The following is a 51,596-nucleotide window of genomic DNA, read 5'->3' as shown; positions in this document are numbered from 1 at the left end:
CACATGAAAGAAGTGTAAGCCAGAGCTGGTGTGGTGTCCGGTGGCCATCGCGGGCCCCAGCTCTTGTACCCGGCTGTTTCCCATCCTGTTTCCTGGTGTGACTTCTCTCTCCAGGGCCACAGCTATCCCTGACTGTGGCCTGAATGCCTGGGAGTGGGTGTTGGCATCGGGGCCTCCTGCCCCCGGCACACGTTTACACACTGACCCTCTGCGAGGCGTGACTGGTGCCAGGACTCGGGAGGAGGCCAGAGGGAAGTCGGCGCCTGCAGAGCGGGCTGCGAGATCTGGCTTTGCACCTGGTGCCCAGCAGGCCCACCTCCTCCCTCTCCCCTCTGCTCCCACGCCTGTCTCGGCCTCATCACCCTGTACAGCGTCGCCCTTGGCTCAGCTTGCTTGTCCTTGTTCCCTTGACACGAGGGACTGAATTCACACACGGTTCCTGTGGACCCTAGGAGATGACGTCACCAACTTGCTTTTCTCCTTCAGTTTCTCTCCCCTACCCCTTTCATCTCTGTGTGTGGGAATACATCCGCCATGAAAATCCCATGGCCTCCTCCAGACCCCGACACAGACCTGGGGGAGGGTGACAGCGGTTCATGCTGGGAGCCAGTGGGAGACATTTCTAAAGCCCACCTCCCTTGGGTGCCTCTGGGTTTGGAGCCCGCCAGGGGGGTCGAGTGAGCAGGGAGCTCCTGCTGAGTGCCCATGTCTGGGGAGTGAGCAGCCCTCATTCCCTTGGCCTCCACCCTAAAGAGTTAGCTGTGAAAGTGAAAGTGACCGAGGAGCTCCTGGGGACGTCGGCCCTGCCTCCATCAGAGTGTGGTGACGATAATACTGCCACAGCCCTGCCGGCTCAGGCCATGCACCCAGGGTCCCCTGCTGCAGGCTGGCATCTCCTGATCGCCCCAGCCCACAGCTCTCTGGGACTGCAGTGGATGAACTTGGCCACAGCGGCCAAGGAGCAGAAGCCGAGAGAAAGCCCAGGTAGGTCCTGCAATCCAGAAAGGCTGCTCTCCGAGGAAGCGCTCTTGGATTCCTGCCCCTCTCGGCCTTTTCGTCTGCAAGACTCGTGTTTACCAGACTGGGCTCCTGGGCCCCAGGCGTCCTGGGAGATCGTTAATAGGCACGCTGAGGAAAGAGGGTTCCCCTGCTCCAGGTTCGGGAAACTCCTCGCTCGGCTTCTCGGAGAAGCTCGGGGACACCAGTCCTGCAGAAATACGTCTAAGTTCTGCTCAAGCCAGGGCCACTCAGACTTCCTGGCAGGGGAACGCCGCTGGTACCGTCTCAGAAACACTGGTGCGCCTTGGAACCCTCCCCGGGAAGCGCTGCCGGCGACTGCCAGCTCCTGTGCCCTTGGGATTCTCCAGCTCAGTGGCTCTCGAGTTTCAGAGCGTTGAGTCCTGTCCTGTGCAGTAGGCTCACGATAATGCATTCTGAAAGTTTTTTATTTTAAAGGCAGAGAGACACAGACACAGATCTCCCACCCACGGGTTTCCTTCCTAAATGTCCACAACAGCTGGGGCTGCGCCAGGCTGAAGACAGCAGCCAGGAGCTCAGTCCGGGTCTCCCAGGTGGGTGGCAGGGACCCAAGGACTTGAGTGTCACCTGCCACCTCCCTGGAGGCACATGAGCAGGAAGCTGGGACTCAGACCCAGGCACTGTCATGTGGGATGCAGGCGTCCCAAGTGGTGTCCTAACTACTGGGCCAGAGTGCTCCCGTGATAAAGTTTAATCTGTGAATACCTGGTAATGAAACAGGACAATTACAGCAGTAGACGGTCAGCAAGGCTGCGAGTGCACTGTGTCTCTGCCCTCCACACGGTCATCTTTGTCATCTGCCCTGCGGCTGGCTCCGCCCTTCTGTGAATGCAAAGTCCTGTCGGGTGTCGTCTCCCAAAGGAGCCGGAGGTGCAGGCTGCTGGGCACCGTGGGCAGTGCTGCTGGACGGCAGCTGCCCACTGTCCGGCAATGTTTGCGTTCTCAGTCTGGCTTCCTCCCTTTGGGGGTGCTGACCCACTCTGCCTCCAGCCCTGCCTGTTCCAAACGTGCCCTTTCCCCCCGGGAGGCCCGCGGCCCGGAGCTGGCTCCCCTGCTTTCCCTCTGCGGGAGGTGGGTGGAGGAGTGCGGGTGGAGGGAGGCAGGGCTGATTGATGGATGGCTGATCTGTGTCTCGGAAAGCCAAGGGTGGAGGTGAGGTCAAAAGTCCTTAAGTCGTTCCCACTTAGGCCTGGACTTGGTCTTAGGGCTCAGTTCCAGGAAGAGCAAGGCAGAGACCAGCAGTTATTAAGCACCAACTGTGTGTCTGGAAGGGGCCTTCACCCGGGGGCAGGGCCATCCTCTCCCTCCAGAGAAAGCCTTGGTTAGAGGGGCTGCTCTCTTTTGGGACCCTGGTGAGGAAGGCGTATGGAGGTGTGGTGGGGGGACTGGGATGGGGCAGGATGTGGCTGGTGGAGGAGGTGCCCTCACTCCAGGCTCGCTCTTGGAGCCTGCAGCCCAGATAGGTGGAGCCCCTGACCCCTGGATGGAGACCAGCGGGGGACCTGGCCCTGAGCCCCCAACCATGCATTCCTCCCATCAGCCCCAAGTCGGCCAGCCAAGAGCAGACCCACGCAGATTCGGGATTCAGGGTACACTGCACATCTGTTTGTCCATGTGGCTCTGCTGTCTTCGCTTCAGCACTGGCACAGGTGAAGGCTACTGGGGTGCTGAGAGAAGCCGCTGCCCAATGCAGGATGTGCCCAGGGTCACATGGGTGAGCTGGGATGTGGAGGGCACGGACAGTCCCTTGGAGGGGTGCCATGCATACCTCCTACTACCACCACCTCCAACTCCTCCTGGCCTCTTGGGAGTGGGGTCCAACCACTCACTTTACAGTGGGGTGAGTTGTCCAAACTCACACGATCATTAATATCCTAAGTGGACTTAGCAGATTGGTCCCTGGGCCTGATACACCCTGAGTTTGGCCGCTGTCTCCCCCCACTCACCCTGCGCCTCCTCCTTGACCCTGGTCCTGGAGTCACCACCTCTCCCACGGTCCCCACCCTGGGGAACATCAAGGTGATTGCAGTCTGCACTCAGGGTGTCTGCCCCCTACCCTCCAGGGTGATGTCCTCCACGGAACTGGCACCTTGGCCCCTCAAGAGGATGTGGCATGTGCCGGGGGCTCTTGTACATGCCAGGGAGCCTGGGGAGCCCCCCAGAGCTGAGCCACCCTGCTGGCTGGGCTGTCACCATCACCAACTGCCTCTGGCCCCATGGGACACTCTGGTTCACTTGCAACCCCTAGGGCCTGCAGAGCCTCCAGCATGGCCAGCTGGGATTGAAGGTCCATGGACTTGGGCAAGACGGTCACAGAGCTCATCCATCTTAGAGGAGAGGGCCTGAGGATCCACATCTGGGTCAGCACTGGCCAACCCCAGCCGCGCCTCTGGCTTGAGCCCAGTGACTAACAGTGGAGACTGGGGACCTGGTGTTGGGCAGAGCTGACCAAGGATGGTGACCCTCCATTCCCAGGAGCTAAACTGCAGACCAGGGGCTGCTCCCTGCTGCCCCCTGAGGGGACAGCCATCTCATCCAAGGCGGGGGGGGGGGCAGAACTATGAGCAGGGGTTGGCGTCCCTTTAGGCTGCTCAGGAATACGTCCTTGGGGAGCAAGTCTGGCCAGTGCAGGACAGGGTCTGAGTGTGAGCTGGCACGGCCCTGGAGGGCCAAGGGGCCCCGGGGGCCACTAGGGGTACCCTCAGAGGTTATGCCCTCAGCCGGGGTTCTCTCAGGCCCCACCCCTTCTGAGCGCCATGCTGTGGCCCCTGGGGGCAGTTGTGGGCCTTCCCCTCTGTGTGCTATGCCGGCAGCAGGGCCTGGCAGGTTCCTCTCCAGCCTTGGGAAGGTTTCACATGCGGCTCTGGCTAGGAAGAGCTGGAACACTGCCCACTCGGCCTGCTCGGTGACAGCCTGGACCAGGGAAAACACTTCCGGGGTGGCCTGGCAGCCCAGCCTGCCCAGGGTGTGTCTGGAAGGCGCGGGCCGCTCCCAGTACACAGAGCTCCCCGTGTATGTGTGCAGTGAACAAGGGGTCTGTAGAGGTGGGACGGGCCCCTAGAGTGGTCCAGGGGGCTGAGCTCTGGGATGTGCAGCCCCCAAGAGGCAAGGACGTTTGCCTGATGAGCCCATGATCCTTGGTCCCATTTCACAGAGGGGCACACTGAGACTCAGGCCTGTCTCGGGCTGCAAGAGACTGACCGAACTAGGGTCATTTTGGCTCTTAGACTAGCAGTCAGGGCTCAGGGCCAGAAGAGGTGAAAGCTCTGTCTGTCTCCAAGGCCAAATTCCTCCCCTTGTTCTGAGCTCCCTGGCTGCTGCTCCCTGCAGAGAGGCAGTGGAGTCTAATGGTTAGCGGCCATTGCGCCGCTGGGCAGCTGTTGACATGGACAAGTTGCAGTAAGTATTTTAGCCCTCAGTTTCTCCAGCTGTAAAATGGGACTGAAGTCAGTGGGGTGTGATGGGAATGCTGCCCCCACCCCAGGGCAGAGCCCCAGCCCTTATGCGAGACCTCTTGCCAGGGGCCCAGCAGTGCCTGCCTTCGGGGACCTGACCTTCCTCCAGGCACACGGAAGCAGGTGCACAGAGAGAAGCTCCAGAAACTCTAGTGCCCGCAGCAGCCTGGTACAGGCTTCCGCGGTAGGGCTGGTGTCCCGCTCACAGCAGCCGCCCAGAGCAAGGGCCACTTCCTTGGCAGGTAGGGCCAAAGCGGGCCACTGCCCAGGAGCCGCCTGGCCCTGTGGGTGAGGGCTGCTTGCCTGTAGACCCTCAGTGACCCCCCCCTGCTGTCTCCAGGTGGTGGCTGATGAGGTCCCCCCTGGGGGCAGCAGCCCGATCATGGCAGCTCTGAGGGGCTGGTTGTGGGGGAGGGATCCCGTGGGCCAGGCTGGGTACTCAGCAGCGTGGATGGGCCCTGACTCTGTCACGCCCCAGTCTCAGGGAGCTGAGGAGGAAGCTGTGGGCGGGCCAGCTGCCGCCTGTCACTCCCAGCCCCTCCCAGAGGTGCAGGGCCCAGCTCAGGCTGTGTCCTTGTCTGGCCCCCAGAACAAGCGTGTGAGCCGGGCCCCTGGGCACCTGCCGCCCCCCAGCTGCTAGTCCTCCTGTCACGTGCCAGTGTGTCCCCTGCTGCAGGGAGGTGACCTCCCAGGGTCACCTGCTAGATAGAAGCCCCCTTTTCCTGCCCCCCCACCCCCGTGTTGCCTTCAGAGGCTCCCAGCTGTGAGCTGCTCAGTCCTGTACCCTTGCTGGCTCTCCTGTCGTCATGTTTATATATATATATATATATATATATATATATATTTTTTTTTTTTTTAAAGGATTTTAAAAATTTATTTTGAAAGTTACAGACGGAGGGAGAGAGAGGTGCTGCTTTTTATACCCAAGGTCCCCGAGTGGGAGTGGCAGATTCAGACAAGGGGAAATCAGGGCTCCCGGCGCCAGAGTTGTTCTGAAGGTCACGGCCTCCAGGGCCAGGAAGGAAGTACGGGGTGGGGGAGGGGAGCGCTGGTCTGCAAGGCTCTCTGTCTTCCATGGCCGGTTTCTACTGACTGAACCGCCTCATCCCTGCTCGCCAGCTTTGTCTGCAGCTCCCCGGCAGCCCGCCATGCCTGCAGGCCCCTGCCGCTCTGCCACTCGTGTCCGTCTCAGTGTGGCTGAGACACTGACAATGAACCTGCTGGGTGTGGTGCCTGCAGTCACCCCCTCCCTGGCCTCCCCGGTGCGGTGCCAGCCTGGTCTGTCCCCCATTGGCCCACTGCGCCCTCTGTGGGTTGTAGGATTCGTGTATCTGTACTGCCTGGGCCTTTAGGGCAGGGACTGGCTGCTTGCTCTGCCTGCCAGTGTGACTGGCTTTGGGGTGGGTGGGTACACAGGGGGCGGGGCTGATGGTGGGGGAGTGTCCCGTGGTCCAAGGGAGGAAAGTAGCTGAGCTGATGACAGAAGCAGCCAAGCCGGACCTCGGGGTCCCAGCCCTCACTCAGAGCAGCCCCTAGCTTCCCTGAAGAACCAAGGCACGCAGGCCGCAGGGGGCCGGTGGGGTGGGGTTGCTGCCTGGAACCCAGCACTCGCTGTGGTCCAGTCCATGGGTGACACACGGGGAGGAGCCTGTTTCCCTGAGAACGGAGCTGCACCCTCTTCCCAGTTGCCTGCTCCATAACCATAACCCCCGACTCTGGGAGCCTGACCCTGCGCCCCCAGTCTGGGAGGGATGACTTGGCCACTTGGGGACAATCCAGGAAGGAAAGGCCGGGAGGAGGAGGGAGGCAGGAGCTACGGGGAGATGGCCCTCCGGGAGAAGTCAGCACCAGACCAGAGCCTGGGCTTTCACAGCTCCTGGCCTTGGCCGTGTGCTCACAGAGCTTGTGACAGGCAAACTGTGGGCAGAGTGTTCCTTGTGGGGGTCTTGTGTGCCCACAGTCACGGGGCCTCCCGTGTGGAGGTCAGCCGGCTGCCTGCAGCCCAGCAGAGGCCCAGCGACCCCTCTTCTCCGACTGGGCAGTCTCCGGAAAGAGCCGGCACAGGGGGCAGTTGGTGCCCTGTGGCTCTGCTGCCCTGGGCCCCAGCTGGAGGCTGTGTCTGTCTGCTCTTTCCTCTTCTGCGGGCCCTGGTCAGTGAGCTCGCCTTTCCCCGTGCCCAGTCACCACGTGGCCGTGGTCTAGCTCTAGCTTGAGACTAAGGGGACATGCTCCGTGCATGCCCAGTCCTCCCAGCCTCCTTTGCTCTTTCTTTTGGAAAACCCACTCCAGGAGACTGATCGGGAGTGGGCATGTGAGCCAGGCCCAGCCACGGCCATTGGGATGCTCAGGGGTGCGGCAGAGTCCGTGCCCTGCACTCAGTTCAGATGTGGTATTTGCTCTCTGGGAGACACAGGGCTTCTCAAACCACCCAGCGTGGACTCGGGGCTTCTGCAGCTGCAGAGCCCAGAGACGAGACACCGTGGTCCAACTCCCTGGATCCAGCCGTGCCTGAAGTTCTAAGTATCAGGGGACAGTTTACTTACACGAAGCAATGAGTGTCTTTTTTCGCTTGCGAGGATTCAAGTTGGGGTTCTATCTCTTGCAGGTGCGGAATGGGAGTGGCTGTTGGGGCTCAGAGCCTGTCAAAGGGTGGAGACCCCCTCTTTAAAAGATGTTCTCCCACTCTGCCTGCATTCCAGTGGGGCCGGCTTTGTGGTGGGCTGCGGAGCAGAGACAGGCAGCCCCACGACAGGGCCTGGGGACCTGGAGCCCTGGGAGACGCGCCAGGCATGCAAGCTGCTCCAAAAGTGTGGGAAAAGGCATGCCGGCCTCCAAATCCAGAGATACCAGGCATGACCTTGGCCACCAGCCCTGGGCTGCAGAGCGTTCCCTGGGCTGGAGGAGGTACAGCATGTCGGGCAAAGCAGAGCCCAGGACAGAAGCTTCCCTGCCTCAGATGACAAGGAAGCTGCCTGTCATTCCACGCTCACGCTCACACCTGGGCCCTGGCCAGCCACGGGGTGGACACTGGTGTGTGCGTGCTACCCCTGAGCGTGGATGTGGGCCCTGTGTGCAGGAATGAAGGTGTGAGGGACACAGTTCAGAGCAATGAGTGAAGACGTCTGCCTCCTCTTCTTCCTGCTACCTGGTGTGCAGCTTTACCTCCTGTCTCCTTGGGGAGGGGGCAGGAAGGCTAGGGCAGAGTTCAGGTCCTGGGAGTAGTCTCAGCCTCCCCCCGCCCCCCAGCAGAGAGATGAGGCCAATCTCCCTGTAGAAAGAAGCAAAGGACCTTGGGTGGTGCCCCCCAGCACAGGGCATGTTGCAGAGGGAAGAGACGGAAGAGCCGAGAGCCTGGCAGTCCCCAGGCTCCCTGATCCTGGCTGGTTGCTGCTGGAGCTGGGAGTCAGTGTGGGATGAGGTTGGGATGAGCCCCTGGCAGGCACCATTGCCACAAGATTTGCTACCTTCATTCCCGGGAGGCAGGGCCTCCGAGCACAGAGCTGGCACCTGAGCCACAGAGGGCGGTGTTTAGATGAATAGAAGGGTGATTCTTTTGCATCCAAAGGGGGGAACATGGGCCCCAGGTTGTTCCCAGAGGGAGAGATGCTGGGGTGAGGGTAGGTTTAGTCCTGAAAATGAGACACATGGATGAGTTAAACCTCAAAGAACCCCCCACCTCCTCCATGGGGGGAAGACAAGCCAGGAACCAAAGTGACAAAATTTGCCTCCAGCTGTGACTGTCCATTGGCAGGGGGTTTCAAAGAGGGAGAAGGGAATCTCATTCTTCACGGGTACACGGTCTTACTAGGAGCAGTGGCAGCAGGGAGCCGGCAGGTGGCAGTGTGGGACGGCGGCCCCTCCAGCTGGGATGTGGGACTGGGCTGGGAGAACAGGAAGGAAAAGCTATGGTTCCCTATTTCTGGGTCACCTTGCCTTCAGCCCCACCCTCCATCAGGATCGCACCTCACTTCAGGACACTTTGGGGCCCTGGGCAATGTTGGTGGGAGGGAAGCGAGGCAGAGGAAGGGAGCGGGGCTCAGCCTGCCATGAGAACTATAGCCAAAGCCAGCGTCCTACAGAGAACACAGAAGAGAATTTCTGCTGAGGGGGAGAAAGGCACCCATTTCAGCCCAATTGCAATTTCCCCCTCTTTGCTGGCGGTAAAAGCTATCACAGTGCCAAAAGCCAACTACCATTCAAGTGAAACGTGAAGTCCCTGATGTTCCTGGAGGCGGCTCCTGGCATCCGCGGCCTGTGGCAGGCACGTGTATGCCAGCCAAGTCCCAGGGACAGCAGCCACGTTTCGGCGAGGTTAAACAAACCAAAAAGAAGAAACTCCCGTAAGTCATCGATTATCCAGTATCCCCATCGCCGGGACAGTGGCAAGGCATTGAGAAGGAAGGGGTGGGAAAGGAGAAGGAAGGGGTGGGAAAGGCCACCTGGGGACCTATTTTCAGTTTGCTGCTGTTCCCTTTCAGATCTGCCTGAATCCCAGCGCCCACCTGAAAACGGTTACTTGTTGCTATATTTTATTGATATAATGTATTTATTTTGAACACAGAAAAGATACATTGCTGCTTATTCAGCGCCTCAGCCAGGAACAAGAAAAGCTGTTTGGCTCCATCCCTCACACACTCCATGAGGACTCAGGGTTTTTTTTTGTTTTTTTTTTTTTTTTTTTAATCTTTCCTCTTCTCCCCCCGAGCACGCTCAGGAGTTGCAGAAGCAAGATGCATTTCTTCAGAAAGTCTTGTCCCTGGGCTACATGTTAAAGGCTCTAAGTACAGCAGACAGATAGCTCTGCCTAGGAAAAGGTGCACCACCGAGGCGCACAGAACTTGTAAACAAGGCCCCTCCCCCAGGCGGAGTCTGGGGCTCCAGGATGCTACGGGACCTGTGGGTGGGTTCCTTTCGGCTCTGCACCAGAAGAAACGCGATCGCTACCAAAAATGAAGTTCAAGGTCGCCGTCTTTGCCACCCCTCAGCTTCAGAAAGGGATTATGGAATTGTCTTAGCCCTTCATTGGAGGAGTTGAGATGTGGGGAGGAGGATGAACAGGGGTGCCAGTGGCTAAGGGTGGGGAGTGGGGAGGCAGGGCGACTGCCCCCACCGCCCCACCACTGGCGACGCTGGCAGGGACGCTCCGAGATGCTGGGCCACCACCCTCGGCAGGCTGAGTCTTCAAGAATCACCTGTTGCCTTGTGTGGCCTCCGATGGAAGTTGCTTGGATTCATGAGCAGAGATCTGAGCCCTTCTGCACTCGGGCTGACGGGCGCCTCCCTGGTCACAAGACCGCACTGGTTGTCTCGTGGTGACACAGAGGCCTTTACCAGGCTAGGGCCCCTTGATTTCTGTCTCTGCAAGAACCAGGGAAGGGCAAGGCCAGAAGGTGGCGACTCACAATTCCCAGCCACGTGCTGCCACGCAGGAGGACGGCACCAGCTCCTGGGGCCACTGTGCCACGTGGCACACACTGGGCAAGGGGCCACGTCTCTGCTTCAGCGCGGTGTCCCAGCAGTGATGCAATGAGACCACCTGGAGAAGGTCATGGCCTCATCCGTTTTGAAGACCTCAATCCCAGGCTGTGGTTGGCATCATGTGGGAACAGCTGGGCCCCACCAACGCCACTGCACAGCCACCAAGTGCCCGCTCAGCGGAGAGCTCCGAGCTCCACTAGCAGCACCAGACGGAGGGTCCTGTGTGGGTGGGGGCTCAGCGGGCTGCAAGGGTCTCCAGGTTGCACCTGAGCCCCCGGACCTGCTTCCCCTACCCTTGTAAGGGGGAGGGTGGTGACGTTGTGGCTCTCCTGCCCTGGAATTGAGAGACAGGCACAGCATACAGCCGGGCCTCCCCAGGGCTGCTCCACCTCCCAGGAGGACGAGCTGGCCCTGGGACTGGGGTTTGGGCAGGCAGCTGACCTGGGGTGGCCCAGAAGTTTCCAAAGGCGGAATTAGGATACGGGCACAGCCTGCTGGGCAGGGAAGGGACAAACAGGCCTGGGGACAGGGCCGTGAAAGGCCCTTTCCAACTTCTTCTCTCCCCGCCCTCCCCCCCCCCCCCCCCGCCATCCACAGAGGCACCTCCGGCAGGCTAGGGAGAAGCCAGGGCGGGAGAGTGGCATGAAGGGCACCTGCACAGGTGGGTTTGGGCGGGGGCCTGCGTCTGCACACGTGAGGTACATGCCTAGATCGTGTGCACATGGGGCGTGTCCGTGTGCGCACCTGTGTCAGCGAGCTGTATGTAGGTCATGTGTGTATCTCTGTGTGTGTGTGTGCCCGTGTGTGCCTGAAGAGCATGGCTCAGACCAGAGGTTCCAGCAGGAGCTGGCCAGCTGGGTCACTCACACAATCCTCTCTAGGCCCGAGGTAGGGCCCCGGGTGGGGCTGGGCGGGCTCTCAGAGCCCCTTGGCCCTAGTCCTGGTCCCGGCAGTGGCAGCAGGCCCGAGGGGAGGCTTGCCCCACACACGGCCTCGTATGGGGGCAGAGTGTCCATGGAGGTGCTGCGGAGGCCACTCTGGTCCCTGGTCCTGTGCACCTGCTGGTGTTGGCTGGGGCTTTGGCCGCTGCTTCCATCGAGGGCGCTGTCCAGCATAGGGCAGGAGCCGGTCAGCGAGTAGGGCGGTGGCGCGTCCGTGGGGACATACAGCTCTGTGGCCCTTGGCCCCACACACTCCTCGTAGCTATAAGAGAAGAAGCTCCCTCAGGCCCCTGTGGAAGCCAGGCCCTAAGGGTGGGTCCTTAACTGCCATGGGCAGCTGCCCTGGCCACGGTCCTGTCCCCACTGGATCCAGTGGAAGCCCTGGGATCCAGGTGTGCACCTGACTCTGCCCCACCTTCTTCGTGAACTTGAGCCTGTGTCTGAACTTGTCTGGGTCTCAGACGCCTTAGAGAGTAGCAGCTTTGTCTAGGGAGACCCCCTGAGGTGGCTCTGCCTGGGAGGGGTGCTGGGCAGTTGGTCTCAAGCCCCCCCAGAGCTGTGCTTCTCGATTCAGGAAGCCCCTGGGGCCCATCACTGCAGGGCACAAACTCACTCACTGCCTTCCAGGGGCTGAGGCCGAGGTCCAGGGCCTGAGGGGTCTCTGGATACCCTGAGCCCTCTCCCCCCTCAGGCACTAGCGATGGAGAGGGGGCTGCCTGCAGGGGGAGGCAGGGGAGGACCCCTGTCCCAGGGTAGGTGATGTGGGCTTTGGGGGCTCACAGGAGCAGGGGCTTGGATCCCCATGGGCAAGACCCTAAGGTTTGGCACACTCCCCATCAGTCCCCTCTCCTGCTGCCACAACCTTGGGCGGCCTCGTTAGCAGGGGATATAACTGTGTCCCTCCCTCCAGCCTCAGGACCCACTCCCTTCCTTGAGCACAGCCTGTCCCCACCCCAAGGCCACACGGACCTCTGGGCTTCCCCTGACTCCTGTCACCTGTCAGCCCTCGTGGCTGTGTGTAGCTGGCCTGCCTTCCCACTGGCCCTACCCAGCCTGTCCAGATCCTGACTCCCCCCCTGTCTCAGGGCAAGGTGCTGAGCCTCAGTGGACGCCCTGAGCCCAGACACTCCCAGGCCTGAGAGAAACCCAGCACTGGCCTCAGCCAGGGAGAACTCTGCCCCCAGGAGCCTCCAGACTCGCTCCCCATGGCCTCTGACATCGATCAGGAGCTGCCCACGTGGTCCCATCCTTAAAACAATCCCCACTGGGGATAGGCAGCCTCGTGGGGGCCCAGCTGGCTCTTCCCCCACACAGAAGCACTGAGCTCCCTGGGCTGGGGGTACACCTGACCTCCTTTCGGACCCTGCATCACCTCCTCAGAGACCCACAGCGTCTTCTTCCCACGCAGGATGACAGGGACACAGGAGTAACTCATCACAGACAAGGCCCTGAGAAGGGCAGTGACGTGCCTCAAGCCACCTGCCTGGGAAGTGCCCGGGCTGGGTCCACAGCCACAAAGAGGAAAGGGGCGGGGGCAGCCCTGATTCTGTAGTCTTTAGTGGGTGCAGTTGATTCTACCTGCCTCCGGGCCTTTGCTCCTGCCACCCATCTGCCCGCAGCACCCCCTCCACCCACCCCACGTGCCACGTCCTTGACAAAGGCCATTTCCCATGCCAGCTGCCCTCCCTCGCCCCTGCTGCCACCCTCCTCAGCATGGACGCCTTATCTCCCTCAACCTCCAAACAGAAACACCACCAGCCAAGGAGCTGCCGTGCGGCAAGGGCTGCGCACCTGCTATGCCAGCCCGCTGTCACCTCCCTGTGACAGCGCTGTCTCAACAAGGGCGAAGCAGGCCCGTGAGGTTAAGGAACCCGCTCAATATCATGCAAGGAACGATTTCCAGAGGGGGTCACCGGGGCCACCGGATGCCGGCATCTGGGCTCATCTCCTCTCTGCCACCTGCTTCCCCATCTCAGTGGGCCCTGCTCAGTCCGGAGGGTGCAGAATGGCACGCCCACTGAGCAGGTGTGGAGAGAGAGGCTGCTGTTTGACACCAAGGGGGGAGGGGTGTCTTTGTACCCAGAGCCCCGCCCTCTCGTGCCCCTCCCCCACGTGCCTCCTTACCCTGGTGGAGAGTCTGGGTACAGCTCCCTGAGCACCGTGGCGTCCGCGTCTCCATCTGAGCTGACGTCCAAGGGCGGGGGCCAGTCCTCGACAGGGCTGCAGGCGTAGCGCACCCTGCGGCTCGAGCGGCTGTAGGCGTGCTCCTCCGACACTGCAGGGGACATGCCCTCAGCCTGGGCCTCAGGCAGCCTCCACGCACGGTCCCTGCGGGTCTACCTGAGACCTCCAGGGACCTGATCGCCCAGCTGACTGTCCCCTCACCACGTACAACGGTCTGCCTTCCCTCGGCGACAGCCCCAGCAAGTGAGCACCAGGCCTGTGCTGGGCACGGGTCCCAGAAAGGAAGCAGAGCCGTCCTGGTGGAGCCCTGGGGTTGGGGGTGGCCTGTCTTGGGGATAGCCTGGTACTGCGTGGTGTGCCAAGCTTTGATGGAGCTCGTACTGGGGCTATGGGAGCAGACACAGGCCTGACCAGGACAGAGGTCAGGGAGGGCTTCCTGGAGGAGAGGCTACCAGGGCTGAGTCTTGTCTAGGACTTGGAGGAGGAGGGCAGGAAGGCAGGAACTGAGCAATCTAAGCCAAGGAGGGAGATGAGAGAGAAGAGTGTGGTGCGATGTGGTGTGAACAGGACGCTTTGAGCTGCATAGTTGGGTGGGACATAGAGCAGCTGGAGAGAGAATGATCGGGGGCCAGAGCCTGCACAGTCCCTGGTCTCTGGGACCAGGCGTCTCTCCCGAGCCCTACTCCAACCGCACACTACCACCTGGAGGTGTCCCAGGGCAGCGGGCTTCTAAGATGAACACGGAGACCCCGCCCACTGCATTCTGCTCTGCGTTCCCTTCTTTCATCACACATGAGCACATCAAAGGCCCCGAGCGACCTGCAGCTAAGAAACGTGGTGAGCGGAGCTTGCCCAGCGTCTGATCGCAGAACCTTTTGTTCCTAGACCTACGGAACACCGCTTAGGAAATGCCGTGCTTGCATTCTGCTGGGGTCCAGAGAGGCCTAGTGACTTGCTGCAGGACACACAGCGAGCAGTAAGGCTGTGGCCCTCACAGGGATCCCGGTGGGCAGGGCAGGGCACAGCCAGGGCTGTTTCCTAGGCTTGGGTGGGGTGGCCAGGGTTCCCCTCTCCTCCTGGCCTACCTTCTCCTGGGCCTCCCAGGACTGACCACGTCGGAAAGGCTCTAGGCATCCACCTGGCTCAGATCTCTCTCTGGAGATGACCAAGTTCAGTGCCAGAGCTGCAGTCAAGCCGGGCTCCTCCCTGGCTTGAACATCCCAAGTCTCTTTCTTACCCCTTCGCCCTGCTGACTTCCAGGTCAGCACAGACACCAACAGTCCAGCCCTCCGTGGAGGAGAAAGTTCCCCATCCCCCACGTTGCCCAGATCAACAGATACCGTAGTTCATTATGGAAACCCAGGTCCAAGGTTACAGGTTCCTGGACAGATGGGGGAAGGAGGAGGAGAGGCCCGCCTTGTAAGCTCCGTCCCCATGACCTCACCTACCGTGTAGCCGGAGAGGGGGTGATGGGGAGCCCTCTCCGCCCCCCAGGTCCCCCACCACCACTGGGGCTGGCCATGGGCAGGCAGGTGGCCTGCCCCATGCTGAGGTCACAGGGAGCCCCTGGCCCCGGAAGGCTGCTGAGCAGAGGACGGGTGTGGTCACTTCAGTGGCCCCTGAAGGAGGCCTGGGGGTGCCAGGCGGGCAGCTGGCAGGGGGGACAGCTGGGATCAGAGAAGTAGCCTGGAGCAGGTTTTCTCAGTCGGAGAGAAAATGAAATTAGTTAACATTTACAGGGCAGGAACCCATCAGCCAGCTACTGAGCTCATTTAAGCTTAGCAATAACTTTCTGAGGTGGGTCCCTGGGGACCTGCTTTATGGATGAGGCTCAGAGAGGTTAGGCAACTCTCCTGAGGTTGCACAGTAAGAAGTGGGTGATGATCCTGAGTGTGAGGTTCCTGTGAGTGAACGCAGGGCAATGCTTAGGGGCTCAGGGCTGACAGCAGGGCTGCCGCAGACAGGATGGAGGGTGGCTGCAGACAGAGCAGGGAGCAGGAGCAGAGATGGGGTCAGGGCCAAGGCTGGGCTTCTGGGGAGCAGAGGACGGGAATCTCCCAAAGTCTGAGGAGGTCCAGCCAGCGGCACAGGTGGGAGCTGGGAGCCAGGAAGGGGCGGCAAAGGCCTCCCCACTGGCCACCATCGGCCGCCCCAGACCACCTCTCTCCTCACAGCCAAGGCCAGCCGCCCACTCTTCTCAGCTTGGGAGCCACTGTGGGCCCCCAGCCTCTGCTCCCAGCCCCAGGTTCAGGCTTGGGGACTGAGAGTCGTCCAACAAGTGGCTTCTTTGTGCCTCAGATCCTGGTCTTCAAAAGGGGCTCCCGTATCTTTCGTGATGAGGAAGAAATGAGGTGGCTCCCTCCTCTGGGCTCAGGGCCCCTCCTGTGGGCTAGGCCGGGTGGTGGGCCCCGCACCTCAGTGGGGTGAGCCACACACAGGCCCTGCTGTCCTGGGGACCACAGTCAGCCCTGACCAAGGCAATGATGGAGGCCAGGCGAGGACAGGGAAGTTGTGTGTGTGTGTGTGTGGGATTCCAATGGTGGCCGCCCAGTGGAGGCAAAGAGGGGCTGAGCCACTCCTACAGGTGGTGCCCGGGTCTGGCCCTGCAATGGTTGTTGGTTGGGGAATGATGGACACTGAGGTCTGGGCAGAGGGAGGGGCCTGTGCAGAGGGGCAGAGCCTGACAGGTGCTTGGAGAGGAGCAGCAGGCGCTGAGGGCAAGGCTGGGGCTGGGAGGGGCAGTTGCCTTCCTGGGTGCCCTGGCATGGGCCTGGGGTGGGGTGGTCGCTCCTGGGGGTCCTCGTGGGGGATGGGCATGCTCTGCAGGAGCTCCGGCACCCCCAGGGTGGGGCTGTCGATGCGAGCGTAGGGCAGGCCATGCTGGTCTGGACCACGCTCCTGGTACGCTGGCCTTGCCTCAACCCTCGTCACCGCAACAGGGGCAGACCAGGAACCACTGTGTCTTCCTGCCACATCCTATCACTGAGCCTTGTCTGAGGTCCCTCTTCCTGCTCTTGGGGTTCTCCTCACACCTTCCCAGAGGAGTGGCGGCCAGGCGTGGGGGGCCCCCGGCCAGGTGAGTCTGCCAGATACCGCCCTGAGCCCCGCCGGTGTCTCTCCCACACCTGGAACCTCCCTCAGGGCTGACCAGGCAGAGCTGGGCTGTGCTCAGTCTGTGGGTGCCCAGGCTCAAATCTGGGACCCACCCTTGCTGGCTGGGTGATCCCAGACCCATTCCCCGGCTGCTTCAGCCTGCCTTCCTGGTCGACAGTGGGCTGGGAAGGAAAACTGCCGGGAGGATCTTGCGAGGAGAGACTAAGCGCTCAGCGGGCCATGCCCCCAGGCTTCTGCCCACCAACTCCAGGTGCCCCTGGGAGCGAAGGCAGCACCTTCCTTAGCAGTGACTTAATGCAGTGCTCCTGGGCGGGGCTGAGCAGGTCCAATTCAGTCTATTACATGTGTTCTTTCCTTTCCTTTCCTTTTCTTTCCCCAAGCGCGTCCTGCCCTGAGCGGGAGGGACCTCAGGGGGTGGCTCTGAACCCCAGCAGGCTTGCGCCACTGCGTCCACTGGAGCCCTGCAGCTCCAGGGCTCTGCTTTCCCTCTTTGTCCCGGGGTGGGGGGGTGGTCTCGGCCAGTGGGGGAGGGGCTGGATTTTTCCTGCCATGCAACACTGTCTGAGAACTGAGTGCCATCGAGTTTCTTCCTGCTGCTTTCAGGCCATGGAGACAGCCAGGAGGCTGCACCCGGACCCGACGGGCACTTCGGGGAGTGGACCCCCAAGGACTGGTCGCCGGTTCTGTTAAAGGGTGATTCTCGTAGCTGGGAGACCCTGGTACCAGCTCCATTTGTACTTTGCAGACTCTGGGATTGATTTCTTCATTCATCATTCATTCTATCCATTCATTCCTCCACATATTTCTAGACCCATTCATCCCATCCACACCCCCCTCCCAGCTACCCTCGCCTTGCTGTCTCTCCATCCATCCACCCATCCACCCACCCATCCATCCATCCACTCATCCATCATCCACCCATCCATCCATCCACCTATCCATCCAATCAACCACTCATCCATCCATCCACCCATCCACCCATCCATCCAATCAACCACTCATCCATCCATCCACCCATCCACTCATCCACCCATCCACCCATCCATCCACCTATCCATTCAGGCATCCCTCTCAATCCACCTGTTTTCCTTCCTTCTGTCCCCATATCCATCTACCTCTCCATTCATCCATCCTTCCATTTATCCACCCATCCCTTCCACCCACCCATCCACTGACCCACCCACTTAGTCTCCAATCTATCCATCTCCTCCTCACCCACCGTCCATTCTCCATCCCCCTGCCCAGCCCCGCCTCCACAGAACCACTCATCTCCCCACTCACCCAGGTGTCTTTCATCCCTCCCCGCCACCCAGCCTTCTCCCCCTTCATCACTCATTCATCCACTCAACCTCCCAGGTAGCCACCTTCTCACCTCCCACCCAGCCCATCTGCTCACCCCAGCTGTAACCAGGTATTGAGTATATGAGAAGAACTTTGACTACTTAAGCGTAAAGCCGGGAAGCTGATGCTTCAGCTGCTGCTGGCCCAAGTCCTTCGGCACAACTGCCTTGCTCCCTCTCTCCGCTCAGCAGGAGGACCTGGTGAGGCCAGACCTGACCTCACCATCTGTGGACCTCAAGGACCGGCATGAAGCAGAGAAGGATACATCGTCATCCATCTAGTGACAAGCCTTGGCACCTGGTACTAGAGGCCTGCGGCTCTTTTGTGGTATCACCACGCCAGCACCCCTTCCTTGTAGCCCCCTTTATAAGCCCCCAACCCCTCATTCAGCAGAGTGACATCCTGGAGACCTGGAGTTCTCTTATCTGTGGACAGATTCAATGTTCTCTTTCCTGCATCCCCCAAACCTCGTCCTTGTTATTTGGATCTGGTACTGGGACAGGGACCAAGCTTTCATAACACACCCACCCACCATCCCTCCTTCCACTCACCCACTCGTCTACCACTTACCTGTGCCTCCCACCCTCCCTCCATCTCTCCATCCAGGTACCAGCTGGACCAGCAGTGGCAGGGACTGGAGAGTGGTGCCATTTGCTCTTCCTTTGACCTTTAGCTGCCCTCCGAGGTCCCCTTTTGGCTGATATGGGGCCTCTCATACCACTGAGAACATGAATTGTGGCGGGCACCTCTGAGCTCTTCCTGATCCCCCCAAGACCACTGGGATGCCTTCCCTGGCCGCCCTGCCCCACTCAGGGCAGAGCCGCCAACCCCTCGCTGCCTCCTGGTTGCAATCACTGTCGTGCAGGGGGCACAGAGCCCCTGGGTGGGTGGCAGCTCACCGTAGCCGTGTTCGTACTCTCGGTGTCGGTGCCGGCGGCGGCGGTGATGGTGGTGGTGATGGTGGCGGTGGCGGTGGCGGTGCCGCTGGAGCCGGGCCTGCCTGTCCCTGCGGATGCTGCCCACGATGATGGTGATGCAGGAGAGGATGATGACCACACCTATGACGGCACTGGCCACCAGCACGGGGGACACGAGCAGATGGCTGTGCTCCGAGCTCTCTGAGAATGTGGGGTAGAAGTAGCTGGTGCGGTTGTATCGTGCTACTGCGGACAGAGAGAGAGGGGCCCCTGAGCTGGGCCGGGGGCTCGGCATACCCTCCTCCTCCCCGGCTACCCTGTGAGTTACTTAGCCCTGAATAAATGGCGGCTGCTCTGGGGTCAGGCCCGTGGGCTCTATCTTGGCTGACCCTGCCGTGGAGGAGGGGGCAGTGCCCGCCCCACAGTCTGCAGGAGCCTCTGGTGGAGGGGGCCGACCACCCCTCCTCTCCTCGGAGGCCTCGTGGCCCAGAAGCTCAGCTACCTGGTGAGTAGGAAAAGGGGAACTCACGGGGGGCCATGGAGCTGCCCAGCAAATAGCAGAGTGGTGGCTTGGACACAAGCCCCTGAGGGCTGGCAAGGACTCTGCTCCGCCAAGACGTGAGGCTGAAAGGTCAACGTGACTTCACAGGTGGGCCAGGCTGTGGCTGGCCACTGATGTGGACAGGTCAGGGGTTGCAGGCAATCAGGGAAGGCTTCCCAGAGGAGGTGAAGCTGAGAGGCTCTCAGAGGATGAGACCTGCAAGGCTAGCTCAGGGAAGGTTGGGGAGGCATCTCAGGCAGGACCGAGGCACAGGGGGTGTAGGGAACTTCCAGGAGGGCGTGTGGTGTGGCAGAACAAGGGGAGGGTGCAGGAACTTCTTCAGGACTCACAGCTACGTCCCTGCGAGTCCTGCAGAAGGAGCTCCCGGGAACTGTGGAGGCTTTGTCCTCCCCTGCGGATCTGATGATGTGGTCTTGGGGGCTGGGGTCCTGGGGACGCACTGAGGGCAGCCAGGGGCACCTGCTGCCTCACCCAGAGGTGCCAGCGCCTCGCTACTGAGTGCCTTGCAGCGCCACTCCATTCCTCCAGCTCAGCTGCCTCCTGCCCACCCCTGCGGACGCTGCCCAGAGTGATGTGCGCACAGGCGTGGCCGGGGGCTCAGCCCGGTGAAGTGGCCAGTCCAGGGCCACCCAGTTACTCCGAGGAAGAGCCAGGCCTGACTTGAAAGCACAGAGCTCACTGTCCTGCATCCGCTGCCTGGGTTCAAGGTCTTTCCAAGGCCTTGACCATTCCTTCTGGTCAGCTGAAGGGACTCCTTGTGGCTTTGGCCAGGCATGTGTGGTTTCTGTCTGATGGGTGAATGCTGGGGTAACTGGAACCCTGGAATCCTCCGGAGGCCGACACGGGCCACTGTTTTCAGAACCCCTATGGCTAATAGCCCAGGGCCAACAGCTCACTTCACTCTTGGAGCTGTGTTCAGCCAGTTCTCCCCACTTACAGGCGGGCACTGAGGCTCGGGTATTCAGGGACTCCCCACAGCCAGTGCCCTCTCTGGGCCCCGCCTCCCCACTAAACCTTATAGCGCTGGATGAGGAGCTCGCTAATGTGAGACAGCACCCGCACAAAAAGAGGAAGGGGGAACAGAGTGCAAGTGCAGTAACCAGGGCAGCTTCATCCTCACTGGGATTAAGTTAGCACAAGTGGATGCTGATGAGATACACATGGTCGCCTTGCAGCCACACTAAGCACCTCATCAAGCAAATCTAGTGAAAATTATTAAATGAGTTAAAACACTGTACTAGAAAATATGGAAGAAACAGAGGAACAAACCACCCCTCCCCGCCATGAGACATACATGACACACAAGGCAAAACGGCAGATGTGAGCCAACTCTACCAGTACAATGCTAAATATGAGTGGACTCAACAGTACAGTCAAAAGGCAGAGATGGTCAGACCGGGTAAAAATAAGGTCCAACTCTACGCCACTTCCAGAGTCTCACTTGAGAATCAGACACAAGTAGGCTGCAAGGAAGGAAGGAGAAAGATACACCGTGCACACAGCCATCACAAGGAGGCTGAAGCAGCTGTAATAACATTGGATAAAGCAGACGCTACGATGCAAAGTCATCGGAGATGGCATTTTATAATGACAAAATGAGAGGGACCTTTCATAATGACAAAAGGTCAATCCACCAGGAAGTTCTAACCATTATAAACACATGCACTTAACACAAAGTCCCAAAATACATGAAGCAAAGGAGAGCAGATTTAGGGGACACCTAGACAATTCAACAAGAGCAGGTGGAGACTTCAGTACTTTCCTTTCAACAAGGTGTGGGCAAACTAGGCAGAGACCCCCAAGGAAGCATCCGCCTTGCACAACGCTGCACACACGTGAGATGACAGGTGCGCACGGAACACCTCAGCAGCAGCAGGATTGCATCCGCAGGCACACAGGGGCCGCTTCCCAGAATAGGCCGTCACACCGTCCATGGATTGAAAATGACTGAAGTGCTACAAACTCTGTTCTCTGATTCCAGCAAAAGGAAACTAGAAATTAATAACAGAAGACAACTTGTGATATTCACAACTGTGTGGAAATTCAACAATACACTAATGGATAAACTAGGAACCAGAGAGAAAAACCCTAAAGGAAATCAGGAAGTACTTTCAGGGGAAGACACACCACATGCAAACTTGGGAGATGCCGCCAAAGCAACATTCCGAGGGCAAGCTACAGCTGTCAATGTCTACACACACACACACACACACACACACACACAAGATCTCAAACCAAAATCCCAGCCTTCCATCTTAAAATTCTGGAAAAAGAATATCAAACTAAATCCCAAACCAAAAGGAAGAAAATAATAGAGTGGAATGAACGACACAGATGCTAAAAAACACTAGGGAAAGTCACTGGAAGCAGAAATTGATTCTTTCAGGAGAATAACAATATTCTACTCCAACTATCCAAGTCAGAAATAAAAGAGGAACATTACAACAGCTCTTACAGAAATATGGGTTATTTGAGGGGCCAGTGCTGTGGCGTAGCGGGTAAAGGTGCTGCCTGCAGTGCTGGCATCCCATATGGCCGCCAGTTTGAGTCCCAGCTGCTCCACTTCTGATCCAGCTCTCTGCTGTGGCCTGGGAAAGCAGGAGAAGATGGCCCAAGTCCTTGGGCCCCTGCACCCACGTGGGAGACCAGGAAGAGAAGCTCCTGGCTTCCGATTGACGTAGCTTCAGCTGTTGTGGCCATCTGGGGAGTGAACCAGCGGATGGAAGACCTCTCTCTCTCTCTCTCTCTCTCTCTCTCTCTAACTCTGCCTTTCAAATAAATAAATAAATCTTAAAGAAGAGAGTTATTTGAAAATACGATGAACAATTGTATGTCAACAAATTAGGTAAGTGAAATGAAATGTAAACATTTCTAGAAATACACAAAACTAAGGAAATAGACCTAAGAAGAAAGAGAAACTCTGAATTGACCTGTAACAAGGAAAGATATTGAGTTAGTAATAAAAATGATTTCCACAAAGAAAAGTCCAGGACCAGACAGCTTCTCTAGGAATCCCATCAACCATCTAGAGAAGAAAGGTAACTGCAGTGGGCGGAGGTTTGAGTCTGGAAAGAGGAAACAGCTCGGCAGATGAGCGGTTGTGTGACCATGTGAACGTACTGATTCCACTGAACAATGAAAGTGGCCAACATGGTACATTTTACACATGCTTGGCCACAGCAACAACAAAAATCTAAATACAGAAATAATACTAATTGTCACAAACTTTTCTGAAAAACAGAAGAGGCAGGAACACTTGTAAACTTCCTTTAAATCAGCATTACCCTTGATACCAAAATCAAAGACTTCACAAGAAAGGACAATAAAACACCAGGATCTCTTTTGAACATGTATGCAGAAAACAATAAAACACTAGCAACTGGAAGCCATCCATGTGTAAAAAGGATTTACATTATACCATGATCAGGTGAGATTTATTCCAGGGATACAGAGCGGTTTGACATTTAAAAACCAATTAATATGATACACATCAATAGACTAGAGGGCAAGAAACCACATGAGTGTACCAGATGCTGACAAAATCCAACATTGCATGATGAAAACACTCAGAAACCAGAGAGAGAAGGGAGCTTCCTCTACCTGATTAATAGCCTCTGCAAAGAACCCACGGACAGAAGCACGCGTAATGGCGAGAGGCTGAAAGCACTCTCCCTAAGACAGGTGCAGGACGGGAATGCCCACTCTACCACTGTCCTGGCGATTCCAGCCAGGGCAACTGGCCAGAAAAGGAAAGCAAAGCCATTCCGGTTAGAAAGGAAGAAGCAAAACGGAACTCACAGACGACACGGTCTTATACATAGAGAGCTCCAAGGAATCCATTGAAAAACAATTAGAACGAATAAACAGGCTCAGCAAGTTTGCAGGACACGAGACCAGTAGTCAAAAACCAGCTACATACCGACATCGAGGCAACCAGCAAACCCACAATGAAACTGAAGATAAAATATCCACAAGTGAATTTAACAAAAGAATGGCAAATCATATATTCTAAAAACTCCACAAGATTTTTGCAAGAAATCAAAGACCCAACGGTTGGAGACAGCACACACCAATGGTTCCGAAGAATAAGTGTTATTAAGAAGACAGTATTTCCCTACTGACCTACTGATTCAGCACAATCCGATCAAACTCCCAGCTGACTTCTTTGCAGAAACTGACAAGCTGATTCTAAAATTCACATGAAAATTCAAGGACCCAAAATAGCTAAAATAAGCTGTAAAGAAGGACAAAGTTGGTCTGCACTGTGGTGTAGCAGGTAAAGCTGCCGGCTGCGATGCCCGCATCCCATATGGGCACCAGTTCGAGTCCTGGCTGCTCCACTTCTGATCCAGCTCCCTGCTAATGCACCTTCTGGCTGCCTCACAACACCATGGAGAGGGTCATGTGGTGGGGCCAGCTCAGGCCTCACTTCCTCTTCCTAATGCCATCATGACCATGTCTAACCCTACTCTTGTGTGCACGTGCGTGTGTGTGTGCACACGTGTGTACACACATGCATCTCCGCAGGATACGCCTGCGAGGCGTAAGCCCATGGGGTCACCTTGCAGATGCCCCCCGCACCTGCCTCAGCAGCAGGCGAGCGCCTTGCCCTCCTCTGCCCACAGCAGGCTCGTTTCCAGCAGGGCGGGAGGCGGCATCGCCCCTACCTGCAGGTGCAGTCAGTTGGCGTGGGCACCCACCTGCCTGGCCGTCCCGGAAATTAATCTCCCAGTCACCACGACCGGCAAAGGTAGGTGCGGCTTTAAATGATGAGCTTTTGAAATGCTTCCAATTTCCAAACCCAGCGCCCATTTTCTCAACAAGATGGATGTGACTGCAGAGAATGCATGTGGCGACAGCCTCCCCTTCCACCCCGCTGCGTCCCCATCCTCCAGGGCCACAGCAGGGCAAGGACAGAGGGTGAAGGAAGCTTGCTGCTCCCCCAGACCTCCCTCCCAGCAGTGTCTACAAAGGTGCCCGTGACCGAGCGGAAGTCACACCACCTCCCACCTGCAGCCCGCGCAGTTACCTCCTCGCGGGCGCCTGCCTGTATTCTGTTGTGCACTGTGTCCTCTCATTTAATCCTCCTGGTGTCCCCCATGCGCAGGTGAGGAAACAGCCTCAGCGAGGTTAAGTGACCTCCTCAAGGTCACACAGCCCACTGCATCAAGCACATCCAGGGCTGGGGAAGGGGACCCCTGTTCTGTGGCTATTCCATCTCCAGATCTGCCCTAGGAATGTTCTAGACTGCAGTGGAGGGCCCCCCGCCCCGGGCGACTTCCCCGAAGAGGAGCAGTGATGACAAGAGAGCTCTCACGAGCTGGGCCTTTGCCTTGCATCCAACAGGTTCAAAACGCTTCACAGGCAGCACCGAGAGGGAAGCATTTTCTTTGCCCCCATTTCACAGACAGGAAAGCTGAGGCACAGGGCCAGGACTTAGACCCAGGCTGCTCTGTACAATTCCTCGGCTCCATGTGCACCCACAGCCCCAAGAGGGTGGCGCCTGTGTTCTCCAGGCCCAGTATCTTGGGCAGGGCTGGCACTGAAAGGAAGTTCATGGGCCCTGTGAATCTCACAAGGGGAAGTCAGTGGTTGGCTGCTCAGTGTGCTTGAGGGCACCCTGGGGGAGGGCAAACCAGCAGTTTCCTGTCATTCTCACTCACCCATTGGCCCACTCTCCTGTCCATCACATCCTGTACCTACCCCACCAGCCAACCACGGGATCCACAGACGGTGCAAGCAGAGGGCAGATTTTCAGAACAGAGTCACGTCTTGGTTATGGAGCCTAAGTCTGGGATGGGCTAACGATCCACGATGCATCTGTCTGGCAAATTCCACCGCACAAGAACCCGGGCCTCTGACCAGGGCTCCGGCATGGGAGGACTCACCAAGGGGTGCTGCAGGGGACACTGGTGGGGTGGAGGGTGGAGGGGCCTGCAGAGGCCAGACCGTGAGGGGTCTTGAAGATTAAATCAAGAGACTGTCCTTTATCTCAGGGCAAAGAGGGGGCGTGGCCAGTGTTTTAGGGCAGGTGGGCAGGAGCTGGGCTGGCGGGAAGAGCCCAGGGATGGGCTGCTGTGCGAGCCCCCATGATCATGGGGCTGGGGTCAAGGAGGCTGGGCCCAGCCACACACTGTGCAGAGCTGAGTGCACAGCCGGCCTCCGACAAAGTTCTCCATGTCCCAGGATGCCTCTGCAGGGCTCCCTGGTTCTGGTGTTGTCCCCACTCCGCAGGTGCAGTCCCAAGGCCCCCCTGGCCTGGGCTGTGCCAGGCAGAAGCCAGCTCTGGAGCCTCCAGACTTCTGCCGACGGCTGGCACCGGAACCTCGTGCGTCAGCCGGTCTCCAGTGACTCACCTCTGAGCGTGCACCTGCGTCTCAGACTTGCTTCCTCTCTGCACAGATGCCACTGTCACCCCCTTCCAGAGGAGGACACTGAGTCTTGGGGGGCTGAGTGCTGTGCTCCACTCTGCTACCTGGGAATCTGAACCCAGACTTGCCTGATAATTCACCCAGCAGAGGCACAGAGCAGGGGCGAGGGAGTATGGGAAGGAGAACTGGGGTCTATTTCCGGTTGCACCATCACTGTGTAACCCGGGGTCCACCCCTTGCCCTCTCTGGGCTACTGGCTGTCGGCCAGAAGAGGCTTTTATTCTTGAACCGTTCTCCCTCCAGAGTGGGTGCAGGGGTTTGGGGGTGGGAACTATGAGATCCAGGCCTGTGTCAGGGCTGGCTGTGGCCCCCTCAAGGAACATGTGGGGAAACTGAGGGTGGAGTGCGGGCAGCTCTGCGGTCACTGTCTGGGTACAGGGACGTGTTCTTTGCCACCTAAAGCCACCTGAGCCGCAGTGACGAAGGGAAGGCAGGGGTGCTGAGTCAGCACCTTTTACAGCCACTCTTGCCCCCGGCTTGGGAGACGCTGCTGAGAGGGAGAATGGGGCCCAGCCCGCAGACCTGACTGATGGCTCCTGTCACAAAAATCCCGGAGACATTTGTCACAGGTCCACTTCCCCGGCAAGTGTGACCTCGGCAGCGGGCGTCTTCCTTCGCTGCTGAAACTCCAGTGAGGCCGTGGCCACTGGAGCGGATGCAGGGGACAGGGCTCAGATGCCATCTCCCCTCTGGTCACCACCGGCTGCTCCCAGCCCCCAGCAGGGACTCAGAGAGCAGGGGACACGGCGGGGCGGGGCTTGGGCACTTCTGCGCTTCCTCCCCTGCTCTTCCTGGGTGACCTCTCAGCCCCTGGGCTGGCACCCAGCCTCTGGCTACCAGGGGACGGATGGAGGGCTGGGGCAAGGTCAAGGACGTCTCAGAGGGGACACAGAAGGGCTGGGTCTTGAAGGGTGGGCCGGCAGAACAAGAATGGGGAGGGTGGTGGGGCCTGGTCAGGAACACAGAGGGGTGGGGTCCCAGCGGCGCTCAGGAAAGAGGAGGTGCCCAGGGGGTCACCTCAGCTGCTGCTGATTGGCGGGGGCTCGGGCACAAGGAGAGGCTTCTGGTGTTGAGCACCCTTCTCACAGTGGGGCTGCCTCTCTGGAAGTATGCAACTGTCACACTGAGGTCCTGGGACACTGACATGCCCATCGGAGGCAACAGGAGCAGGGCACATTACGGTAGGAAGGTGGAATGCACTGTGGAGTCACCCACCTTCTGTCAGTTTGCTCAACCTACAAATCACCCACCCTTCCAGGGATGTATCTACATATGCTTGTGCTCAACATTCACTCATCCACCCGCCACCCATCCTCATCCATCCTCATCCATCCCTCATCCACCCAACCACCCCCCATCCATCCTCATCCATCCTCATCCATCCCTCATCCACCCAACCACCCACCCACCTATCCTCATCCATCCCTCATCCACCCAACCACCCCCCCATCCTCATCCATCCATCCCCATCCATCCATCCACCCATCCCCCTCTACTTCCGCCATCCATCCACCCACCCATCCACTCATCCCCCAACCATCCATCCCTCATCATCCATCCCCTAATCTCCCACCCCATCCTCATCCATCCACCCCCCCATCCCCCATCCACTCATCCACTCATCCCCCAACCATCCATCCCTCATCATCCATCCCCTAATCTCCCACCCCATCCTCATCCATCCACCCCCCCATCCCCCATCCACTCATCCATTCATCCCCCAACCATCCATCCCTCATCATCCATCCCCTGATCTCCCACCCCATCCCCATCCATCCATCCATTTACCCATCCCCTTCCACCCACCCATCCATCTGTCTATCCACCCATCCACTCACCAAGCCTCACCAAGTGCATACTGTACACCTAGACATGTGCTAGACGCTGGGAAAACAGACATGGACCAGACTAATACAAACCCCTTAAACTGCAGACAGCGGAGGCTCCCACACAGGGGCCCCAGCCCTGAGGGAGGACGTCCTGAAGCATGTGGGGCTCCCTGCCCCGCTTAGGCACAGCAGCCAGCTTCCAGTCGTTTCCCCGCCACTGTTAACAGGAGAGTGCTCACTGCCAAACAGTGCTCGCTGACAACCACCGTGTCAAAATGCAGCTGGAAAAATCCAGTTGACCACCCCCAGGCCCTTGATGATTCTACAAGTATAAGGTGGAGTAATTTCTTCCACTAGTTAGATTCATCCTGACACTTAAACGCACTAAAATTAACTCATCCATTCCTCTGCTTATACAAGTTCGCTGCGCTTACTGCCTTGTCATTGTTCACTAAGGCTTCATCTCTGGCTTGAGGAATAATTTATCTGTTGCCTGGCAAACTCACAGAAACTTTCACAAACCGCTTTTTCCCTAAGTCTTCAGAAGACATGGTGAACTGGCTGACACCACAGAACTAAGCCATGGTGCCACTGGCTCACCGAAGCCACACCAGACTCTGACAGACAGAGCTCCTATCTGCTCAGAAAGATGACCGTTTACTATAACATGGCCTTTCCAGGGAGTTCATGAATAACTGGAATGTAAAATGTGAAATTCTCGAATGCTGCGAATTGTCTTCAGCCACGTGGGAGAGATGGAACATTCCAACATTTGTGGAGGGCGTGTGAAAGCCATGTCAGCGGCGTGCTCTGAGACGAGGTGGAGCAGCCCAGAGCCGTGTTCTTGGGTTCAGTGGCCGAGCCTCCTTCCCCAAAACCGCCTTCCTGGAGCTGTGCTTTGGGGGGGGGGGTAGAGGAGCTCTACCTGCAGGCGCTGTCCACCTCACCTCTCAGGCTGCCCCAGGTGAAGCTCCATGGAAGAAACATTTCTGCACGATGTGAGGGCTACGAAAGGCTTTGCATTCCCAAGAGCTGTTCTGTCCTGACAGCCCTTGAGAATCGTGCAACTCATCCTCTTTGCCTTGTTGCTTTGGCGCCCAGGAAGCTCAGAGACACGTTGGCAGCTCAACTTCCAATCTTTTCTAGTTAGCCTCATTCAGCACTGTCAATCCACAGATTCCTTCTGCGAGTCATAGTTGGGGAGAACAAACCCGATTTAGGGTCTGTGCAGGTCACCATTACATCACCCACTACAGCAGCTGGGACAAGCATCCTAATTTGGGGTTGTTTGCTGCATTGTTTCAAGAGGCTTTAGGGAGAGGAAGCCTCCTGATGTCAGAAATGGCGTGTTTTAAAGCCGAGTGGCTCAGAGACACTGGCCAGGGTACTGAACACCTATGCACCTGGCTTTTCTCATCTCTGAAACAGGGTTATGGTCTCTCAGGGTGCTTGTGAGGGATTATTTACTTATTTAATTTATTTGAGAGATGGGGCAGGCAGAGAGAATATGAAACTTCCATCTGTTGGTTTACCCCCATATTCCTGTAACATCTGCAGCTGAGCCGGGCTGAAGCCAGGAGCCCAGAACTCAGCCTGGGTTTTCCAAGTGGCTGGCAGGCTCTCAACTTCTTGAACCACCACCTGCTGCCTCCCAGGGTGTGCACTGCTAGGAAGCTGGCTGGAAAGCAGAGCTAGAAGTGGAACCCAGGCACTCTGCTATGGATGTGGCATCCCAGGCAATGTCTGCCCGGCTATGCCTAAGGCCTGCTCCAAACCTGGAAACCTCCAAGATATTCCAGAGAGAGAGAGAGAGAGAGAGCAAGAGAGAGATCTAAATGTGAAAAACGAAACAATGAAGCTTGAAGAGGAAGCCACAGGGATCTTCCTGACCTTGGATTTCTTAACCAGGACACAAAAGGTACAGGAAAAGAGCTGGAGAAACTGGGCCATATTAAAAGCCTTTGGAGGGAGTCGGGGACTGAGATGTGAACAAGGCCAAGGCTACGGGCGAATCCAGTGAGGGATTGTGGCAAGAAGACTTTCAAGATCTATTAACTGCCCCCTGCCCCGGGACCTGGGGGATGACTCTCACAGAGGTATGAGGGGCTTCAAAAAGTTCACACAAAAAAGTGCATCATGAGACAACCAATGTAGTTCAGGATTTTTTACACCAAAACCAAATCACCTTTTAATTCCATTTTCCACGAAGTCTTTGAAGCACTCCTGGATTTCTTTGTGTGAATGCCTGGAACTGGTTAACAGACCCCGAGACACAAAATGATCCTTCCTGGCATCCCTGGGGACTCCTCCAGTTTTCCACGATTAGCTTTCCCCTCTAATGGGTTTGTTCTTTGCTGGACACAGGAGGGCCGGCGCACCATCCATCACAGCAGCTCAATGTCAAAAGCATTCCCAGAGTGCACTCCGTCTTGTGAGGGCGCAGGAAGATGGATTCTGAAACCCAGGACTTCATGTTCAACGCAGAGACGGAAAACAAGCTTTTTTTTGCAAATAAATGGCAAGTCAGAAGCCCCGGAGGACTGCTCTCTGCTGGAAAAAGTCTCATCTCAGCAGCAGCTGACAGGAGACGTGCGCTATCCAGCCAGCATCCGTGCCTCTGCCACCTCCGATTACCTAGGCTCCTGCGTCAGTGTCACTTGGGTACTTCTCATCCTGCAGAGGTTTTCACAGCGCAAGAAGAGTTCTTGGCTACTGAGTTCAACTTAGAGCCACATCCTGCTTTTATAATATGCTTCTGCAGCCTACTCAAAGTCAAAGCCAATGTCAGATAAAGGGACAACGGTGTGCGCCTTCATTCTCTTGCACCTGTTCCATCAGCCTCCCTCCCCGTGGCTCCTGGAGTGAGACAGGTCTGTGTGTCGCTGGGCCTTGCATTCTGCACGCTGACAAACACAGCACACAGCAGGAGAAGCACGGGGCGGGGGTGCTCTGATGGAGCCCAAATTGATACTGAAATGCCAGGCTCACATTTGTCAAACCGGATACTGAACTTCTTGTGGTCAGGCTGCTTGGTTCCGTGTTTGTCTTTAATGCTCAGCAGAATTTGTATTTTACGAGGATTTCCAGAGCACTCCACAGGTTTCTGAATATACGACCCCGGCATAAATGACACAGTGCCTGGGAATTTGGCAGTCTTGTTGTTGTAGATAATTGGATTTTATGCTTGGCAGACACGCCAGCACCCTCGTGTGGCAGGTGTAACTGATCACCCTCCTCCCGGACAAGAGTAATGAGGGAGCGATGCCCCAGGCGGCTTTTCTCACTGTCCGCAGGGTGCTGGTGACACGCTGTGTGCCTGTAGCAGCCACATGGACCGTCCCAGTCCTTACACTACTGGGCTTGCTGTGGATATTCTAAAGTATCACGGGTACTTCTTTATCTTGAAAAAATATGAGCTTTGAAAAAGCTCAGATTATTTCATGAGCCATCCTTTAACTTAACCTAAAACTTGAAATTTCAATAACAGGAAGAAAAAAATCTCTGCCATCCAACTTCACATGTGCCCAATTTACAAATGTTTATCCTTTAAACAGCATCGATAGAACCCACTGGCCCTAAGGAGTACAAGTGGGTAGTCCACAGTCTTGTGAGAGGTATGATTTTATTTTCTATACATTGTATACATTGTGAGGTTAAATGTGCATAAAATAAAGAATGCTATACACAAGCAGCCCTACGGACTGTGCAGTCAGCTCAAGGCATGGTTAGGAGGGTCAAAGGGCAATTGACAGGAAGGACTTTGCAATAATACGTCGGAAACAGGGTTCACATTCATAATATAGAGAGAGCGCCTATATATGAAAGCAGCCAGTAGGAAAGTGGGCAAGAGGGGAGGGCATTGGCACGGTGGTGAGGATGCCACTTGGACGCCCATACCCCACAGAGGAGCGCCTTGGTTTGAGTCCCAGCTCCACTCCCCATTCCAGCTGCCTGCTCGTGTGCACCGGGGGAGGCAGCAGGTGAGGGCTCGAGTACCCGCGTCCCTGTCACTCACACCAGAGACCTGGGCTGAGTTTCTGATGCTCATCTTCAGCCTGGCCCCAAACTCTGGCTGCTGTGGGCAGACGGGGAGTGAACCAACAGATGGAAGACCTCTCTGTCTGTCCATCTGTCCATGTGCCTTCCAAGTAATTAAAAAAAAAAAGTGCAAAAGACTTGAACAATCAGCTCACAAGAGGATATCCAAGGTGCTAAACTATACTTATTCACCAGAGAAATTCATGGTAAAAACACAATTTGCTATTTCTACTACCTACTAGAATGACTAAAATGAAAACTCCAGACACTACCGGTGCTGAGGGGGCTTCAGTAAGGACCCTCGTCCACGCGGTGGGGGTGCAAATCCGTGCCCTCACTTTGGAGGCCTCTTTTGTGCTATCGATTGAAGCCAAACACAAGTACCCCCTCCAATCCAAATTCCACTCCTAGGGGAATGCATTTTCCCACAGAAAGGCATCTATCTGTTCACCATGTATTACAGCCCTGTTGTCCCTCCCATGAGCTAACCACTAGCCACATGTAGCCATTTAAATTCAAATTAACTAACTTTAAATTAAATGAAAAATGCAGTTCTTCAGTTACACTAAGTTACACGCCAAAAGCTCCATGTGGCTAGCGGCTGTTGTACCGGACAGCAAAGATACAGAACATTTTCATTATCACACAAGGTTCTGCCGGAGAGCACGGGACTACAAGGCTCAGGGCAGCACTGGCCGCTCATCGCTCAACACGGAAGCCCAGGTAGATGCTCCCTGAAGCAGGGCGGGTTCGCTGTTTGTGCTCCACTCACACACGGAGTGCCACTTAGTGATGCGGATGCAGGGCCTACAGCTGTACGCAGTGACGGGGTGAGGACTGCCACATGCAGCGAGCGAAAGCGGCCAGGCACAGAGGAAACAGAGTACAGGGTGCCTGTAACAGCCAGACACAGGCAGAGCTGACTTCTGGTGACGGACGTCACACCAGGGCTGCTGCTGGCTGGGGGCAGAGACCAGAGCACGTGAGGGGAGTTTCAGGGCACAGGGGGTACGGCATCTCCTGATAGGAGTTTGTGAAAATTCACTGAGCTACTCACAGGTGACCTGTGCACATCTGTAAGTTACACTTAGTGCTGTGGTCAGGGAAGGAAAGAGAGGAAGGTGGGAGGATGGATCTGACGTCCCATCGGCTGGCTTCCATGGCACCAGGCTCCACCATGCTGCATCGTCAGCCGCCAATAGAGTAACAGGTGCCTCACGAAACTCCTGCGTACTTCCTCGTTGGCTCCTGTGGGTTATTGCTACTTTAAAAAAAAAGGGGGGGGGGGACCTTTCCTGGAGTATCTTCTCAGAAAAGAAATGCTCAGTTCTGAGCGCACAGGTGCCCAGCAGGGCCGGGGGAAGCCAGGGCTGCCAGTCTGTGCGCCAGCTCCTAGGGGAGGCTTAGGGGGCTTGGTCCCCCTGATCTGCATCCCCTCAGAGAAGTAGCTGGGGCCTGTCTCAGCGTCTGGGGCCTGTCTCGGCGCCCCTCGTTCCTCGGAGGGAGGCCTGAGCTGGCCCCCTTGTCCTCACTGAGGGCGGAGCTGCGGCTGCCTCCAGGCCGTCTGTGTGGACGCAATCCTTGCCCTAGACTGTAGGGTGACGCCCTCACACGCCCTGGGGCCCGGCCCTGTCTCTGCTCTACAGCTGTCTCCACAGCAGTGGCACAAAGCAGTGGGGGGGTCACAGGTGATTTCTTACTCCTGCTCTGCTCGGGTCACCCCAGCCACGTGCAGGTGACAGGGTCTGGACAAGGCTGGCAGCTGGCCAGTCCCTGAGGCGTGCTTGTCAGTGGGCCGGCAGGCCGCTGGACACCCACCCGCAGGACGGGAGAGGACCCTCGCGCTCCCAGTGGAACCTGCATCTAAGGATCCTGTTTTACAGGTGAACGGACAGAGGCTCTGGTGACGGAAACACATGTACTCCCGGGTTCTGGAACTGGGTCTTTCAGACCTCGCTGCAGTTCTTGCCTTAGGCTCCATTTGCCCCCAACGCCCACCCTTGGTCCTATTCCCAGGGCACACAGGTGCCATCCGGGGTGAGGGTCTGGGGTAGGGGCAGAGTTCAGCCCGGGAATGGCTCTCCATAGCAAGCCGAGTGAGTGTGGGGGCAGGGTGTGGAGGGACAGCCTTCAAGAGTTGACAGCTTAGGGATTAACAGGGGATGTGCACAGGGGATGTGTAACAGGGGTATGCCTCAAACACAGAGAGAAGAAAGGAGAAAGAAGTCTAAGAAGGACAAGCAGAGTGGGGAGTGCCCTGGGCTTGGATCCAGAAGCTCTGCTGCTACATGCCACTTGTTCCTGGCGGTGGGTCCCCGGGCACGCGCCTTCCCTCCCAGGTCCCTCTCTCCTGTCTTGAAGCAGGTGGGCTGCTCTCTACAGTGGGGATGCCACAGAGGACCGTCAGCCTTTCCCAATCCCCTGCGCACAGGTCCAGGGACAGGCCAGGCTGAGAGTCAGGGTCGCCCTGGGCAGAGAAACCCAGTGTCCTCACTGGATCCTGCCTGGAGGAAAATCCCCCTGCTCATGCACGTGGCTTTGGGACGCTATGGGCGCCGACCCTGGGGACCAGGCTTCCCTTGGCAAGATTTCCAGGCTGTTTGCTCCCGACGGCCTGAGGCTCCGTCTGTGGAGCTTCCCTTCCCCACGCTGCCATGCGTGCTCCCAGTGTGACGTCACCCGGCCACACAGCGCTGAGTCACACCCATACCCCGACAGCCCCTGAATTCACAGCCCCAGCTCCCGGCTGTGCTCTGAACTGCGGGCTTACACAGCCACTGCGGACCCTGCTTCTGCACCTCGCTGTCTGCAAGGCCCTCAGACGCAGCAGGCCAAGCTGGGAATCCTGACTCACCTCCCCGCCCCGGAGCCTGCCGGTGGGCTCCCCATCCACAAAGGGCAGCTCAGGTCCCCAACGGTGTCACCTTTCACTCTTCCTGTCACCCATCCCCAAGTCCACAGGCTAAGAGCGCCACGTGCAACCCTGCGCCATCATGCCAACTCCACTGCGAAAGCCCTGGCCCAGGGCAACTTGTCATGGCCTGGACCACTGATCTAGCCTCCTAACTGGCCTCTTTGCTGCCCCCTGGGTCTCTCTCCAGCCCTTTTGGCCACAACCAGGGGTGGGCAGGTCCCTTCTTGGCTCAGAACCCTACCCGTCTCCCTGAGCAGGGGTTGAAGTCCCCCGTGGTCTCCCAGGCCCTAGGCCCCCTGACCCCTGCTACGTCTGTGCTTTCCCTCTGCTCCTCTTCAGCAGCCTGGCCTTCTCGCTGCTGCTGGAAGAAGCTGCACCTGCTCCCACTCGGGAATTCCTCCTCCGGGCACCCTCTTCCTGGGGATAGCTGCACAGCTCTGTCCCTTCCTTCTAGAAACTGCTGTGCCTGTTGCTTCCTGTGAGCCTGTGCCGCTACCCATGACCTCTCTCCTGCTCTTTTGATCTTCATGGCTCTTCCCACCATTTAACATATTATTTAGGGGCCGGTGCTGTGATGCAGAGGATTAATGCCCTGGCCTGCGGCACCAGCATCCCATATGGGCGCCGTTCTAGTCCCGGCTGCTCCTCTTCCGATCCACTCTCTGCTGTGGCCTGGGAAGGCAGTAGAAGATGGCCCAAATCCTTGGGCCCCTGCACCAACTTGGGAGACCTGGAAGAGGCTCCTGGCCCCTGGCTTTGGATCGGCACAGCTCTGGCCATTGCTGCCAATCGGGGAGTGAACCATCAGATGGAAGACCTCTCTCTCTCTCTCTCTCTCTCTCTCTCTCTGTCTCTCTGTAACTCTGACCTTCAAATAAATAAATAAATAAATTTTTTAAAGCCTTTGTTTTAAAAAAAAACATATTATTTATTCATTTGTCTGTCTCCTCTGACAACGTCAGCTCCAGGACACCCAGGAGACGGCTCGTCCCTGATCCACTCCAGGCACCTACAAGGGTGCCAGTATGTGGCGAGTGCTTGGTCAATATTTGCTGACTGAATGAGTTGAATGCTAGCAGCCTGGTGTCGGGACTGTCTAAAACACACAACAGGGACCATGGTGGTCCCTTGCAGATAACCTGGCGGGGACACTGGTACAGCTTCAGGCTTTACCCTGCCTCAAGGTGCCCATGGCCTCAAGGTGCCCATGCACCCTGCGATGCCCCCACCAAGGTGCCGGGCACTGAGTGGGCACCTTAGCTCATGCCCTCTCCGCACGCTGCCCCACAGGTTGTGTTGCAGGATTCACAAAACCAGGATATCGCCAATTTCAGCCAGGGGAACCGAGGCTGGGCGAGGATAGATGGTGTGCAAATGATGTGGCTCCCTGTGCTCCAAAGCCCTCGCCACCTCCCTCTGCGGGGCTGTTTGTGAAAACCTCACAGATCAAGCCAGGGTCTTCAGGACTGGTTCCCAGTGAGACCTGTGAGTCCCCCCCGCCCCGCCCCACGGGCTGGGTCTTAGCCACTCCCTCACCCTTTCTGAGGGGAGAGGGAAGGGCCAGCCTGGGGGGAAGTCCTGAGAACCAAGCGGGCTCTGGGAGAGCTCAAGAAGCCCCTCCCCGGGGGTCTGGTGGACTGCGGGGGAAGCCCCCAGGCGCAGGGGCCAGCGAACAGCTGGAGCTTTGCTGGCTGCCCAGGGCTCTGCGAGAGCCCGGGCTCCTGCTGCTGTCACCCTCACTGCACTAAGTGCTCAGCCTGTGGTTGGATGCCCTCTGCCAGGCACTCCCACAGGCCACGATCGTACGCTGAAGGTTGAGATCAGCTCTCAGATGCCAGCTCTTGGGCAGTCACACTCTGTGCTAGGCCCGAGGACGCAGAGGAGGGGCAGCCAGGACGTTCACCGGCCAATAAGGCGCTGCCGCAGAGGGAACTCTTGACCTGAGTCCTGGGTGAGGAGGAGACTGGGCTCCACCCGGTCCTTTTGTGCAGTCGCGTTTAAGGTCTCGCAAACCCTTCACCTGCGGGACTTCACGGGGTCCTCACAGCATCCCTCTAACGTACGTGGTCTTGTCGGCTGACAAGTGAGGAAACGGGTTCGGAGAGAAATGACTCATGAAGCCACTCCCTTGATTCCCTGTCCTCAGAGCTCAGCCAGAGACAGACCAGGGTTTCATCGCACAGGCTAATGCCACTGGGGAATGCCTGCTTGTGTTTACAGTCTGAGGTTGCATCCAGGCTTGGGGGAGAGCGTGCTGAATTGGATTAGTGATGCCTGCTGTGGGCACAGAGATGCTGACGTGTGGAGTGTGTCCCATCATTTGTCCTCCTTGCCCTCGAGTTCCTCCTTCTGTTAACCAAGTCTGCAAAGGTAACTGTTAGGACGAGCAGGGCAGGAAAGAGGAGTAGGGCTGAACCCCAGATGCACCTCGAGTCCCCAGCCTTTTCCACTTCCCATTCTCCACCACTGAAGACCTGGATAATGCTGAGCTGTGTAGGTAGAAGGTGGCCAAAGGACAAGACTCTCCAGATCTGAGCATCAAAGATGAGGGTGGGGTTACTGTTGCCATTTTAGAGATGAGCACATCAAGGTTTCTAGAAGGCACTTACTCCAATCACAAGGTTGCACTTGAACTTGAGCAGTGTCGACTGACTCCACCACCCCGACTCCCAGGGAAGCCCAGCCCACCCAGAGGCCCTCCCCGGCTGTGATTCCCTGCCAGCCCAGGGACAGCCCGCATGCCTCCATGAGCTTGGCAGGGACTTCTCCACGGACGACCGGGTGCTACCTCCTGCCCTCTGCCATGGCTCCAAAGCCCCTTCTTCCCCAGATCTGTCCCCAGGGGCCAGAGGGAGATGGGTGGTCCCTCACCTCCCAGGAAGTATAGGGAGCTGCTGTCTGCAGGTGATGAAGAAGAGGTTGTGAGGCATCTGTTCCAGGAGCCTGGTTCCTGCGGAGATCTGGGGGAGTCCTGGGCTGCCCTGCCCAGCTGGGGGCAGAAGGAGGAGGCCCCACATCTCCAGTTCCTGGGGAGCCAGGCTGGCCCTCCCCACCCCCTCAGCACGCAAGGCAGGACTGGAGATGGGCTCACAGCCTGGCACCTGCTGGCCAATGATTCCACTTCCCTCTGGAAAGTACCGGATCACAAAGCTTGCAGGGTTCCCTGGGCCAGGACTCCTCCTGCCTCCCCCTTTCCCATTCTTGTTCCTCCCTCTGCCTCAGTCTTCTCACCCGCAAATGGGGCAAAGATAAGCTGAACTGAAGGTGCCTTAAGGTGATGAGGCTTCGGGGGTGGGGGTAGCAGGTGTGGGCAGTGCCTGGGAACAGTCAGCCCAGCCTGATGCCTGCAAGGCCCATGGGTGAACCTGCTCATCCCAGGGTTGGCAGGAAGTGGGCAGACCTGTGCCTGTAGGAGGGTTGGCACTGCCTACCCTGCACTTGGTCGATGGGACCCTTTCATCTACGGATCCCTGATTACAACAGATTCCCAGTCCTGACTCAGCAAGCAGAAGGCAGGGCCGGTTATGCATCCCTCCCCCCCACCACCCCGGCAATAATAGCAGGTGGTGGTGGTTCAGGGGCTCAGGGGCCACCACAGGGGAAAGTAGGTGGCTGCTGAGGTGGGGCAGGGGCCTGAGTTGGGGGATGAGGAGCTGGTGGAGACCAGGGAGGGGGAGCTCCAAGGAGGCTGCAGTCTTGGGCACCAGGGACACCCCAGTCTGTCCATCACCTGGACTGGTGGCATCAGGGAGCCATGAGGCTACCACAGGGTGAAGTCATAGGATGGCTTTGGTAAATGAGGGGCTTCCTGGCGGGGGATCCATGGGACACTGATTCCAGGAGACGTCCACAGGTTCGCTAGGTTTGGGTGGAGCAGCAGGCTTTCCCTCTCCTATGGGAGTCCCCAGTACGCATCGCTGCTCTAAAGGCTCTGAGAAGTCCTGCAGCCTTGTTACCGTGTCTCAGCCCACACTGAGCACATCCACAGCCCTTGAGGAGCTTAGATCCGAGCGTGGGAAAGGACTGACACAGAGGCCTTGGCCGAAGTGGGAATTCCAGGTTTCACGCAGCATCTCGCAGGTGTCACAAGTCTCCTTAGGGCCCGCCCCACATGCATGCCACCACACCGGACCCTTGGCTGGACCCACAGACTTCTTTGGCAAATATCCTAGCGCCACTCTCTGCAACCCCACTCCAAGCTCTGCCCTGGCCAGGCCCCAAGCGAGCGGCGGAGACGCGGGGAGACTTACAGGGGCAGGGGCGTTTGAAGGACATGTAATCCTTGGAGCAGAACAGCGGAGCCAGCCTGCCCGCGGCACGGCTCTGATTCTCGCAGGGAACGCCCCTCCACTCACCTGCGGAGACACAAACAGGCAGGTGATGGGCTGCCCACGTCCCCTGAGCTGGCAGCCTCTGAGGGTGAGCACAGTGACTTTGAGCACAGGTGTCCAACCAGGGCAAGGACCTGTGGGCCCTCTGGTCTGTAGTCTGGGGCATGGGCTCAGAAGTGGGATGAGTGCGTGCTGGGGTCCCAGTGGCAGGAGGTAGGGGGAAAACCCCTGCAAGATGGGCCATCAGGCAGGAAAATAGGGGCTAGGAGTTCTGGCTGATGAGGCCGTGAACGCCCACTGTCTCAGACTGCTTCCACGGACCACAGCACCCCAAAGCTCTGAATACTGCTGGGGCTGGAAAGACCCTTCAAGACCAGCCCAATGGCCCCATTCGACAGGAGGGAAAACTAAGACACAGAGAGAGTGAGCTCATTCAAGGCCTTACAGCTAGCTCTGGAGGGGTGTTCCTCAACACCTCGCTCAGACACTGATATTATTATGGTCACCCCAACAACTTTAAGAGGAAGCTACCTTTCTCATCCTCACTTTAAAATCAGGAAGTTGAGACTCAGAGAGGTCAGGTAGTTTGCTCAGAGTCACACAGCTTCTAACAATGGGCTGGACCTAGAATCCAGCACTGCTTGGCTGCAAAATGCACTGTGAGAAGGCACCCGATGCAACACAGGCCCCCCCCCCCCCCATGAACTTGGGAGCTCTCTGGCCACCTTGGGCAGCAAGGGAGCAGCAGCAAGGGACCAAGCTCCCTTGCTGCCCATTCGCAAGGAGGCAACATTATCTAAAAGTAATCCGGATTAATTCAGTCTCTCCTGCGTGGACCCTGGTGATATGAGGTTGTGGGAGGGAGACGGGGCTCTCAGCTCTAAGGGAGTGGGGGCACCTGTTTGACAGGCAGCAAACTGCACCATGAGGCTCGCTGGGCAGGGCCCACCACGCAGAGTGCAGCAGCAGCAGTGCTGTGGGGCTGGTGGCTTCCCAGCTCTGGGCAGGTCACCGCTGTGGACAGGATGTTTTCCGGGGTGGCAGGTTCAGAGGCAGGGACCCCTAGAATGGTGTATTTTTTTCCTCCAAGTGAGTCCCCTGTTTGGACAGAGCCGTGGATGAAGCCAACTGCACTGAGTCACTGGTGAATGAGAGGCATGTCTGCAGTCTGCCACCAAGTCCCATTCACGAATGCTGCTGTCAACTCTGCTGCTTCCTGGGGAGTGCCTTTGGGCCAAGTATGTGCTCTCTGTGCCTCAGCATCCTTCCTAGCAAAGTGACATAAGAGCCCTCAACCTGCTGCAGGCTCGTGGGCTCTGTATGGAGAGCCCCTGGCCTGGGGAGGCTGCCCTGGGAGTCCCTCTCTCCAGGTGTCTCCTGCAGTCCCCTCCTGACACTGCCCCTCCTTCCCTGGTGTCAAGTCTCACCCCCCCCACCCCAACACCCACTCCCAGTCTCCATGGAAACCGATGGATGAGTTCTGACCTGTGGATGCGAGGGTGGGAGGTGATCTCCCAGGCTTGGTAGGCAAGGCTGCTTGGGGAACTGTGATTTCACATAAGAAAATTCTAGAAGCATCGTGGGGCCTGCCATCCACACATTCTAAAAGCACATGTGTCTGCATTCATGCTGGTGGGGGTGCTGTATGTGCACACACATGTGTGTGTCTAGGGAAAGCAGTCAGTCATCCCTTAGGCTGCTCCAGAGAGATCTTCCCTACAGGGAGAGTGGAGCTTGTCACTTCCTTCCTGGAAACCCGTAGCTCTGCGGTGCCCTAGCAATTGTCCTGGCTTCACACCATGACCTCTCCTGCCCTGCGGTGCTGCCTGTCTCTTCAGTGCACATGCTTAGTGAATGCACCCAGAATGTACACCTGGTGCTATGGGGGGTGCTGATGTCCCTCCCCCCTCAAGGGGTTGTCCCCAGGGTCTGCTTCCCCCAGAGGTCCCTGGTCCCTGGTTTCCTTCCACAGGGCCCTGTGACCCTGTGATGAAAGCTGAGGTGTGTGAGAACATCTTTCCATTCTGCAGATGGGAAGACTGAGGCTCAGGGTGATAGCAGGGCCAAGGTCACAGAGAAGAGATGGGGGAAGAGCTTCCGTCTGTCATCATCTCCCCCTCCCTGCCCCAGCACCCCTCCGTGACCACCTGCTGCCCTGGTGCTCTGGCTGGCCAGGTCCTGGTCACACATCTGTTCCCTTCCCCCAGCAAACTCCTACAGAGCTGTCAACGCCCCACTCACAAGTCCTCCCCAGAGAGGTCCTCCTTGACTGCTGCAGGCACAGCGGCCACTGTGGCTGCTTCTGCACCAAGGGACATCCTTCCAGGATGTCTCCGGTCCTGAATCCTTGTAGATCAGGGGCCAACATGGCCTCTGCTGATAGGGCTGGGTGCTGAGGGGCAGGCTAAGCCAGCCTCGGCCTGACGCCGATGCGGGACGCTCTGGTGAGGCTGAGGAGCCCTCAGAAGGAACTGAGCTTCTTCTCCCAGATGCCTGTCACCCTGGGTGACAACCAGGCTGACCTCAGCCAGTTCCCTGCACCGTGGGAACAATCAGCACTGGACAGCGCCCCTGCATGCACCCCGGATCACTCACCAAGCACCCACCCTGTGTCCCATGAAACTCAGGCAGCAGGGGCCTTTCAGGTTCCAAACAAGACGCTGGGTTCCCCCCACGCAGTCTGCCCTGCCCCCTCACTGCTGCCTCCATGGCTGGGTCTCAGCGAGGACCCTCATCGGATGCTCCACTTGCATGCAGCTTTGCTGGGACCAGCAAAACTGGGCTGGGGCCCCTGTAGGAGCCAGGCGTCCCTGCCTGGGACCACAGCTGCTGCCAGGACAAGGAGGACAGAGGTCTGGTCCAGAGGGGCCCAGGCTGTGGTTTGCTGGGAGTGGGGGGACCCCGGCTGCGGGAGCCTGGAGGGCTCACCCCTGACGTCACCTCTGCCCTGCCTGCCTCTCTGAGCCCAGCACCTGTGGCTCCTTCTTCCCGGTGACTCGTCTGTTTCCCGGACTATCTGGCTGGGAACCTGAGGGTGGGCAGGCGTGCTCTAAGCTTGGAAGCCCCATCAGGCCCCTCCCCTGACATCCCCACTACCCGGATGTCTCCACTCTGTGCCCCGTGGTGACGCTCAGACCTGTATAGAGCAGTAGTTCAGCAGGGGAGCGCCTGGGTCTGCTGGTCCCAGTGCCAGGGGATGCTGAGCGTACAACCCCGCTGGTGCAGTTGGACCCAGGAGCCCAGCAGACTCCTGCAGGGAAGGGCTGTGGGAGTGGGCTGGCCTTGGGAATGAGGCCATGTGATGCCTCCTGGTTTGTGCAGTGTCTGCTCAACTGTTGCCAGGTGCTGGCAACTCACTGGATCCTCAAAAAGTCCCATTCTACAGGTGGCAACACTGAGACTCAGAAGGAGAAAAGGGCCTGGTGGGGTAGCGAGTGCTGCACCCAACACTGCTCCTAGGAGGATCTGAAGCAGGGAATGATGTGGCCAGTGTCCACCTTTTTAGGATGGTCTCCCTGGGCTTGGCATGGAGGCGGGAGGCAGTGGGGCCCAGGAGCCTGTGCTTGGAGGTGATGGGGCTGAGGGAAGGCAATAGCGATGCCAGAGGTGGGGGAGAGGCTGCATTCAGTGGTCCAGGTGTTACTGGAAGGCCCTAGTGGACCAGGTCTGGGTGCTGGGGGGCCGCAATGAGCCTCACTCTGAAGCCCCCGAGCTCAGAGCTTTCCTGCTAGAGGTGCGGATACGGTGGCGATGGCAGGGCTTGTTCCCTGACAGTGTGCGCAAGCAGGGGCAGGTGTGCGGGTGGGGATTGCACATCCAGCCATGGCTGCTGCAGAAGGCCACGCTGAGGGGGACCAGAGGAAGCCAGCCAGATGGGCAGATAGCTGAGGGAGAGAATTCTAGCTAGAGGGAGCAGAGAGTGCAAAGGCCCTGTGGCAGATGCATGCTGGGCAGGTTTGGGGGACAGATGGAGCAGACGCAGAGGGTGACGAGGAGGCGAGGGTGACTCCCTGTGTCTGCTTGGGAGATTTGTGGAAAAAGGAGCAACTCCAGTCTAGACAGTGTCCTTGGCACCTCCCACAGTGCCTGGCACACAGGAAGTGCTCAGTGGCTATTTACTGAATGAATGAATGAATGAATGATGTCATCTCACCAGGGCTCCAGAGACTTGTGGGTGTGCGTGTGATTCACCCGGAGCCAGGAAGAAGTCAGAAATGCCAGGGCCTTTGGTGGGACGCACTGACCTCGCAGGAGCGTCAGTCTCCCCAGGGCAAGGGCCGGCTCTGGGGCTGCAGGCCGGCTCCCAAAGCAGCAGGAAGCCTTTCTCCTGGCACAGGCAGGCCTTCAGCAGAGGCTGGGACTCAGCTGGGGGCTTCCTTAATGGAGAACATTCCTGGGCAAGTGCAGACAAATGACATGAAGTGCGGGAATGAATGAATTCCGCAACGGGGAGAGGAGTGAGAGAACACAGCAAAGCGAGGGGCGGGAGGCGCTGAGGTTTGCAAACAGGTGACTTGCCCTTGCTATTAGCGAAGAGATCCCCTGTGTGCGGGAGCCCCTGCGGCAGGAGGCCCACTGCATCCGGGCACCTCTGGTACCTGCGGCTCCCCTGGGTAGGGCAGGGTATATCAGAAGGTAGCCAGGGCTCCTCCTTGCCTCAGTTTACCTAAAAAGCTTTCTCCAGCTGCACCCTCTCCCCCACCACCACTGCAGGAGGCTGGATTTCTTGTTTAAGTGCCTGAGCCAGTCCCTCTGCGCGCTGGCCAATGGGCCCTGACCAGGGGTAGTAAAGCCTGAGTCAGGGCTCAGAAAATGCCAGAAAGACGCAGATAACCACTGTGAACAGCAGTGAGGCACAGCCTGCAGTCAGGGAGGACAGGCTGAGCAAACGTATGGCCCCCACTTACAGCAGAATGCAGTACAGTTCTGAAAACCATATAAATGGAAAGAAGTTTAACAATGCACCTTCAGTCCAATATTAAGAGGGAAAATCCCACATTATGAAAACAACAGCCAGGTTATGGAACTATGCATTCGGCATAAGCTGTGTTTTGTAAAAAAGGAAAAAGCCCCTACAGCATGCACTCATACCCAGCAGAAGACCAGGAAGGGCACAGAAGAGAGCGTTTAGTCATTGTGTTTCTGGACAGCAGTGGGATGAAGGATTTTTGTGTTCTTTATGATTTTCCAAATTTTCTACAATGAACACACATTGCTTTTATTATCTGAAAAAAATCACTAAAACGAAGATTTGTAAAAACCTTTTGTGCCAGCAAAATAAAAAGTAATTAAGTGACTAAGTCAGCGACAGTTAACTCATTCAAAGTTTTTAAAGCCGATTTCATTGCCTTTGAAAAGATTTTTCAAAAGCAAATGTGTCTTTGCACTGCCTGATGAGAAACTTTTTTTTTTTTCTACAGGCAGAGTGGACAGTGAGAGAGAGACAGAGAGAAAGGTCTTCCTTTGCCGTTGGTTCACCCTCCAATGGCTGCCGTGGCTGGCACGCTGCGCTGATCCGATGGCAGGAGCCAGGTACTTATCCTGGTCTCCCATGGGGTGCAGGGCCCAAGTACTTGGGCCATCCTCCACTGCATTCCCTGGCCACAGCAGAGAACTGGCCTGGAAGAGTGGCAACTGGGACAGAATCCGGCGCCCCGACCGGGACTAGAACCCGGTGTGCTGGTACCGCAAGGCGGAGGATTAGCCTAGTGAGCCACGGCACCGGCCAGCCTGATGAGAAACTTCATGAAAATACTGAAAAAATAATCTGCATTGTCCTTAGCCCTCATCAGATCATCCCTGTTGCTTGAGCAAGACGTAGGAGCCAAATGTTTGAACCTTAAGGTGTTTACTCAACCCACTGACCTGCTTGGCCATAATAATAACAGACTTTCTGTCTGAAAAACACTTTCAGATTTGCAAAGCACATGAAATGCTGGCATTATTCTAAGCCTGGGGGATATCACAGCCTACCCGTGGGAAGCTTATATTATATGGATGAGGAGACAGAGTAAACAAGGTGTCTAGATGCTGCGGGGAGTAAGTGCTAAGAGAAGAAAGGAGAGAGGGGGAATGGTCACCAGGAAGAGGCTGCTCTCAGATCATTCTGATTAAAATCAGTTTGACGACTGTTTGAATAGAAAAGCACCAAGGCACTTATAAAAACTCTATGCCTATGGACAACGGACGTCCTTGTTCAGTTCTGAGACATAACGCGACTGAAGACTTGAAATGACTCGCTCCATGCACCTAAGTTACACTGCCCAGTTCCGAGGAGGCACAGTGCGGTTGCAGACAGTCCACACCGAGCGGAGTTTGAAGGCCTCAACCTCTCTGGGTCTCAGTGTTGTCGCCCACGGAATGGGGACACTGACAGCAGGGATCTGGGGGAGGGGCCCGCAGAATTCGAGAGAAGACGCTTCCGTTTAGGAAAGTGCACGTGCAGTGCGTGCCCACAACGCAGGCGCGGCAGGGCCACCAGCAGAGGTCCGTGCACAGCCTCTCCTCTCGCAACTGTCCCGTGAGGGGTGGGAGAGCCGTTCCCATTTTCAAGAGGAAGCAAAGGCTTGGAAAGGTAAGAATCACCTTCCAAAAGGCGAGGGTGCGCTCCAGACCACCGGCAGTGACCCGGGCAGTCCAACTCCGGGCAGCTGGGCCCCCGCCACAGCCCTGCTCCGCACTCGCTTCTCGCCCAGGGCTCCCGCGGCCCTCTGGCCTCGCTTTCTCCTGCCCTTCACCCGTGCTCCCAGCACTTCTGGGGCCAGAGGAAAGGGCCCTTGGCGGCGTCTGGGCGATGGCTCCCAGATATCATGGGTGATGCCGACATCCCATCACTCTCTGCCTCGGCTGCGTTCCACACGCCATGTGCGCCAGTGGACACCAACCCAATCCATCTGTGATGAATTCCTTTGGGAAGATGTGGGGTGGGGATTATCTGAGATGGAGGGCTGTGACCCCTGAGTGGGTGAATGGGGCGGGGAGGGTGTGAAGGGAGCTACAGAGGAACAAAAGGGGAGGGTGGAAGGAGCCCGGGGAGATAGCCCATGCTGCCGGCTCACGAGCGCCCCCCCTCCCCGCACCACGTGGCCATGTTGCTGCCTTTGGGATCCCTACCTCACGCCCTGTTCCTGGAAGCTGGGCCACAGGTGGCCACGGACTGAAAGTATGGGCTGGACCTTGGCATTCTTCCCACCAATGCTCCTGGTGCCCTGACCTTCCCAGGCATCCCAAGCATCGTGGGTCTCCCTGCTCTGTTCCGGACCTGAAGCCCCAGCAACTCAGACCCCTCCTGGGGACTGCTCCACTCCGAGGTCCTAACCTCCCAGATCTCTCCTGGAGCCTCGGGACCTAGCCACCTGCAGGTGCATGTCACAGTCAGCAAGGAGTCCTGGTTGGGACCCTCAGGCCTCCGGGTGGGCTCCTGCCGCCCCGCGCTGCCTATCTGAACCCTTCCCCACTGGCACGCCCCAGCCACGTGGCAGCCTGGCCAGCGGCTCCTCAGGGACGGCCATCCTTGCAGTGCCCTCAAACCCCGGCCAGCTGTGAGGTGTGCAGATTCCCTCGCACAGAGCGTGAACAATGTGTAGGGCGCCCCTGAGGCACCCCCCCCCCACCTTCAGAGGAGCCTTCCCTAGCCCTGGAGGGTGATGGTGGGGCAGATGGCTTCAGAGGAGTGGGCGTCTGAGAAATGGCTGGGCCCCCACAGTTTGGAAGCATGGACAGCACCCTGAAGCGGGGTGGGGGCATTGTGTCCCTACTAGTTCAGAGGCCCTAACTCTGCCCCAGCAACTATGGGTGCTGGGCCCCTCCCAGAAGGGCACCTGTGGCCAGCCATCCTTGGGTCTCCCAGGGACACAGTCTCACGTCATCCTCCCAATTTCCTATGTGTTGGATGGGGACACAGAGGCCCAGGGAGGTTGAATGTCTCACCCTGGTCAGCTCAGCAGCGGGGAAGTCAGCCAAGCCCCCCTCAGGATCCCAGAGCCCTTACACACTCTGCTCACACCAGAATCCTGCCCACTTTCCAGCCAGGGGAAACTGAGGCAGCGAGCAGTTAAGTCACTTGTTCCTGCAGAGCAGGCAGGACGTTGGTGGAGGGCAGGGCTCAGAGGGGCCATCCTCTCAGCAGGCGCCCATGGGACTACGTCCTAGATCAAGACCAAGTCCCCGGAGCCCTTGCCTCTCAGGTTTGTGCCCTCCACTTCCCAGCCTGGGGCTGGCCACCCACGCCAGCGCGGGTGGAAGAGGGCAACCCCGGGCCCCCAGAGCAAGCCGGCCTCTGGGCTGCGGGGAGGCCACAGGTCGCGAGAATCGGCCGTGGCCGATTCTGCCCTGCTTGGGACGGCGCCTGGGACAGGGGCTGCCGCTCAGCGCTGCACAGCCAGCAGGGGCCACCTCCGCAGACTCAGCCTGGGTCCCTGACAGCGACCGGGAAAGTCTGCCCCACAGCGGGAGAAGACTCGTGGGGCCGGGGCCGGGGCCGCTCCCGCTCCCACCTTCAGGGCCAAGAAAACGGCTCCCTGGGCACGGAAGCAGGGACCCGGCCGGGGAGAGGCGCCCGTCGGAGGCCAAACTTCGTACCTCGGGGGCTGGGACATGGGTATACGCTCCGAACTCCGCCAAGCCCCCAGCCCCTTTTCTCTCCCTCCCCGGCCTAGCGTGCGCCCTGGTTTCCCCTCCTGGCTGGGATACTCAGGGGTTCCCAAAACCGAGGGCCAAGGGGCGGGGGGCGCTGTCATGGACACCCCCGCCCCCCACGCGGGGTGGATGCCCTCTGGGACTCGCAGCAGGCAGGGGCACCTCCCGTTCCCCGAGGCCCAGGCGTCGGCCCGCGCCGTTCCCAGTGGGCGGCCTGGGGAAGCGGGGGTCAGGGCCCGGGGTCCTCGGGAGTCCTGGGATCCCGCTCCGCTGCGAGCGCGCTGCGGTTCCGCACGAGACCGCGCATCCGCCAGCCGCCCCGCGCGCCGAGCCCCCGCGCCGCGCGCCCCCGAGCCTGTGCGCCCGCTGGTGTCGCCGCAGAGCGCAGGGAAGTCGGCCGGGACCCCTCCCCGCCCCCGCCCCCGCCCCGGCGCCGCCCCCGGCCCCACGCCCCTTACTCGGCTTGGCTGCCGCGCTCCGCTCCGTGCGCCGCAGTGCCGGCTCCAGCTTCGGCTCCCGCTCCGGCTCCAGCTCCAGCTCCAGCTCCGGTTCCCGCTTCGGTTCCCGCTCCGATGCCGCTGCGCTCCGGCTCCGGCTCGGGCTCGGGCGTCGCGGGGGGCGCGCCGCTCCGCCTCGGCCTGCTCAGCGCGCAGGGGCGGGGCGGGGCGGCGAGGCGAGGCGGGGCCGGGCCGAGCGAACCCGCCGCTCGCGATCCCGGGCCGAGGCGGCGGCGGCGGCTTCCCGGGACGCGGGCCCGGCCCCGGCCCTGCCCTGCCGCAGCCGCGCCTGGCCGCCCACGCCACCGTCCCCGGCTCGGGCCTCTCGGCAGCGGCGGTTCGGCTCCCGGGCTCAGCGCCGCTGCGCCTCGGTCGGGGTCATTGCTGAGTCGGGGCCGCGGGCGAGGGGGAGGGCCGAGCCGCGCCCCTCTGCGCACGGCCAGCCCGACACCCACACAGCGGCGGGCGGGGCCGGCCGAGGGCCGCAGGGGGGCCGGCGCGCCAGCCGGACGCGGAGGGGACCGACTGGCGTGCGTAGACAGTGGCACACAGCCCTTCGGGAGCAGCGAAGGACCGACGCCCAGACACGTGCGGAAGAGGGTGTAGAAGCCCGATGTCAGGGAGGGACGGCCAGCTGGACCGAGGCAAGGCTGGCCTTTGGGTGGGGGACGCCTGGCACAGGCAGGGAGCGAAGGGCAGAGTGGAGAGCGGGTGGAGAGCGGGCGGGCGGGCACGGCGTTCTTGGGCCCCTGGGAGGGGCGGCCGATCCTGGCTGAGTCCCAGCACCTAGCGGCTGGCAGGTGAGTTTCGAGGCGCCAGGGTGTCAGCTGGGTTTGTAGCCCTGCCCCTGAGCAACCAGCAGGCCTGTTTCCTGCATCCTTGGCCCTAATCCGTGCGTTCTGGCTCTGGAGCTTAGTCCCAGACCCGAGGATGTGCCTGGCTTAAGCGAAGGTTCTGGGCTTCCAGGACCTGCTCTGCCTCCACTCTACTCTGGGGCCTTGGGGGGACCCCAGCTCTTCCCCTTCTCTTCATTACCCCGGAGCTCCGTTAATTGCCCCCTGCTGGGTTGTGGGGCTCGATAGTTATCTGTGGCATCATTCATCGAATGCCCCTGCTTGCCTGGGAGTGCAGTGCGGGCAGTGTCTGGGTGGGGTTGCAGGGGCTGCACAGAGTGTGTGTGACCTGGTAGCACGCATTGCTCCAGCCCACTCCTCACCCCGTTCTTCCTGGTGAAGAACCTGGAGTTTAAAGAGGCAAAGCAGACTCACAACTAAAACCTACAGGCTTGCACCTGGCTGCAGAGGATTTCTGGAAAACAAAACGCGGTGACCAAGAGCTGAACACATTGATGATGAACCTTAGGGAGGCAGAGGGGTCAGGAGGACATCCAGGAAGGGAAGTGAGGTGGGGGGCCTTCAGGGAGGGGGCGGAACCGCAGGCTCGAGGGTGGGCGGGGCGGGGGAGGGGAATCAAACCTATTGCAGCCCCAGCCCTGTGACTCCCTGGGTCTGGGGCTTCCCTGGGCAGAGGCCTGGGGAGCTGCTCGGTCCAGGGTCTCTGAAGATGAGGCCACCTCCCTGTGCCTGCTCACTCTGGGCCCCTCCTGCGACTGGGAGGGGTTCCTATCCAGATGGGGCTGCTCCAGTTCTGTCTGGGGCTGCCATGGGGGCCAGAACAAGGTCCTGAGAAAGGCGACGTGTGCTTATTTCCTGGATGAACAGATGGAGGCCCAGAGAAAGGAGGGGACAGGATTGCAGGCTCTCAGACTCCTAGACCAGGGCCATACCCGCTGCACCGCCCTGCTGATGGTGACCTTGGTCTCCCTGAGCAGACACCTGCTGATCTGCACAGATGGATAGTCTAGTTGTTGGGTGGTTTTACCTGTAAGCCGTGCCCTGTGGCAGCACCGTGTGGGTGTGCTTTGTGGTGGTGACGGTGCAGGTGTGGCTCACCTGGTGTGAGTCCTGGTTGAAGGCTCCAATCCTAAAGAGTTCATTCCCCTCACCACTCCTTGAGAATCACTGCTCTAGAAATGTGGCTTGTTCTGGTTTCCAGTGGGCCTCAGGGTGTTGGTCTAGATGTGGGCTGTTGGGTCACACCTGTTTGTCCCCATCTCACTAACTGTGGGCAAACACATCTTAGTGTAGGGCACTTGGAAAACCCCAAAGGAGAAAGAAAATAGCAACTAACCGTGATTAATTTCTTAATTGAACAAAGCTTCTTCTTGTGTTTCTGCAAGTTGTCCTCAAATGGAGTGAGCTTGCTTAGTATGACCGCTCTTCCTCTCTCGCGCACCCTCCGTGGCTGCGTGCTATCAGACGGCTGTACTGTGTTTTACTTAGACAATCCCCTGTTGCTGGGCACTTAGTTTACTTGAACTTTTCATACTTCTGAACAGCACCACAGTGGACACCACTGTGGGTAAGTGTGTGCGTGCCCACGATTACTGTTTCAGTGGGCGCATCTGTATTTTTTGAGGTCCTCTTCTGTAGGGGCTCAGGGTTGCAGGAAGGGCACCCCCTTGGCCTCAGGGAAGCACGATGGTGCCCAGTGTCTGCTTGGCCGAGGGCCGAGTGGGGAGTTGGAGGAGGAAGCCTTTGGGAAGTCACAGGGCCATGGTGTGTTCAAGTGGATGCCCCCAAGTTCAAGTGCTGGAAACTGCACCCCGACTGCAGTGAGAAGTAGGATCTCTAAGAGGTGAGCAATGGATTCACTTAGTTCCCACAGGAGTGGTTACTGCCAGAGTGGGTTCCTTACAGAAGGATGAGTTTGGCCCCTTTCTGGCATGCTGTCACCCATGTGATGCCTTGTGACATGTGACACAGCAGTAACATGCAGTCCCTTGATCTTGGATTTTCAGCCCCTGGAACTGTGGATCAAATGCATTTCTGTTGTTATCGCTTACCCAGTTGGCTGTGTTCTGTTACAGCGGTGCGAGGCAGGTGACATCTCAAGACAGGTGCCCTGGGACCCCCCCAAGTGCTGGGCTCTGGGGACTTCCTCAGAGTGGGCTTTGTGTCACTCTAGTCACTCACAGGGAATCCCAAGGGACATCCTTTCTGATTGTAAGGGATGGAGCCCAGGATGTCGTCCACCCCAAACAGAGCCGCTGGGGCACAGGCATTGGAGGGTCCTGCTTGGTCTGTTCTCCTTCCATCCCTTCTCCCTTTAAGTCTCTTTGCCACGCTGCCTCACACCTCCCTAACATGGTGGTTAATTTATCCATTTCATTGTGTGTGGGGGAATCTGACCTCCTGGATGGGAGACTGCCTGTTTTACCTTTCTGGAAGGTCACCTGTTGCTGGTGTATCCCTTCCACAGAAGGACGGCAAACCTTTCTTCCCAGCCAAGCATCCCGTCACAAAGGACCTGGTTCTCCATGTTGCTTGCGTAAGAGGTAGAGAGCACCCCACACCCTAAAGAGGGAGGCAGGAAAATCTGCCCCGGCAGCATGGGGAGGACTTTTCTTCTTTCTGTCTGCTTTTTCCTGCAAGTCTCCTTGCATGTGTCTTGGGGGTGCTGAGGGAAGACGCAGGAGAGATCTTGGTTCATGCTTGGGGGAAGGTCAGGGAGCAGAGGGGGCAGCTGGGGCAAGGAGAGGCAGCCCAGGGTGTGGGGCCGTATCTGGAATGCCTGGGGTGTCTCCTAGCACTTCTCCAGCTGAGAGCTTGCTGCCACTGGCACTCTATAAATCCCTGGGTCCCAAGCCCTTTGTTAGAGCAACAGAAAATGGACCAGGACAGCTCCCACCTATCTAGCCGTGGCAGTCGGCTGCACATTGCTTTAACTGGGATCCCCAGGAGGGCCCCTTGGGAAGGAAGAGGGGTTCATTGCAGCTTGTGGTTTGGGGGCGTGTCCTTCAAGATTGGGTGGCCCCTTTAGTTTGGTG

The 51,596-nt window shown here is 58.2% G+C and overlaps 1 protein-coding gene across 1 annotated transcript; it reads right to left on the bottom strand.

Moving 5' to 3' along the window:
- Positions 1-10,691: 10,691 nt before the first annotated feature.
- On the bottom strand, positions 10,692-47,797 carry BEAN1 (brain expressed associated with NEDD4 1). Its single transcript, XM_070063495.1, has 5 exons — positions 47,669-47,797; positions 38,493-38,597; positions 18,451-18,714; positions 13,037-13,187; positions 10,692-11,174 (listed from the first exon to the last, which is right to left on the bottom strand). The coding sequence occupies exons 2-5, from the start codon at positions 38,515-38,517 to the stop codon at positions 10,835-10,837; spliced, it is 780 nt and encodes a 259-aa protein (XP_069919596.1). The 5' UTR covers positions 38,518-38,597; positions 47,669-47,797; the 3' UTR covers positions 10,692-10,834.
- Between the last annotated feature and the right edge of the window lie 3,799 nt (positions 47,798-51,596).

Source organism: Oryctolagus cuniculus, chromosome 18 (assembly GCF_964237555.1).
Source record: "Oryctolagus cuniculus chromosome 18, mOryCun1.1, whole genome shotgun sequence".
NCBI classification, from domain to species: Eukaryota; Metazoa; Chordata; class Mammalia; order Lagomorpha; family Leporidae; genus Oryctolagus; species Oryctolagus cuniculus.
The sequence above is the reverse complement of the archived record's forward strand: the minus strand, read 5'-3'. Positions and strand labels throughout refer to the sequence as shown.

Bases quoted from the DNA above. Each gene is read 5' to 3' on its own strand.
- BEAN1 (XM_070063495.1), bottom strand. From the start codon at position 38,517: ATGTCCTTCAAACGCCCCTGCCCCT. The intron at 18,715-38,492 runs GTAAGTCTCCCC...CTCTGTCCGCAG, and splicing joins CTTCAAACGCCCCTGCCCCT to TAGCACGATACAACCGCACC. The intron at 13,188-18,450 runs GTGAGCTGCCAC...TGTCCCCTGCAG, and splicing joins AGAGTACGAACACGGCTACG to TGTCGGAGGAGCACGCCTAC.